General features: G+C 44.2%; 1 protein-coding gene across 1 annotated transcript; it reads right to left on the bottom strand.

Moving 5' to 3' along the window:
* Nucleotides 1-44273: 44273 nt before the first annotated feature.
* Nucleotides 44274-59983, bottom strand: LOC311133015 (terminal nucleotidyltransferase 5A-like). Its single transcript, XM_084166435.1, has 2 exons — nucleotides 59522-59983; nucleotides 44274-46087 (listed from the first exon to the last, which is right to left on the bottom strand). Exons 1-2 carry the CDS (start codon nucleotides 59675-59677, stop codon nucleotides 45056-45058), a joined length of 1188 nt encoding a protein of 395 aa, XP_084022561.1. The 5' UTR covers nucleotides 59678-59983; the 3' UTR covers nucleotides 44274-45055.
* Between the last annotated feature and the right edge of the window lie 12106 nt (nucleotides 59984-72089).

Raw genomic sequence — 72089 nt, 5'->3', positions numbered from 1 at the left:
AGAACTCTCTTGGTAGATAGTGTGGTCTACAGCTTATCATGAGGTACTCTACCTCAGGCGAGCAATACCTCAAAACGTCTTTAATATTAGACATCGCGCACCAGCTGTTATTGACAAATAAACCCCCCCCCCTCCGATGCACAGACAACCCAGCCAGCTCTATATTATCCGTGATGTCGTTCAGCCATGACTCTGTGAAACATAAGATATTACAGTTTTAATTATTTTTATTTTTATTTTTGGGGGGGATAGATCCCGTTGTTAGGATAGTCTCAACCATAAATTATCCAGTTTGTTTTCCAGTGATTGCACGTTAGCCAATAGAACCTGTCACGGTTCAGACAGACGACCAGAGGACCACAATTGCGTCACACCAGAAAGTTTATTAAAACTTAAGGGAAAAGGGAAGTAGGGAGTGAGTGAAGGCTCCAGGGGTAACAGGGATCCCGTCCAATGTGCTGGGTCTGTGCCCCCCCCCAGTGGCAGCGATGCGTCCTATGAAGCCGGTGGTGGGTGGTCCAGAAGTCCTGGGGGGGGGGAAGACACAGACACAACAGGGCGGATGAAACAAGGCAGCAGTACAGTTCAAGGGAAATCCAAATACGTAGTAGCAAGGCAGAAGGCTGGTCAGAGTTACCGGGATCGAAGAGTAGTCAGGAGTCGTTATGGCAAAAAGCAGGTCTGGATCTCCTGGGGCAGAAGAGTATCCAAACATCAGGCAGGTCCGGGAACACAAAACCAGGGTGAGCCAGAAGCGCGAGCAAACAGGTTCCGGGTGTGAGCTTTGCAGACGATCTGACAAAGGAGAGCTGAAAGACAGGGCTTTAAATACTGGGAGAGGTAGTGGGTAATGCAGCGCAGCTGGCAGAGTAATTAGAGCAGAGCAGAGCAGGGACAGGTGGAGCTAGTTAGGCTGAGTAGAGAGAGTGGTGAGCAGAGTGGAAGAAAATTAAGGTGGTAACCCGGTGGAGTGAGAGGCTCATGACAGAACCCCCCCCCCAAGGGACGGCCCCAGAAGTCCCAAGAGCAACACCACGCCGGGCGGGAGGAGGGGAGCCGGAGGAGGGCTAGAACTCCTCCGAACGGTCCGAGTGAACGTCCTCATCCTCGGAGGAAGCCGGAGGGCCGTGGTCGGGAGATGGGACAGGTCCCGAGACAGGATCAGGCACAGGACAGGAAGCCGAGCGGGCAGGACGGTTAGGGACCCCTCTGGGGCGGCCCCTACGGATTGCAGGTTGATCAGGATGCCGTTGGTGGAAGGCGGTGATGAGAGTCCTATCCACAATCCGACTAGCTGGCACCCAGGTCCTTTCCTCAGGTCCATAGCCCTCCCAGTCAATAAGGTACTGGAGACCCCTACCCCTCCGTCTGGACCGAAGCAGGCGGCGGACGGTGTAAACCAGACCACCATCGACGAGCCGTGGAGGAGGAGGACAAGGCGCAGCAGGGACCAGCGGACTCTCATGAATGGGCTTAATCTTAGACACATGGAAAGTGGGGTGCACCCTCAGGGAATTAGGCAGTTGGAGCCGGACAGCAGTTGGGCTAATCACTCTTATGATAGGGAATGGGCCAATGAACCGAGGTGCCAGCTTCTGCGACTCCACCCTGAGTGGCAGGTTCTTCGATGACAACCACACCCTTTGACCAACATGGTAGGTGGGAGCAGGAATTCTCCGACGGTTGGCCCCGGTAGTGTAGCTGGCAACGGATCTGAGGAGTGTGGCTCGGGCTTGTGACCAGGTGCGGCGACATCGACGGGCAAAAGCAAGTGCAGATGGGCAAGTAACCTCCTCTTCCTGGCTGGCAAATAGAGGAGGCTGGTATCCATAAACACATTGGAAAGGGGACATACCGATGGCAGAGCAGGTCAGAGAATTGTGTGCGTACTCCACCCATGTCAATTGCTGCGACCAGGAGTGGGGGTTGCGTGAAGTCATGCATCGCAGTGCCTTCTCGAGCTCCTGATTTGCCCGCTCTGACTGCCCATTGGATTGGGGATGGAATCCGGAAGTCAGACTGACTGTGGCTCCCAGCAGGTGACAGAACTCCTTCCAAAAAGCGGAGGAGAATTGTGGACCACGGTCAGAAACTACATCCTTTGGCAGTCCGTGGATCCGGAAGACGTGTTCCAGGACCACCTGGGCGGTCTCCTTGGCGGTTGGGAGCTTGGGGAGGGGAATGAAGTGTGCCATCTTGCTGAATCGGTCAACTATGGTGAGAATGACGGTCATGCCACTTGAAGGGGGCAGCCCCGTGACAAAGTCAAGGGCGATGTGAGACCAGGGACGTCTGGGCACAGGCAGGGGCTGCAGCAATCCGGCTGGGGGCTGGCAGGACGACTTGTGTTGGTTGCAGATGGGGCAGGCTTGGACGAATTCCCGTACATCCTTTCTCAGAGAGGGCCACCAGAACCTCTGGGCGAGCAGGTTGTAAGTGCGGGTGGAGCCAGGGTGACAAGCTAGGCGGGAGTCATGTCCCCACTGAACGACCTGGGACCTCAGGTTTTCGGGGACAAAAAGGCGGTCAGCTGGGCAAGTGCTGGGACCTGGCTGGTTACGGAGAGCTTCCAGCACCTGTTCCTCAACAGCCCAGGTCAGAGCTGCTACGATGCAGGGACTTGGCAGAATCGACACAGGGTCCTTGGAGGGGGTGTCATCCTTCTGGAATTGACGGGAGAGGGCGTCTGGCTTGGTGTTGCGTGATCCAGGCCGGTATGACAGAGTGAAATTAAACCTGGTGAAGAACAGGGCCCAGCGGGACTGCCTGGAGTTCAACCGTTTGGCCGTGCGGATGTACTCCAAGTTCTTATGATCGGTCCAAACGAGAAATGGAATGGTGGACCCCTCCAGCCAGTGACGCCACTCCTCCAAGGCAAGCTTCACAGCCAGCAGCTCACGGTTCCCTATGTCGTAATTGCACTCAGAGGGGGACAACCGACGTGAGAAAAAGGCACAGGGATGGAGCTTCCTATCCTCCGCAGCCCACTGAGAAATCACAGCACCAACTCCCACATCCGAGGCGTCCACCTCCACAATGAATTGCCGGTCCACATCAGGCATCTGGAGGATGGGAGCGGAGGTGAACCTCACCTTGAGGGTACTGAAGGCTTTGTCGGCTGCTGGGGTCCAGGTGAAGGGTTGCTTGGTGCTGGTTAGAGCAGTGAGAGAGGCAGCAACGGTACTGTAGTTCCGGATAAACTTTCTATAGAAGTTAGCAAACCCCAGAAACTGTTGCAGCTTCTTTCTGTTCTCCGGAACTGGCCATGAAGTGACTGCTGATACTTTGGCAGGATCCATTTGGATACTTCCCTCTGCCACTATGTACCCCAGGAAGGCCACTGTCTTGACGTGAAACTCACATTTCTCTGCCTTGGCGTAGAGGGAATTCTCCAGAAGACGGTGAAGGACTTGCTGGACATGGCGGGTGTGTTCAGACAGGTTTCTGGAGTAGATTAAGATGTCATCCAGGTAAACGAAGACAAACTTGTTTAACATGTCCCGCAGTACATCATTCACTAGAGCCTGGAACACAGCAGGAGCATTGGTGAGGCCAAAAGGCATAACCAGATACTCGTAGTGGCCTGTTGGTGTATTGAATGCGGTTTTCCATTCATCTCCCTCCCGGATCCGCACTAGGTGGTAAGCGTTTCTGAGATCCAACTTGGTAAAAACAGTGGCTCCCTGGAGCAACTCAAAAGCAGAGGTGAGCAGAGGCAGAGGGTAACGGTTTTTCACTGTGATGTCGTTGAGTCCCCTGTAGTCGATGCAGGGGCGAAGAGATCCGTCCTTCTTCCCCACAAAGAAGAAGCCAGCACCAGCAGGAGATGAAGATGAACGGATTAATCCTGCGGACAGAGAGCCATTGATGTAGTCCTCCATGGACTTTCTTTCAGGAGCAGACAACGAATAAAGACGGCCCTTAGGAGGGGCTGTTCCAGGGAGGAGGTCGATGGCACAGTCGTACGGTCGGTGAGGGGGCAGAGATGTGGCTCTTGCTTTGTTAAACACTTCTCTGAGACCATGGTAGCATTCTGGGACATTGGAGAGGTCAGGAGCGGAGTTAGTAGGTACTGGCCGAGGGGGTAGTGCGGCAGCAAGCAGGCAGGTTCGGTGGCAGTCCTCTCCCCACTCCCTGATCACCCCGGTCACCCAGTCGAGCTGAGGGTTGTGCCAGCGGAGCCATGGGTAACCCAGGATGAGGGGTTGGCCTGGAGAGGGGAGCAGGTGAAACTGGATAGTTTCTTGATGGTTTCCGGACAGACCCATCGAGACCGGGGCCGTGACATGAGTGACCGATCCGAGTAAGTGTCCGTCCAGTGCCCGGGCAGGAATAGGAGGTGTCAAACGGAGGGTCTCCAGTCCCAGTTGGCGTGCCAGCTTGATGTCCATTATGTTGGCTTCGGCGCCAGAATCCACCAGAGCAGCCAGGGTGTGAGTTGAGTCAGAGAGGCGGAGGTGAACTTGCAGCAGGGGTTTGCGGTCGGAGGACTGGATGGTCATTGAACTCAACCGGACTCCCCCTATGCCCGGTGAGCTTCGGCCCTTTAAAGGGCAGGTTACCACACGATGTCCATCACCTCCACAATAGAGGCAGAGGTTTGAGGTGAAGCGGCGCTGGCGCTCTGCAGGAGTGAGAGAGGCTCGCCCAATCTCCATAGGCTCAGACTGATCAAGCTGACCTGGGTGAGTGGCAGTAGATGACAGGAGCCCAGTCGGATCTCTCCGAATGCCGGTAGTAGGTGGACCTTGGCGCCCCCTCTCACGACGACGGGTCTGTATCCTTCTGTCGATCCTGACAGTCAGTGCGATGGCTTCATCAAGAGTGGAAGGCAGTTCATGGGAGACCAACTCGTCCTTGATATAGTCAGCCAAACTATGGAAGAACGCGTCCACCAACGATGGTGTGTTCCAAGAACTTCGTCTAGCCAGGGTTCGGAAGTCGATGGAATGGTCTGCGACTGTACGTCTGCCTTGTCGAATACTGAACAGTTCACGAGACGCCTCTGCGGTTGGTGAATCCAGGTCAAACACCTTCAGCATCTCCTCAGCAAACAGGTCGAAGGTTGCACATGCGGGGGTTTGACGTTCGAACTCTGCTGTTCCCCAGAGTCGAGCTCGGCCCGTCAGGTGAGTGATGGCATACCCAACTTTAGCCCCCTCCGTGGCGAAGGTCCTTGGCTGCAAGGAGAACTGAAGTCGGCAGCTAGTCAGGAATGGCCGGACCTGGGTTGAATCGCCGTTGAACCGCTCGGGGTTTCCAATCTTGGGTTCCGGAGCAGCGGCTGCAATGACCGGGGCAGGTAACTCGGGGGCAGGGCTGGTGGGCAGACTGGCTGGGGTAAGGTTGGTGAGGAGTTGAATGATCATGGCGAGTTGTTGTTGCTGCTGCTGGAACTGCTGCTCATGCTCGTCGGTTTCCATGTCGGAGGAAGTGTGCGCTGAGTCCATAATGGTCAGATCGTACTGTCACGGTTCAGACAGACGACCAGAGGACCACAATTGCGTCACACCAGAAAGTTTATTAAAACTTAAGGGAAAAGGGAAGTAGGGAGTGAGTGAAGGCTCCAGGGGTAACAGGGATCCCGTCCAATGTGCTGGGTCTGTGCCCCCCCCCAGTGGCAGCGATGCGTCCTATGAAGCCGGTGGTGGGTGGTCCAGAAGTCCTGGGGGGGGGGAAGACACAGACACAACAGGGCGGATGAAACAAGGCAGCAGTACAGTTCAAGGGAAATCCAAATACGTAGTAGCAAGGCAGAAGGCTGGTCAGAGTTACCGGGATCGAAGAGTAGTCAGGAGTCGTTATGGCAAAAAGCAGGTCTGGATCTCCTGGGGCAGAAGAGTATCCAAACATCAGGCAGGTCCGGGAACACAAAACCAGGGTGAGCCAGAAGCGCGAGCAAACAGGTTCCGGGTGTGAGCTTTGCAGACGATCTGACAAAGGAGAGCTGAAAGACAGGGCTTTAAATACTGGGAGAGGTAGTGGGTAATGCAGCGCAGCTGGCAGAGTAATTAGAGCAGAGCAGAGCAGGGACAGGTGGAGCTAGTTAGGCTGAGTAGAGAGAGTGGTGAGCAGAGTGGAAGAAAATTAAGGTGGTAACCCGGTGGAGTGAGAGGCTCATGACAGAACCAATGGTAGTGCCGATTTACTCACTTGCCTACGAATCCTCACAAAGCACCCCGACCTTCGTCCCCTGTATCTCCGTCTTTTCTTCACGTGAATGACAGGGATTTGGGCCTGGTCGCATCGGACTCATTAAATAAAAAATCTTCGTCCAGTTCAAGGTGAGTAATCGCTGTTCTGATGTCCAGAAGCTCTTTTCGGTCATAAGAGACGGTAGCAGCAACTTTATGTACAAAATAATTTACAAACAATGCGAAGAAACTATCAAAATAGCACAGTTGGTTAGGAGCCCATAAAATGGCAGCCATCCCCTCCGGCACCATCAACAGCTTTGTATCTGATTTCACCAGAATCTCATGTGAGCAGAAACAAACACGTGATGGATGTGAGCAGAAACAAACTGATTTCACCAGAATCCCATGTGAGCAGAAACAAACACGTGATGGACATGAGCAGAAACAACATGGTCTGGTTCCAGTAAGGCCTCCATCTGGCGTCAGACATCAAGACAATGTCCAGGATAACACTTTATTAGTATAATCCTCTACAGATGTTGTAAACAGTAGACTATTCGCTAAACATAATTCTAACACTAACCCTAAAAAGTTGCAAATCAACCGAGTTGCAGTTGATAGTTTGTTGACAGTTTGAACATCTTTAGACCATCTATAGTGGGCCAGCCAAACAGTGCGGCAGTGTCCCCTTACTGAAAGGCTTTAATTTCAGAACAGCTTGGCTATATTACTTGTTCTATTCAGCCTTTTGTTACTTTGACCAGTGGTTCTCAAACCTCTCGCACTTTCAGGGCTACAACAAAGTTGTGAAACGTCTGTAGGTCCCAGAGGAGAGGTTTGAGAGCCACTGACTTAGAAATTTTTTGAAATATAGAGCGTTTGTTTTATCAATGCTCCTCTGGTTTTAAATTTTTTTACAGTAAGTGGCTTTTTGGATGCTGGTCCACTCTAACCACAGTGTTACACAAAAGTACTTAATATATTTATAATTATTCAATAATACTCTCTCTAACTTCGTTTTAGCTCGCCCGGTTCCCCAGGTGGGTCTTTTTTAAACTTTAGCACCAATGGAATTGTTTAAAATGTGCTCCGGTCGAGGGTAAAAGGAACGCACCTTATGACAGTGCTGCCTTGCATCCTGTGCCCAGGTCCCTGCCTAAATCTTGTTTTGTAACTGTATCCTGGGGACGGCTGGTATTGTGTTTAGCGGTGTTCAATGAGCAGTGGCCTTTGTAAAGCAGCCTGTTCCAGTGGCACCCTGATTGAAACCCTGACTGCCTGTTATAAAGGAGCCTGTTCCTGAATGAACGGGGACAAAGGAGAAGCCTGGGAACTGACACACAGTAGATGGGGTGAGCAGCAGTGCAACACTATGTCCATGATACTCTCCCCAGTCCCCAGTCACAGGGAGTCCCAAATAGCACCCTATTCCCTACATCAGCAGATGTCACAAAGTGCTATACAGCAACCCAGCCTAAATCCCCAAACAGCAAGCAATGCAGATGAGGAAGCACAGTGGCTAGGAAAAACTCCCTAGAAAGGCCGGAACCTAGGAAGAAACCTAGAGAGGAACCAGGCTCCAAGGGGTGGCCAGTCCTCTTCTGGCTGTGGTGGGTGGAGATCATAAGAGTACTAGGCCATTAAGGCCAGATTGTTCTTCAAGATGTTCAAACGTTCATAGATGACCAGCAGGGTCAAATAATAATCACAGTGGTTGTAGAGGATGCAACAGGTCAGTACCTCAGGAGTAAATGTCAGTTGGCTTTTCATAGCCGAGCATCCAGAGGACGAGACAGCAGGTACGGTAGAGAGAGAGCGAGAGAGTCGAAAACAGCAGGTCCGGGACGAGGTAGCACGTCTGGTGAACAGGTCAGGGTTCCATAGCCGCAGGCAGAACAGTTGAAAGTGGAGCAGCAGCACGACCAGGTGGACTGGGGACAGCCAGATGTCATCAGGCCAGGTAGTCCTGAGGCATGGTCCTAGGACTCAAGTCCTCCGGGAGGGGAGGGAGAGAGGGAGAGAGAATTAGAGGGAGCATATTTAAATTCACACAGGAGGGGGGGACTGTGGCCCCGTCTGACGATACCCCCGGACAGGGCCAACCAGGCAGGATATAACCCCACCCACTTTGCCAAAGCACAGCCCCCACACCACTAGAGGGATATCAACCCACGAAGATCTCCTCCACCTCACGAGCCCAAGGGGGGTGCAAAACCGGACAGGAAGATCACGTCAGTGACTAAACCCACTCAAGTGACGCACCCCTCCTAGGAATGGCATGGAAGAGCACTAATAAGCCAGTGACTCAGCCCCTGTAATAGGGTCAGAGGCAGAGAATCCCTGTGGAGAGAGGGGAGTCGGCCAGGCAAAGACAGCAAGGGGGTTTGTCGCTCCAGTGCCTTGCCGTTCGCCTTCGCACCCCTGGGCCAGACTACACTCAATCATAGGCCCTACTGAAGAGATGAGTCTTCAGTAAAGACTTAAAGGTAGAGACCGAGTCTGCGTCTCTCACATGGATAGGTAGACCATTCCATAAAAATGGAGCTCTATAGGAGAAAGTCCTGCCTCCAGCTCTTTGCTTAGAAATTCAAGGGACAATAAGAAGCTAATACAAGTCTTCAGGTCTCATCACGTGAGCCTGCCTCAGAACCACGCCCATTACAGAGGCAGTATGCCAAAGTTAAGAGACAAAAAGTAAGATATGTTTATTCCAGCAATATATGTTTATTTCAGCTTGTTTTAACTGGTCCACTGTTCCAAGTTTAAAGACAACTTTATGTCAGGTCCCGGTTCAGAGCAGGTTCATCCCTAACAGGAGAGGTCCCATATGTGGACAATTTATGCCAGCTATCCTTTCTATCACATTTTCTTGTTTATATTTGAGGGAGTCAACCATCAACAATAGAATCGATCCAGAATCAACAATATACAGATGTAGGATTTTAATTTGATCTGTCTTTTGTTGTTGAGAATTTTCCTGCAAAATTTGTAGTGTATTTGAGTTTTAAAAAAGCTTCTAAAGTTTGTAATTTCCACTTTGAAATTCCAGACTTGATTTGCAAAAATAAAAAATATATCAACCCCTACAAAAATGTCCATTAATTATAATCAAAATAATTTCCTGGCTCAAATTAATATCATACACCTGTATAATAAAAACTGACAGAGCTGTTCCGTCCAGCCCCTCGAAGGTCAGAGGATTCATCTGACAATCTCATTCAGATAGAGGGAAGGAGAGACAGCAGATATGGGAACCCAGTCACAGGAATCTGGCCACTCTAAACATGCCAGTGGACATTTCTGATTTCCCTGCTCTACTTTGAGACTTTTTTATTTACAACTATTTTGGAGACATTTGTGTATGTGTTAAGTTTTATTGTTTATGTTTTTACTACTGTTATGTTTACGTGCAATATCGATATATACAGTGGGGAGAACAAGTATTTGATACACTGCCGATTTTGTAGGTTTTCCTACTTACAAAGCATGTAGAGGTCTGTAATTTTTATCATAGGTACACTTAAACTGTGAGAGAAATCCAGAAAATCACATTGTATGATTTTTAAGTAATTAATTTGCATTTTATTGCATGACATAAGTATTTGATCACCTACCAACCAGTAAGAATTCCGGCTCTCACAGACCTGTTAGTTTTTCTTTAAGAAGCCCTCCTGTTCTCCACTCATTACCTGTATTAACTGCACCTGTTTGAACTCCTTACCTGTATAAAAGACACCTGTCCACACACTCAATCAAATAGACTCCAACCTCTCCACAATGGCCAAGACCAGAGAGCTGTGTAAGGACATCAGAGATAAAATTGTAGACCTGCACAAGGCTGGGATGGGCTACAGGACAATAGGCAAGCAGCTTGGTGAGAAGGCAACAACTGTTGGTGCAATTATTAGAAAATGGAAGAAGTTCAAGATGATGGTCAATCACCCTCGGTCTGGGGCTCCATGCAAGATCTCACCTCGTGGGGCATCAATAATCATGAGGAAGGTGAGGGATCAGCCCAGAACTACACGGCAGGACCTGGTCAATGACCTGAAGAGAGCTGGGACCACAGTCTCAAAGAAAACCATTAGTAACACACTATGCCGTCATGGATTAAAATCCTGCAGCGCACGCAAGGTCCCCCTGCTCAAGCCAGCGCATGTCCAGGCCCGTCTGAAGTTTGCCAATGACCATCTGGATGATCCAGAGGAGAAATGGGAGAAGGTCATGTGGTCTGATGAGACAAAAATATAGCTTTTTGGTCTAAACTCCACTCGCCGTGTTTGGAGGAAGAAGAAGGATGAGTACAACCCCAAGAACACCATACCAACCGTGAAGCATGGAGGTGGAAACATCATTCTTTGGGGATGCATTTCTGCAAAGGGGACAGGACGACTGCACCGTATTGAGGGGAGGATGGATGGGGCCATATATCGCGAGATCTTGGCCAACAACCTCCTTCCCTCAGTAAGAGCATTGAAGATGGGTCGTGGCTGGGTCTTCCAGCATGACAACGACCCGAAACACACAGCCAGGGCAACTAAGGAGTGGCTCCGTAAGAAGCATCTCCAGGTCCTGGAGTGGCCTAGCCAGTCTCCAGACCTGAACCCAATAGAAAATCTTTGGAGGGAGCTGAAAGTCTGTATTGCCCAGCGACAGCCCCGAAACCTGAAGGATCTGGAGAAGGTCTGTATGGAGGAGTGGGCCAAAATCCCTGCTGCAGTGTGTGCAAACCTGGTCAAGACCTACAGGAAACGTATGATCTCTGTAATTGCAGACAAAGGTTTCTGTACCAAATATTAAGTTCTGCTTTTCTGATGTATCAAATACTTTTGTCATGCAATAAAATGCTAATTAATTACTTAAAAATCATACAATGTGATTTTCTGGATTTTTGTTTTAGATTCCATCTCTCACAGTTGAAGTGTACCTATGATAAAAATTACAGACCTCTACATGCTTTGTAAGTAGGAAAACCTGCAAAATCGGCAGTGTATCAAATACTTGTTCTCCCCACTGTATGTCTGCATCTACAAGCTACAGTTAGTTTATAGATCCACAATATAAATCATAAACATACATTGTGTATAACTATACTGTATGATTTAAATAGTGGAAATAAACAATATATAAATGAACTATATATTTTTTTTAAAACAGATTTTAAGTGAGAATAGGCATTGGTCTGAAGCCGAAAAAGAAAGTAAATTCACATGAGCACCACAATGCCTTTACCAAGGTTTTCCAGCACACAGCTTTGACCTACTACAGTAGCTATGTTGGTATTGTACTTCAAAATATGATTAGGCAGGTTGCTTAGGATTCAAACCTTCTCAAACAGCCTAATTCATACTCTTAGAGGAGGTGTTTCCACAATAATGTGATTTGTACTGCATACAAGGTCAAGTAAGACATTATCCCATTATGCTACCTTTTCATGCTTTTTTAAATTAAATGAATGCAAGCTGTTTTGTCTTGTAGTAATGTGGTGCATGCCTGTACTTCCTTAAACCTTTATTTTAGCAATACATGTCATTGAAAAATAAATATCATAATTAATATCCTTTTTTGGTCAGTAGGTGCCCAACATAACAACAGGTGGTGGTGTGTTGGACACAGTAGCTCAGATAGATAGAGCCTGTCTGCATTCCTGATTTCTGTAACTGTTAGTTTACATGTGCAATATTGACATAAGCTCAGAACCACATGCATTTCAAACATGGGCCTGTTTTATCAATTGCTGTGCTGATCAATGGACAGTTCATTACCTCTGTCAAAATAATATGTAGCTTAAGGTTATGTTTGTACTTGTATTTATTTTTGCAATGAAGATGGTGACGCAACAATAATACACCTTTACAATAGGCCTATGACTAGAAATACGTACAGCCAAATGATATATACTGGTATACATAATTTTAATAGCCAGACACTGTAAAGTCCATTATCCCTCTGAAGAGTATGAATTAGACTGTTTGAGAAGGTTTGAATCCTAAGCAACCAGCAATAGGGCCAGGTTTTGATCTCCCTGGACCTCAGGGCCCTTCTGGTGCTCTGGTATTCCTCCTCCGGCCATGGAGCAGAGCGGAGCGTAGAAACGAGGAATCCTTGGTATGGAGCAGAGAGGATTGTGTTTTGACTTTCGTTTGGCCTGACCTCTCTCTCTCTCTCTCTCTCTCTCTCTCTCTCTCTCTCTCTCTCTCTCTCTCTCTCTCTCTCTCTCTCTCTCTCTCTCTCTCTCTCTCTCTCTCTCTCTCTCTCTCTCTCTCTCTCTCTCTCTCTCTCTCTCTCTCTCTCTCTCTCTCTCTCTCTCTCTCTCTCTCTCTCTCTCTCTCTCTCTCTCTCTCTCTCTCTCTGTCCCGGTGGGATGAAGCACAGGTTTAATATCGCTGCTATTATATTCCAAAGGCTTATAAACTGGGTCTCACAACGACATTCACAAACAACTTTATTCCTTCTGCTGCCGCAGCCGAGGAGGATAAGTTTATAACACCCTGAGACGGGCATTTCCTGTGAGGGAGAGGAGGACAGGTCTCTGACTGTCTCGCAGCTCTCTCTCGTGCTCTCTCTCTCCATATTTCTGGCAAAACCTATTAGCCATTAGCCACCCATGGGTGGTCCTTAAACAGACACACAGTTCAATAACGCCTTCCCAAAACAGCTGCAAGTATAAGCATCTCTCCCTCTTACGTTCCTTTTCCCTCACCCTCTTTATTTTTCTCCCTCTTTCTCCTTCTTCCATCTCTCTCGCTCTCTCCCTCCCTCTCTCACACACTTTCCCTCTCTTGCTCCCTCTCTCGCTCCCTCTCCATCTCCCTCTCTTCCTCCCCCTCTCCCCCTCTCCCCCCATCCCAGTCTCTTTACTCTGCTGGGTACTGAATGTGAGTCCTTCTCCCACACCAGTACAGCAACATTCTGCAGAGCCACATGGACCCTGTGACCCCACCCAGCCACAGAACTGCTGCTATAAAAAGCTGTCCAGCTCTCATCCAAACCCAGGAAAATCACAAGCTCCAGCCGCCTCCCTAACTTAACCCTCTGTATACTTCTTCCAGAGGCTCACTCTGCTCCCCTGGGAAAAGACTGCAAACTAAGAGTCTAGATAGGAATGTTGCATCCATACCATACTGGTTTTAATGTGTTGATCTTAGAAAATCTCCAGGAATGAACTTAATCTGGGTCCGGGAAAACAGCCCTTGGAATGTATCAGTAGATTGAGCCTTCTACACAAAACTCAATAGCCACAGCATTTGAACACTGTACACATTTACCCCAGCCCCACAAACTAGTGCACAACTGTTTCTTCCACAGTATGAGTGACGCCATAAGGCAAAGGTAGCACTATGATTCACACAGCATATGTCATTGTGGGATATTACCTTATATGTACTGCCCTTTACAAAGATAAACAGATCTCTATGTAATCTAGACCCTCAGATCTCTATATTCACAGTGGAAGTACATATGTCCAGTCTGATTTACAGCCAGGGGTTGCACAGGGTTATACACCTTCAATGAGGACAACAGTCTAATTAAAAAGAGATTGATATGAATTGTTGCTTAGGTGTCGCTGGGAGGGAAATGACTTCAAATGAGTTCAGTGGCACACAGTCAGCCATGCTTTAAACCTAGGGAGAGATGGAAGGAGCAAGGAAGGCAGAAGGGATTGATGGGACGTGGAGGGTAGAGGGCACACGCGCATAGGCACAAACACACACAGTCCACAGACACACACACACACACACCGTCTGGTGATGAAATGGAGAGGTGGATCAAAGGGATGATTAATGGGTGTTGCACCTCCATCGCTGACAGTCTCTGACCTATTGAGAGTCTGAAAGGTCAGGTCTGGTAAGAGAGGTGGCATAATTCACTGGAAGCCACACATAGAATAATGACTTTTCCACCAATACAGTACGCTGGTTGTGGTCTCTTTTTAGCATTGTTCCATTATTTACCCAAAATAGAAAACAACTTATGTTCCTTTTAATAAAGGTCAAAGAACAAGCTCTCCAAAGGTCTTCCAGACTTTGCTTTCTGACTCTACGTGCGTGCGTGCATGCATGTGTGTGTGTGTGTGTGCGCTGTGCATGTTTAAGCGTGCCCTGTGTGTGTGTGTGTGTGTGTGTATGTATGAGTGTGTGTGCCCAGTGTGTGAGTCACAATTTGAGTTATTTTCCACTCGGTACAGTCTGTACAAGCACAATGGTGTTCCCTGTCTGTCTCTCTGGCTGACTAGCTGACTAGGAGGCTGGAGACAATACTATGTCCCAAATGGCAACCTATTCCCTTTGTAGTGCACTACTTTTGACTAGGGCCCATAGGGAAATTTGCCATTTGGGACATAACCATTGTCTGCATCAGAGGCTCAGCTGGAAAGAAGAATTAAAGTTGAATACATAACAAATCTCATAAAAGTTCTCATAAACTGTGCACGTCAAGGGATCAAGACGCTTTGGTAATAGGAACATCTTTAGCTTTTCTGTAGGTTTTTGATGATGATCGTAGAGATGACATGGTGAAAATTGTACAATTCAAACATTATGCTGACGACTTCAAAACATAATGTATTGTAGGAATACAAGAGATCAGATTGGATAGCAGTCATAAATAAATTAGTCATTTAGCAGATGCTCTTATCCAGAGCAACTTACAGGAGCAATTAGGGTTAAGTGCCTTGCTCAAGGGCACATCAACAGATCTTTCACCTAGTCGGCTCAGGGATTAGAACCAGCGACCTTTCGGTTACTAGCACAACACTCTTAACCACTAAGCTACCTGCCGCCATTGCATGTCAATGTTTCATCTTAACCCTGCACAGATCATGTCTCCTACCACTTCACATCTTAAAATAATTAGATTTGAATAAATATCTTTGTCTAAATACAAAATACTGGAAACGGCAATATGATTGCAAAAATATAATCTCCCTTTTCTACTGATATGCCAGTATTGTCTTGGTCAAACCCAAGGCTCAGCATTCTTCTTTCTCTTTCCTTTCCTGGCACATGAGCGTCTCATCTGGGTTAACTACTGGTTCTGATTGGTCCTATAATCACAGTGTTCTTGAGCGCTGCACTTTGATATTATGGTACAAAGGCACGCACACACATGTACGCACGCATGCACGCACACACACACACACACTATGGTACAAAGTCCATGATGCTGCGGTTTGACATATAATTCACTGTTTAAAACAGCAGGACGGCAGCTTTCTTATTTAAAAAAAATATGCCATTTATCATATTTTCTTTCATCTTTACTGATGTTGTTGTTTCAACTGCAATCGGAGTAGCCTCAACTAAGCAAAAACATTGAGAGTGTTTGTGTAACTTTAGAAGCCATGTATTTATTTATTTATTTTATAAGTTAGTTAAGAACAAATTCTTATTTACAATGACGGCCTACATCGGCCAAACCCGGATGACGCTGGGCCAATTGTGCGCCGCCCTATGGGACTCCCAATCACAGCCGGTTGTGATACAGCCTGGAATCGAACCAGGAGTTCTGTAGTGACACCTTAAGCACTGACATGCAGTGCCTTAGACCACTGCGCCACTCGGGAGCAGCGGTCTAAGGCATACAGTATGCATGAGGCCAACCATACATTTGAGTTTGAGGATTCCAGTTGGCTTGGGCGGTGTACCTTATATACCGTATAATTTGGAAAAAGACAGAGGATGTTTTTTATTTTAGCCCCAATTTCAATCTTGCCTCATCGCTGCAACTCCCCAACGGGCTCAGGAGGCGAAGGTCGAGTCATGCATCCTCCGAAACATGACCTGCCAAACTGCACTTCTTAACAGCCGCCCGCACTAACGTGTCGGAGGAAACACCATTCAACTGACGACCGAAGTCAGCCTGCAGGTGCCCGGCCCGCCACAAGGAGTTGCTAGAGCACGATGAGCCAAGTAAAGCCCCCCTGGCCAAACCCTCCCTTAACCCGGACAACGCTGGGCCAATTGTGCGCCGCCCTATGGGACTTCCAATCACGGCCGGTTGTGACACAGCCTGGGATTGAACCCAGGCCTGTAGTGACGCCTCAAGCATTGCGATGCGTTAGACCGCTGCGCCACTCGAGATGCCCCCAGAGGATGGTTTTAAAATACCGTCAAAACTATTTCTTTGAAGTTTTTCAATATACGTGAATATTTTTGGCGAAAACCAAACACTGCATTCCACAGTAAGAACATCATACCAAAGGTCAAGCATGGTGGTGGTGGTGTGATGGTTTGGGGATGCTTTGCTGCCTCAGGACCTGGACAACTTGCCTTAATAGAAGGAACCATGAATTCTGCTCTGTATCAGAGAATTCTACAGGAGAATGTCAGACCATCCGTCTGTGAGCTGTTGCTGAAGCGCAGCTGGGTCATGCAGCAAGACAATGATCCAAAACACACAATCAAGTCTACATGAAAATTGCTAAAAAGTAAGGGGGCAATTACTTTTTCACACAGGGGAATTGGGTGTTGCATAACTTTGTTTATGAAATAAATTAAATTAATAGGTAATTGTTGTGTTATTTGTTCACTTATGTTCCCTTTATCTAATATTATGTTTTGGTTGAAGATCTGATAACATTCAGTATCACAAATATGCAAAAGTAGAGAAAATTAGAAAGGGGGCAAATACTTTTTCATAGCACTGTACTATAGAACCTGTCTCCTTAGCACAGCACGTTACTATCCAAAGATATTCAAGCAATTGCTTCTGATATACAGAACAAATATAACCCCAAGATCCAAACACCTAAACCCATGACCTGGTGGTTTAGAGACCAAATAATGGTGTTCCTGATTTAGAGCATTAGATAAACAGAGCAAACGTTGGTTGCAACGTGGAATTCTCAGTATTCCCTGGAAATTCCTATAAATTCATTTAGGGTTGAAATGTTCTCTTTGGGATGGAAAACATAGAATTAGAAGACCTTAGGGTCTATTTTTTGGTTTAGTTTAGAGTTAGCTGGCCTCTTTCCAGAGAGAGGAGGGGTTCAAGCCCATGTAGACTGTAGATGCACTATGTAGACATACTGGAGTGAGTATACATTTCAGTAACACTTCATTTGGATAGTCCATCTGTAGATGCTCTACAAACTATCTACAGACTATCAGTAACATGTCAACTGCCTGTCTATTGACTTTCGTGAAGCTCAGTTGGTAGCGCATGGCGCTTGCAACGCCAGGGTTGTGGGTTCGTTTCCCACGGGGGGCCAGTATGAAAATGTATACACTCACTAACTGTAAGTCGCTCTGGATAAGAGCATCTGCTAAATGACAAAAATGAAGTACATCTACTGATGTTCAACAAACTATCTGTAGACTATCCGCAGCATTTCAACAGTATATCTTATAATTTTCAACAAGAAAAGGAAGTTTATAGTCCATGCAGTTGAAATGTTGCTGATAGTCTGTAGGTAGTTTGTAGATAATCTACAGATGGACTATCCAAATAAAGTGCTACTTACATTTCAATGAAGTTAAATATTTTTTGAGATTCGATTGTTGCTCCAAGAGCAGCTGATTATATTTAGAAAACCTTTCTCCTCTCCACCCACTTTACCAAGAAAGAATAGAATATCCGTGTGGGCAATCAAAATGGGATGAGTAGGGATTAATCCTTCTCGAACTGAATAGACAGGACTCTTTCTTCATACTGGGACGACAGCATAAATTCATTTGGAGAGGTCTTACATTATCCAGTTATATGAAAGAGATGAGATTAATAATATTCACCATCTCCTTGGCCTTGGCCTTGATTGTCTGGCAGACGTCTGATGATGCTTGTTGGAATCTTTCTTCCACATCCTCCCTAACTGCTCTCCACTGGGACAAGCTCACGCCACTGTCTGTTGTGTGTGTGTGAGTGAGTGTGTGTGTGTGTGTGTGTGTGTGTGTGTGTGTGTGTGTGTGTGTGTGTGTGTGTGTGTGTGTGTGTGTGTGTGTGTGTGTGTGTGTGTGTGTGTGTGTGTGTGTGTGTGTGTGTCTGACTGACTGAGTTGATTAGTGTTCATGCAGTCACGGACGGCTCCTGCCAAAGATTGGATAAATTCAAACTGCATGGATTTTGTCTCTGTGAAGCAGCCGGGTCATGGTTCTGTATATGACAAAACTCTTTAACTAGATGAGAGTTGATTCTATCTCGTGTTCGCCAAAGCCAATTGAAATTATAATGGTCTATTATATATTCTGATCACAGATGAGATAAAGCCAAGCCCATCTTTTTGGGTTCTTAAACCCTTAACTATATTCCCTTCATGAAGAGACAAAAATAATCGCTCCAATAGATACTGCACAAGGATTAAACTACTTTACTACATTAAATGCAATCTATGTAACAAAGAAGGAGCCTTCCCAATGTACTGCCAAGGAGGGATATTCTCTATTGTTGGTTAAAGTAGTTCCATTTGATAGAATCAGCATATTGTATCTTTCTGTATCCCTATAGAGTGGGGGAAAAAAGTATTTAGTCAGCCACCAATTGTGCAAGTTCTCCCACTTAAAAAGATGAGAGAGGCCTGTAATTTTCATCATAGGTACACGTCAACTATGACAGACAAAATGAGAAAAAAAAATCCAGAAAATCACATTGTAGGATTTTTTATGAATTTATTTGCAAATTATGGTGGAAAATAAGTATTTGGTCAATAACAAAAGTTTCTCAATACTTTGTTATATACCCTTTGTTGGCAATGACACAGGTCAAACGTTTTCTGTAAGTCTTCACAAGGTTTTCACACACTGTTGCTGGTATTTTGGTCCATTCCTCCATGCAGATCTCCTCTAGAGCAGTGATGTTTTGGGGCTGTCGCTGGGCAACACGGACTTTCAACTCCCTCCAAAGATTTTCTATGGGGTTGAGATCTGGAGACTGGCTAGGCCACTCCAGGACCTTGAAATGCTTCTTACGAAGCCACTCCTTCGTTGCCCGGGCGGTGTGTTTGGGATCATTGTCATGCTGAAAGACCCAGCCACGTTTCAAGGTCAATGCCCTTGCTGATGGAAGGAGGTTTTCACTCAAAATCTCACGATACATGGCCCCATTCATTCTTTCCTTTACACGGATCAGTCGTCCTGGTCCCTTTGCAGAAAAACAGCCCCAAAGCATGATGTTTCCACCCCCATGCTTCACAGTAGGTATGGTGTTCTTTGGATGCAACTCAGCATTCTTTGTCCTCCAAACACGACGAGTTGAGTTTTTACCAAAAAGTTATATTTTGGTTTCATCTGACCATATGACATTCTCCCAATCCTCTTCTGGATCATCCAAATGCACTCTAGCAAACTTCAGACGGGCCTGGACATGTACTGGCTTAAGCAGGGGGACACGTCTGGCACTGCAGGATTTGAGTCCCTGGCGGCGTAGTGTGTTACTGATGGTAGGCTTTGTTACTTTGGTCCCAGCTCTCTGCAGGTCATTCACTAGGTCCCCCCGTGTGGTTCTGGGATTTTTGCTCACCGTTCTTGTGATCATTTTGACCCCACGGGGATCTCCCCAGATCGAGGGAGATTATCAGTGGTCTTGTATGTCTTCCATTTCCTAATAATTGCTCCCACAGTTGATTTCTTCAAACCAAGCTGCTTACCTATTGCAGATTCAGTCTTCCCAGCCTGGTGCAGGTCTACAATTTTGTTTCTGGTGTCCTTTGACAGCTCTTTGGTCTTGGCCATAGTGGAGTTTGGAGTGTGACTGTTTGAGGTTGTGGACAGGTGTCTTTTATACTGATAACAATTTCAAACAGGTGCCATTAATACAGGTAACGAGTGGAGGACAGAGGAGCCTCTTAAAGAAGAAGTTACAGGTCTGTGAGAGACAGAAATCTTGCTTGTTTGTAGGTGACCAAATACTTATTTTCCACCATAATTTGCAAATAAATTCATTAAAAATCCTACAATGTGATTTTCTGGATTTTTTTTTCCTCAATTTGTCTGTCATAGTTGACATGTACCTATGATGAAAATTACAGGCCTCTCTCATCTTTTTAAGTGGGAGAACTTGCACAATTGGTGGCTGACTAAATACGTTTTTCCCCCACTGTATACAGAATGGAGTTATTTCACCCCCATAATTGTGAATGAACCACTGGGGATGTGGGACTGGGTCAGGAAATACTGATCTCTCTCTTTCTTTCTTTTCTTTCTTTCTTTCTTTCTTTCTTTCTTTCTTTCTTTCTTTCTTTCTTTCTTCTTTCTTTCTTTCTTTCTTTCTTTCTTTCTCTCTCTCTCCTCTCTCTCTCTCTCTCTCTCTCTCTCTCTCTCTCTCTCTCTCTCTCTCTCTCTCTCTCTCTCTCTCTCTCTCTCTCTCTCTCTCTCTCTCTCTCTCTCTCTCTCTCTCTCTCTCTCTCTCTCTCTTCTCTCTCTCTCTCTCTCTCTCTCTCTCTCTCTCTCTCTCTCTCTCTCTCTCTCTCTCTCTCTCTCTCTCTCTCTCTCTCTCTCTCTCTCTCTCTCTCTCTCTCTCTCTCTCTCTCTCTCTCTCTACTGAAATATGCAGCAGGACAGGAAGCCCACTGATCCTTCTTAGGCTGCTGCAGACTTTAATAGCCAGAGAGAGAACGGCGGAAGAGAGAGAGGGAAAGTGAGAGTAGGAGGAAAGAGAGGAGAAGAGAGAATGGGGTTGATCGGAATACTTTTTTTCCCAGAGAGGGACTGGAGCTCAGCATTCCTGGCAATGCCACTGGCCAGTTAGGACTGTGAGTCCTAACTCACTTCTCTGAACCTGCCGGCTGAATGGGTTTAGTGTCTAGGCCTCCAGGTCCCAGTTAGCCCAGCGAGGGCCAGCAGCCAACGGGCCAGTGCACTCAGCGCCCTGGCCAGACCAGCCTCAGACCCCTGCTGCTAACCCAAAACACTGGGGGCCCATCCCAAATGGAACCCTATTCCCTAAATAGTGCACTACTTTTGACAGACATGGTCAAAAGTAATGGACCCTGGTCAAAAGTAGTGCACTACATAGTGAATAGGGTGCCATTTGGGACATAACCTGGGCGGTCTGAGACAGTTGGGCCACCGCATGGACCGACCAAGGCTGCAAACACACTCTAGAAAATAAACAGGGCGGAGAAAGACGGAGAAGATGAACATGTTTGGAGGAGAGAGGAAGGAGAAGGAGGAGAAGCCAGGGAGGACAGGAGATGAAAGCTAACTCCACTCCAGATATTTTTCCTCCATACATTTTTCCTCCATTCTGAAGGCACCTGTAGGGTGATACCATGTTAATGATTATCAGGAGGAGGAGAATGGTTCAGGAACTTGACTTTGAGAGAGAAGGAGAGAGGGAGAAAGAGAGAGGGGTGTACAGTGAGGGAAAAAAAGTATTTGATCCCCTGCTGATTTTGTACATTTGCCCACTGACAAAGAAATTATCAGTCTATAATTTTACTGGTAGGTTTATTTGAACAGTGAGAGACAGAATAACAACAAAAAGATCCAGAAAAACGCATGTCAAAATTTTTATTAATTGATTTGCATTTTAATGAGGGAAATAAGTATTTGACCCCTCTGCAAAACATGACTTAGTACTTGGTGGCAAAACCCTTGTTGGCAATTACAGAGGTCAGACGTTTCATGTAGTTGGCCGCCAGGTTTGCACACATCTCAGGAGGGATTTTGTCCCATTCCTCTTTGCAGATCTTCTCCAAGTCATTAAGGTTTCGAGGCTGACGTTTGGCAACTCGAACCTTCAGCTCCCTCCACAGATTTTCTATGGGATTAAGGTCTGGAGACTGGCTAGGCCACTCTAGGACCTTAATGTGCTTCTTCTTGAGCCACTCCTTTGTTGCCTTGACCATGTGTTTTGGGTCATTGTCATGCTGGAATACCCATCCATTACCCATTTTCAATGCCCTGGCTGAGGGAAGGAGTTTCTCACCCAAGATTTGACGGTACATGGCCCCGTCCATCGTCCCTTTGATGCGGTGAAGTTGTCCTGTCCCCTTAGCAGAAAAACACCCCCAAAGCATAATGTTTCCACCTCCATGTTTGATGGTGGGGAGGGTGTTCTTGGGGTCATAGGCAGCATTCCTCCTCCTCCAAACACGGCGAGTTGAGTTGATGCCAAAGAGCTTGATTTTGGTCTCATCTGACCACAACATTTTTACCTAGTTCTCCTCTGAATCATTCAGATGTTCATTGGCAAACTTCAGACGGCCCTGTATATGTGCTTTCTTGAGCAGGGGGACCTTGCGGGCGCTGCAGGATTTCAGTCCTTCACGACGTAGTGTGTTACCAATTGTTTTCTTGGTGTCTATGGTCCCAGCTGCCTTGAGATCATTGACAAAATCCTCCCGTGTAGTTCTGGGCTGATTCCTCACCGTGCAACTCCACGAGGTGAGATCTTGCATGGAGCCCCAGGCCTAGGGAGATTGACAGTTCTTTTGTGTTTCTTCCATTTGTGAATAATCGCACCAACTGTTGTCACCTTCTCACCAAGTTGCTTGGCGATGGTCTTGTAGCCCATTCCAGCCTTGTGTAGGTCTACAATCTTGTCCCTGACATCCTTGGAGAGCTCTTTGGTCTTGGCCATGGTGGAGAGTTTGGAATCTGATTGATTGATTGCTTCTGTGGACAGGTGTCTTTTATACAGGTAACAAGCTGAGATTAGGAGCACTCCCTTTAAGAGTGTGCTCCTAATCTCAGCTCGTTACCTGTATAAAAGACACCTGGGAGCCAGAAATCTTTCTGATTGAAAGGGGGTCAAATACTTATTTCCCTCATTAAAATGCAAATCAATTTATAATATTTTTGACATGCGTTTTTCTGGATTTTTTTGTTGTTATTCTGTCTCTCACTGTTCAAATAAACCTACCATTAAAATTATAGACTGATCATTTCTTTGTCCGTGGGCAAATGTACAAAATCAGCAGGGGATCAAATACTTTTTTCCCTCACTGTATGTTACAGCAGCAGACTCCCTCACCTCCTCTACATACCTCCCCTTCTCCTCACCCTCCCTCACCCCTCCACTGGAATGTCTGCTCTGACATGGCATTACAGGCTGTCTGCAGCTCCTTTGTACAATAACTCCTCACTTGTCTCTCGGTCTACGACCCAATAAAAGGAAAATGGCTCCTTTCATGCAACAGATTATTCCAGACAGCTGCTGCTGCTGCGTGTTGCTTCACACCCAGGGAAGAAGCACTGCTCTGGAATTAAAACAGGGATAACAAAAGAATGCTTGACAAATGCTCATGCAATCACACAGCTGTAAAGACAGTAGGTGTGTGTGTGTGTGTGTGTGTGTGTGTCAGAGATTAATTTTGGGAATTTAGAAGCGAGGCACCTTTTTTTCTCCAACCTACTTTATATAGGGTTGAGGAAAGCAATGAACAGGAGTAGGCCTGTTTCTTTTTCCCCAGCCACTAGCACCTGAGCCCCCAGACTGCACACTCAGAATATACTTCTCTCCTCTCCATCTCGGAGCAGATTGAATGTCATTTTCCCCTGAAACCAAGCCAGGCTGAAACCTCTGCCTTGTGGCCACAAGATCTCCTTCTCCACCCCCGCAATCATACAACCCAGGGAGATCCTATCATCCTAGAAGAGAAATTAGCCACATTGTGCTGGTGTAGGGGAGAGTGGGGTAAGATGCGCCAAAGGGGTAAGTTGAGCCAAAGGGGTCATTTGAGCCAACCTCGTTTCTAGGAAACCATACACAAAATGAATCATTTGACCAAATATTTAGGAAGGGTCATCATTTCATGGAGTCTGTGTAGGAAGAAACCACATGGAAAAAGTGGTAAGCAAGTTAGGTCCCCAGAGACTTCTATAGCATGTAACGTTTAAAGGTTCTGGCTAGTATTACTTAGCCAGCTAGAAGGATGTAGTAAGAAGCTAATGTTAAACGGAGCTTACCTCAGCAGGAGCAAAGAAAAGCTACTAAGTTCTCATAATAACTTTGCTTTACAGAGAGTAGGCTACGGAGACAGACAGGGATGTGGCGCTCAGTGGTGAGGCTGAGGCAGGCTGCAATGCATGCAGGAGGAAGCAGAGGAAACAGAGAGAGAGGAAGCAAGCAGAGAGAGAGGTTAGTACAGTGGTTCCCAAACTTGGGGTCTGGCCCCATGTGAGGTCCCCTGAGAAAATCTGTACTAATCTCATCAAACAAGTTAGGAACATTTTTTAAAATGATTTTTGAACATCTCCCCATGGCATATCTTCCCTATAGACCTACATTAAAATGCTATCAAAATGTAAAAAATAGAGTAAAAAAAAATGCATGCATTTTCATTTCGTCGCTGATGCTATGTGTCAGTATGAATCATTTCTCATATTTCCCCCCTTTCAGGGGTATAACGTTACAATTGTATAGCTAATAGACTATGTGTTTGTAGATCGACTGAGGTGAATGAACCTACAGCAGCCAAGAAGATAATGGTTGGGGTCATTTTTGCTTGTTTTTGCTGTTCTCCAAATAGCATTTGAAAGTGTTTTAATTGTATAGAAATGCAGTAAATGAGCTTCAACCTTCCGGACCTCACTAAAACTCAAACCTTGGTTACGGCCCGGGTTGTGTGGGCTAATATAGTCTAAATGTTTGCCTTGGGGCAAGTTGAGTCAGTGGCCATGGGATAAGTTGAGCCAAAGGCAAGTTGAGCAAATGTGTTTTCTTCCCAGGTGTAATGCAAGGCATTATCGCTGGGATATAAGGTAACAACAGGGTCTGGCTGTTAAAAGTGTTTAAAAAAGTACAAAGTGTTTGTTAGGTGTTAAGACTGTTTTAAAATATGTAAAAAAATTATTAAAAGACAAAAAAGCAATTGTGCTTGTGTTGAATTGTGTTTGGGAAATAAAGACAGACACTAACCACGTTTAAATCCACAGTTTTAATGCAAGTAAAATAATACAGTCTAAAAAAAGTTGTGAAGGAAACAGGACATTTTCAGTACAATTTTATTAAATGCCAACAGATAATTAGTTTTTTCGACATTGTCACGATCGTTAGAGTGAGTGGACCAAGGCGCAGCGTGATGAGCGAACATACTTTATTATCAATAGTGATAACAAGAACCAAAACAACAAACGATAACGACACTTGAAGTCCTTGGCTACAAAATAAACCAACACGGAACACGGAACACATTGAATTTACACACCCTGGCTCAACATATAGAGTCCCCAGAGCCAGGGTGTGACAGACATGGTGGGATCTTTTTGTGTTGGTAAAAATGTATTATGCGAGAAATGGCGGTGGAAACGCCTTTATACGCAAATATTGATATAATAACCATCATATTGAAGTAAACTTATAGTCATGCGATGATATGGTGTGTGATCCTCTGACTTCTCCCACTCCTACTCGGGAAACCATGCAGTTTACTAGGCTACAGATGAAATAGCTTACAGTGAGGGAAAAAAGTATTTGATCCCCTGCTGATTTTGTACGTTTGCCCACTGACAAAGAAATGATCAGTCTATAATTTTAATGGTAGGTTTATTTGAACAGTGAGAGACAGAATAAAAATAAAAAAAATCCAGAAAAACGCATGTCAAAAATGTTATAAATTGATTTTCATTTTAATGAGGGAAATAAGTATTTGACCCCCTCTCAATCAGAAAGATTTCTGGCTCCCAGGTGTCTTTTATACAGGTAACGAGCTGAGATTAGGAGCACACTCTTAAAGGGAGTGCTCCTAATCTCAGCTTTTTACCTGTATAAAAGACACCTGTCCACAGAAGCAATCAATCAATCAGATTCCAAACTCTCCACCATGGCCAAGACCAAAGAGCTCTCCAAGGATGTCAGGGACAAGATTGTAGACCTACACAAGGCTGGAATGGGCTACAAGACCATCGCCAAGCAGCTTGGTGAGAAGGTGACAACAGTTGGTGCGATTATTCGCAAATGGAAGAAACACAAAATAGCTCCATGCAAGATCTCACCTCGTGGAGATGCAATGATCATGAGAATGGTGAGGAATCAGCCCAGAACTACACGGGAGGATCTTGTCAATGATCTCAAGGCAGCTGGGACCATAGACACCAAGAAAACAATTGGTAACACACTACGCCGTGAAGGACTGAAATCCTGCAGCGCCCGCAAGGTCCCCCTGCTCAAGAAAGCACATATACAGGCCCGTCTGAAGTTTGCCAATGAACATCTGAATGATTCAGAGGAGAACTGGGTGAAAGTGTTGTGGTCAGATGAGACCAAAATCGAGCTCTTTGGCATCAACTCAACTCGCCATGTTTGGAGGAGGAGGAATGCTGCCTATGACCCCAAGAACACCATCCCACCGTCAAACATGGAGGTGGAAACATTATGTTTTGGGGGTGTTTTTCTGCTAAGGGGACAGGACAACTTCACCGCATCAAAGGGACGATGGACGGGGCCATGTACCGTCAAATCTTGGGTGAGAACCTCCTTCCCTCAGCCAGGGCATTGAAAATGGGTCGTGGATGGGTATTCCAGCATGACAATGACCCAAAACACACGGCCAAGGCAACAAAGGAGTGGCTCAAGAAGAAGCACATTAAGGTCCTGGAGTGTCCTAGCCAGTCTCCAGACCTTAATCCCATAGAAAATCTGTGGAGGGAGCTGAAGGTTCGAGTTGCCAAACGTCAGGCACAAAACCTTAATGACTTGGAGAAGATCTGCAAAGAGGAGTAGGACAAAATCCCTCCTGAGATGTGTGCAAACCTGGTGGCCAACTACAAGAAAAGTCAGACCTATGTGATTGCCAACAAGGGTTTTGCCACCAAGTACTAAGTCATGTTTTGCAGAGGGGTCAAATCCTTATTTCCCTCATTAAAATGCAAATCAATTTATAACATTTTTGACATGCGTTTTTCTGGATTTTGTTGTTGTTATTCTGTCTCTCACTCTTCAAATAAACCTACCATTAAAATTATAGACTGATCATGTCTTTGTCAGTGGGCAAGCGTACAAAATCAACAGGGGATCAAATACTTTTTTCCCTCACTGTATGGTGAACTTCACAGGGTGGTGAAAGTGCATGGTGATCTTGATGCTTCTTTCCAATAAATATCGAGGGTCTTATTCTGTTGACATGATGATCAATGCTTGACTGCCGTTTGACAAATACAAATATTCTCGCTCTTGCGCATATTTTATTTTTGCAGATTTTTTAATATTCACATGAAAGTCCAATTGGATGGAAACCTAGCTTTGGTTTTAAAAAGTTAGTGGTAATATTTCATTCAGTACAGAAATGTGGGGTAAGTTGTGCCAAAATACCACTTTTTTTGAACAAGCTATGTTTTCAAAACTGTAATGTTTACAAGAATTCTGATTATTTCCAGGGATACACAACATCCTGGAATATATGTAGATATCCTTGTTAGAAAGAATACTATATTTCCCTTGACAGAGTGATGCTGAATGTAAAGAATGGCTCAACTTACCCCACTCTCCCCTACTGGTAGGCTGCTGTAGGGGAATTAATGCAACAATAATACACTTGTGTGATGACATTGGAAACATATTTGTTTTTCCCAAGATGATTTAGTCAAGTAATCCTGGGTTAAATCCAGGCCATTTAGATAAAGTTTGGTAATGTTTCCAAACTGGTACTGTAAGTTGGATTTGATAGTTTATTATCGTTGAAATGGTATCATGTCATAATAGCTGAATAGCTATTCCCTATAACCGTGTATGTATGCCGAATGTCGTTCTTATATGGGAGGTCCTGGACCCAATAGACAAAAATGTTCATGTTCAACCACCTGTAGCTATGTAGAGGAGAGGGTGAAAACCTTTTAAACCAAAATGAGGAACATTATGGCTAACATTAGTTCTCCCAAAATGTTCCATATATTTTTTCTCAACTTACTGACCTATGGTCGTCTTGGAACAGAGAGGTATGCTCCTCAATGTCCAACCCTAGTTAGCCCCGGCCAGCCTGTCCAGCTCTGACATTGTGGCTTCCAGATGTGGGATAGTTTGATCGTGCCTCAACTCAACCGTCCAACAGATGTGCAGATGACTCTGGAGGATTCATACAATAGTAAGGATAGATCTTGTTTCTGCTGTATATGATAGAGCAGGGGAGGGGAGGGAGAGGATATACCTCCTGGACTAGGGGCCTGCAGGCAGGACAGGGGAGGGAGATGTATAGACCTCCTGGACTAGGGGCCTGCAGGCAGGACAGGGGAGGGAGATGTATAGACCTACTGGACTAGGGGCCTGCAGGCAGGACAGGGGAGGGAGATGTATAGACCTCCTGGACTAGGGGCCTGCAGGCAGGACAGGGGAGGGAGATGTATAGACCTACTGGACTAGGGGCCTGCAGGCAGGACAGGGGAGGGAGATGTATAGACCTCCTGGACTAGAGGCCTGAAGGCAGGACAGGGGAGCGAGATGTATAGACCTCCTGGACTAGGGGCCTGCAGGCAGGACAGGGGAGGGAGATGTATAGACCTCCTGGACTAGGGGCCTGAAGGCAGGGGAGGGAGATGTATAGACCTCCTGGACTAGGGGCCTGAAGGCAGGACAGGGGAGGGAGATGTATAGACCTACTGGACTAGGGGCCTGCAGGCAGGACAGGGGAGGGAGATGTATAGACCTCCTGGACTAGGGGCCTGCAGGCAGGACAGGGGAGGGTGATGTATAGACCTCCTGGACTAGGGGCCTGCAGGCAGGACAGGGGAGGGAGATGTATAGACCTCCTGGACTAGGGGCCTGAAGGCAGGACAGGGGAGGGAGATGTATAGACCTCCTGGACTAGGGGCCTGCAGGCAGGACAGGGGAGGGAGATGTATAGACCTCCTGGACTAGGGGCCTGAAGGCAGGGGAGGGAGATGTATAGACATCCTTTACTAGGGGCCTGCAGGCAGGACAGGGGAGGGAGATGTATAGACCTACTGGACTAGGGGCCTGCAGGCAGGACAGGGGAGGGAGATGTATAGATCTCCTGGACTAGGGGCCTGCAGGCAGGACAGGGGAGGGAGATGTATAGACCTCCTGGACTAGGGGCCTGCAGGCAGGACAGGGGAGGGAGATGTATAGACCTCCTGGACTAGGGGCCTGCAGGCAGGACAGGGGAGGGAGATGTATAGACCTACTGGACTAGGGGCCTGCAGGCAGGACAGGGGAGGGAGATGTATAGACCTACTGGACTAGGGGCCTGAAGGCAGGACAGGGGAGGGAGATGTATAGACCTACTTGACTAGGGGCCTGAAGGCAGGACAGGGGAGGGAGATGTATAGACCTCCTGGACTTGGGGCCTGCAGGCAGGACAGGGGAGGGAGATGTATAGACCTACTGGACTATGGGCCTGCAGGCAGGACAGGGGAGGGAGATGTATAGACCTCCTGGACTAGGGGCCTGCAGGCAGGGCAGGGGAGGGAGATGTATAGACCTCCTGGACTAGGGGCCTGCAGGCAGGACAGGGGAGGGAGATGTATAGACCTCCTGGACTAGGGGCCTGAAGGCAGGACAGGGGAGGGAGATGTATAGACCTCCTGGACTAGGGGCCTGCAGGCAGGGCAGGGGAGGGAGATGTATAGACCTCCTGGACTAGGGGCTTGCAGGCAGGACAGGATAGGGAGATGTATTAGGACAAAACACACATCATGACAGGAGAGACACCACAACACTACATAAAGAGAGACCTAACACAACAACACAGCATGGAAGCAACACAACATGACAACAATATGGTTGTAACACAACATGGCAGCAGCACAAACATGGTAGCAGCACAAACATGGTACAAACATTATTGGGCACAGACAACAGCACAAAGGACAAAAAGGTAGAGACAACAATACATCACACGAAGCAGCCACAAGTGTCAGTAAGAGTGTCCATGATTGAGTCTTTGAATGTAGATGGAGATAAAACTGTCCAGTTTGAGTGTTTTTTGCAGCTCGTTCCAGTCGCTAGCTGCAGCGAACTGAAAAGAGGAGCGACCCAGGGATGTGTGCGTTTTGGGGACCTTTAACAGAATGTGATTGGCAGAATGGGTGTTGTATGTGGAGGATGAGGGCTGCAATAGGTATCTCAGATAGGGGGGAGTGAGGCCTAAGAGGGTTTTATAAATAAGCATCAACCAGTGGGTCTTGCGTCGGGTATACAGAGATGACCAGTTTACAGAGGAGTATAGAGTGCAGTGATGTGTCCTATAAGGAGCATTGGTGGCAAATCTGATGGCCGAATGGTAAACAACATCTAGCCGCTCGAGAGCACCCTTACCTGCCGATCTATAAATTACATCTCCATAATCTAGCATGTGTAGGATGGTCATCTGAATCAGGGTTCGTTTGGCAGCTGGGGTAAAAGAGGAACGATTACGATAGAGGAAACCTTAGCCTGCAGCTTGGATGTGCTGAGAGAAGGACAGTGTACTTGTATGAGGTGACTACCTCAAGCTCTAAACCCTTAGAAGTAGTAATCACACCAGTGGGGAGAGGGGAATTGTTGTTACCGAACCACATGACCTTTGTTTTGGAGGTGTTCAGAACAAGGTTAAGGGCAGAGAAAGCATGTTGGACAGCTTTTAACACAAAATCCGGGGAGGGGCCAGCTGAGCTGACTGTATCATCTGCATATAAATGGATGAGAGAGCTTCCTACTGCCTGAGCTATGTTGTTAATGTAAATTGAGAAGAGCATGGGGCCCAGGATCGAGCCTTGGGGTACTCCTTTGGTGACAGGCAGTGGCTGTGACAGCAGAGGTTCTGACTTTATACACTGCACTCTTTGAGAGAGGTAGTTAGCAAACCAGGCCAAAGATCCCTCAGAGACGCCAATGCTCCTTAGCCGACCCACAAGAATGGAATGGTCTACCGTATCAAAAGCTTTGGCCAAGTCAATAAAAATAGCAGCACAACATTGCTTAGAATCAAGGGCAATGGTGACATCATTTAGGACCATTAAGGTTGCAGTGACACATTCATAACCTGAGCGGAAACCAGATTGAATACCAGAGAGAGTACTATAGACATCAAGAAAGCCAGTCAGTTGATTATTGACAAGTTTTTCCAACACTTTTGACGAACAGGGCAAAATAGAAATTGGTCTATAACAGTTAGGAACAGCTGATCTCCCCCCTTTAAATAAAGGACAAACCGTGGCTGCCTTCCAAGCATTGGGGACCTCCCCAGAGAGGAGAGACAGGTTAAAAAGGTCAGAGATAGGCTTGGCGACGATAGGGGCTGCAACCTTAAAGAAGAAAGGATCTAACCCAGATGTTTTTTGGGATCAAGTTTAAGGAGCTCCTTTAGCACCTCAGACTCAGTGACCGCCTGCAGGGAGAAACTTTGTTGCGGGGCAATGGAAAAAGAGGGAGGAGCATCGGGACTAGTCGCATTAGAAGGGCTGGGAGATGAGGAAATGTTGGACGGGCAAGGAGGCATGGCTGAGTCAAATAGGAATCCTGACTTAATGAAGCGGTGATTTAAGAGCTCAGCTATGCGCTCCTTGTCAGTATCAACCACATCATCAACATTAAGGGACATGGGCAGTTGTGAGGAGGAGGGTTTATTATCCAGGTCTTTCACCGTTTTCCAGAACTTCTTGGGGTTGGACCCACAGAGAGAGAACTGCTCCTTAAAGTAACTAACTTTAGCCTTCCGGATAGCCTGAGTGTACTTATTTCTAATTTGCCTGAACGATAGCCAGTCAGCCTGAGTATGTGTGTGCCGAGCCTTTCGCCAAATAGTGTTCTTGAGGTGGAGTAACTCTGCCAGATCAAGGTCGAACCAGGGGCTGGACCTGTTTTTAATTCTCATTTTCTTCATGGGGTGTGTTTGCCAACAATACCACAGAAAATATAAAAAAAAGAAGGTCCAAGACCTATCCTATATTTTAAGCTATTAGATCATTCTGTTACATAAAGCAGCCTGAGGCTGAGGCCTATACTGATAAACAAGGTTCTGTATTATTTTTCAAGCAGAGGGTAACCAGGGGAAGGATGTACTGTAGATGAAAGTTTTACGGGTGCAGATTCTTCAAGTGGTATATACAGTCGTAGTCAAAAGTTTTGAGAATGACACAAGTATTGGTCTTCACAAAGTTTGCTGCTTCAGTGTTATGAGATATTTTTGTCAGATGTTACTATGGTATACTGAAGTATAATTACAAGCATTCCATAAGTGTCAAAGGCTTTTATTGACAATTACATTAAGTTTATGCAAAGAGTCAATATTTGCAGTGTTGACCCTTCTTTTTCAAGACCTCTGCAATCCGCCCTGGCATGCTGTCAATTAACTTCTGGGCCATATCCTGACTGATGGCAGCCCATTCTTGCATAATCAATGCTTGGAGTTTGTCAGAATTTGTGGGTTTCTGTTTGTCCACCCGCCTCTTGAGGATCGACCACAAGTTCTCAATGGGATTAAGGTCTGGGGAGTTTCTTGGCCATGGACCCATGTTTTGTTCCCCGACCCACTTAGTTATCACTTTTGTCTTTTGGCAAGGTGCTCCATCATGCTGGAAAATGCATTGGTCATCACCAAACTGTTCTTGGATGGTTGGGAGAAGTTGCTCTCTGAGGATGTGTTGGTACCATTCTTTATTCATTGCTGTGTTCTTAGGCAAAATTGTGAGTGAGCCCACTCCCTTGGCTGAGAAGCAACCCCACACATGAATGGTCTCAGGATGCATGACACAGTACTGATGGTAGCGCTCACCTTGTCTTCTCCGGACAAGGTATTTTCCGGATGCCCCAAACAATCGGAAAGGGGATTCATCAGAGAAAATGACTTTACCCCAGTCCTCAGCAGTCCAATCCCTGTACCTTTTGCACAATATCAGTCTGTCCCTGATGTTTTTCCTGGAGAGAAGTGGCTTCTTTGCTGCCCTTCTTGACACCAGGCCATCCTCCAAAAGTCTTCGCCTCACTGTGCGTGCAGATGCACTCACACCTGCCTGCTGCCATTCCTGAGCAAGCTCTGCACTGGTGGTGCCCCGATCCCGCAGCTGAATCAACTTTAGGAGACGGTCCTGGCGCTTGCTGGACCTTCTTGGGCGCCCTGACGCCTTCTTCACAACAATTTAACCTCTCTCCTTGAAGTTCAACACTCTCACCTGTGTTAACGAGAGAATCACTGACGTGACATGGGGCGGCAGGTAGCTTAGTGGTTAAGAGCGTTGTGCCAGTAACCGAAAGGTCACTGGTTCTAATCCCGAGCCGACTAGGTGAAAAATCTGTTGATTGAGCAAGGCCTTGAGCAAGGCACTTAACTCTAATTGCTCCTGTAAGTCGCTCTGGATAAGAGCGTCTGGTAAATGTAATGATGGCAGCTGGTCCTTTTGTGGCAGGGCTGAAATGCAGTGGAAATGTTTTTTTGGGATTAAGTTCATTTTCATTAATCTGATCACTCTTCATGACATTCTGGAGTATATGCAAATTTCCATCATCAAAACTGAGGCAGCAGACTTTGTGAAAATGTGTATTTGTGTCATTCTCAAAACTTTTGACCACGACTGTACATTCACACCTTACAGTGTATGACAGGGGATAAAGCATAAATGGAAGCCAAGCCAAGCTAAGCGCTCCCCTGAGCCATAAAACGTTCAGAATGCCAGCCAGCCAGCAGTCTGGCTCCATAAGACTAAACCAATCCATATGCCCAGCAGGCCTGGAGTAAGAAACTCCACATGCCCAGGCAGAGCCACAGTATCAGGGCAGAAGAGTTCCCAGATTTCAGTCTGCTTCCCTTTCCCAGGTGTGTGCTTGTGTGTGTGTGTGAGTGCGTGTGTGTGTGCTCTGCCAGGGGTGGTGGAGTCTCTTGCCGCGTTGAAAGGGAGAAGCATGTTAATAGTCGTTGGCTCCATTCACTACAGTGGACATTAATATTGATGAGGACGGGGGCCTATGGGGGACAAACAGTGCCACGTTTCAGAAGGCCAGTATTTACTGTGGCTGACAGGAAGCAGGCTGGATAGGGGCGGAGACCCCTCTCCTTATGGACTGCTCGCCTACCCCCCTCACCCGCCCCCTCGCCTACCCCCTTCTCTAAACTACACTGAACAAAAATATAAACACAACATGCAACAATTTCAATGATTTGACTGAGTTACAGTACATAAGGATATCAGTCAATTGAAATAAATAAATTAGGCCCTAATCACATGACTGGGAATACAGATATGCATCTTTTGCTCACAGAAAAACAGTCAGTATCAGGTTTAACCACCATTTGCCTCATGCACCGCGACACATCTCCTTCGCGTAGAGTTGATCAGGCTGTTGATTGTGGCCTGTGGAATGTTGCCCACTCTTCTGTGCGAAGTTGCTGGATATTGACGGGAACTGGAAAATGCTCTCATACACGTCGATCAAGAGCATCCCAAACATGCTCAATGGGTGACATGTCTGGTGAGTATGCAGGCCATGGAAGAACTGGGACATTTTCAGCTTCCAGGAATTGTGTACAGATCGTTGTGACATGGGGCCGTTCATTATCATGCTGAAACATGAGGTGATGGCGGCGGATGAATAGCATGACAATGGGCCTCAGGTTCTCGTCAGAGACGTCTCCTGCGTGCCAGTGGCCATTGAAGGTGAGTATTTGCCCACTGAAGTCAGTTACGACGCCAAACTGCAGTCAGGTCAAGACCCTGGTGAGGATGGCGAGCATGCAGATGTGCTTCCCTGAGATGGTTTCTGACAGTTTGTGCAGAAATTCTTCAGTTGTGCAAACCCACAGTTTCATCAGCTGTACGGGTGGCTGGTCAGATGATCCCGCAGGTGAAGAAGCCGGATGTGGAGGTCCTGGGCTTGCGTGGTTACACGTGGTCTGCGGTTGTGAGGCCGGTTGGACGTACTGCCAAATTCTCTAAAATGACATTGGAGGCTTATGGTAGAGAAATCAACCTTAAATTATCTGGCAACCGCTCTGGTGGACATTATTGCAGTCAGCATGCCAATTGCACACTCCCTCAAAGAGGGAGTTTTTGAGACATCTGTGGCATTGTGTTGTGTGATATGCCACACCTGTCAGGTGGATGGATTATCTTGTCAAATAAGAAATGTTCACTAAGATGGATGTAAACACATTTCTGCACGCAATTTGAGATAAATAAGCTTTTTGTGCTTATGGAACATTTCTGGGATCTTTTATTTCAGCTCATGAAACATGGGACCAACACTTTACATGTTGCGTTTATAAATTTGTTCAGTATAGATGAAAGCAAGCTGGTGTTTGGGCCCAAGCAGATGTTCTTCGATGGTTATTGTAATAAATTAGCTTTAGCCTTTGATGCTGCGATGACATCACACTGCAACAGTGCTATGTGTTTGTCACGTGCCAGTGTGTATGTGTGTGTATGTGTGTATGTGTGTGTGTGCATTTGCATATCCGTGTGTGCATGTGTTTAACCTCCACCTCTCACAATCCGATATAAAAATACCCTTTGTGCGTCTATTTCAAGACATTTACAGCGACTTTTCCAAAATTGTCTGTGGATATGCCCCAAATGGCACCCTATTCTCAACACAGTGCACTTCTTTTGACCAGGACCCATAGGACTCTGGTCAAAAGAAGTGCACTATGTTGGGAATAGGGTGACATTTTGGACGTAGTCTGACACACTCCCAGTGTGCTTGGTTCTTTGTTTGTCCTCCACCCTGTTGTACGGTCTGGTTGTCTGGTTGTTTCTGTTATGAACTGTGTTCATTATTTTTCAGTCTGGGAATGTTTCAACAGGATAAGACTCAAGGAGCATTCCCTTCCCAGCCATATTTGTCATGATAATACAGTGAAGGGCTCTGTGGAGTGTCTATGATGCCAGTCATAATATGTAGGTTAGCTAACGTCTCCCCTGAAGAGCAAAATATGGAGAGACCGGTGATGGTACAGTATGTTCAGCCAAGGACATAGTGAGGAAGGTCTGAGGTTGAGAAAGCTCTTTCTGGGGAAAGTTCTCATGACTACACACACATTGGATTCAATAGGCTATTTGAATGAAAGAGAGTCTAACTAGAGTCTACTATTGGGATTTACCATAACAAACTTGACTCCTTCATACAGTGTGGTCACAGCGAACCTTATGTAGGCTAACTAAGGATTTCATCCAAACTATGGAGGCAACCTAACCTGGTCCCAGATCTGTTTGTACTGTTTTGCCAACTCCTATGCCCACATGTTAGCTATACAGCACAAACAGATCTGGGACCAGATTAAATGCAACCCTTAGCATTGCATCTCAAGACAACAAGTAAACACCATCACCAGACAGCAACCACTGTGAATGCCCCAGGCTCTACAAATATAAGTTATTTTCTGCAGCTCCTGTAAACTGCCTGGCAACAGCCAGTCTGCGTCCCAAATGGCAACCTATTCCCTATGGGCCCTGGTCAAAAGTAGTGCACTATGTAGGGTGTTAAAAAGAAAAATGCTATTGCAACCTCTTTGCAATAAGGAATTGAGACCAAAAGCTCAAGAGAAGTTTCAAGTGTTTATTACCAAGGATGCCGTCAGCTGAGTGCATACATTTAGAAAGTTCACAACACATCTTATACTCTTCCCTCCTTTTGGTCACCACCCTCTTGTAGGTGTCACCTCCCCAGCTATACATTTTATGACCCCAATGAGTTTCCCTTATCTGTGGAATGTCCATGGTCCTCTCTTTGGTTAGCTAGATGTCAGAATCACACCCCGTCCATCTTCATTGTCCTGGGCCTGACCCTCCTCCCTGATCCGAGGCAATTTCCTCTTATCTGATTAGGTCAACCTTTCCAAATTAGCATACACAGTTTCATGGCTTGAACTCCATTAATATTCACAGTAATCAATCACTAAACAGGATACAAACAAACTACAGTTTAACTTGAAACATGTTACATCCATCAAGGGAATAGGGTACATTTGGGAGGTAGCCCATGCAGTGTAATAAACAGAGTTTATAGGAGAAAGTCCAGCACCACGTCCTCTATTCGCCGCCATAAAGACTGAAATAACTATCAATCTGCTTGCACCCGTTAATTCACTCCATCTTAAATAAGGGTATTTATTTGGTTTGATCATTTCTTGATTGGGGGATTTTTGTAATATTTAGTTATTTTATGACACTGTTTATATTTGATGTACATGATGGTGTCTCCCAAGCTTGATATAAAAGCACAGCTGTCTTTGGCTTGCCTTCTAATTTGCCAATATCCCTCCTCACATTTTAATCACTTATTCTTTAACCTATTTCCTCCTATTTTCCTCCTTCACCCCATCTTTCTCCTGTACTTTTCTTCTTTCTAGGTCACCATGTTGCTTGTGTGGATGGTGGAATCCCCATACCTTCACTACTCCAGGCTTTGGCTCCTTCAAGGACGATCATCAGGACAGATGGACAATATATGTTATGAAAAAAAAAAATTCCCCCGTAGATACACATATACATTACTAGTCTGGAATCCAAACTGAATATTGCTCTGAAACAATGCTGAAACAAAACAATATTTCGTTTGGATTCCAGGCTAATAACTACTAACTCATTTCACCCTTGGCCCTCAGTTTATCACATAAGATTCTTTGGGATCCTCTTCTGACCAAATTCAGCTACTTTATGTAGGAATGTGTTGTTTATTTAGGTATATGCTGGTTTCCGCAGTGACCACCAGTGCAGGACAGTTGGGGGTTGGTGTGGTGATGTGAAGCTTGTTACTGTGGAGACCAGTGGCAGTCAGTGCCATTTATGATGAGGGGGGACACTTTTTATTTTTCATGAGCATGGCCTTATTTCTATTACAGCATATTGGATGACTGTCATTCATTTTCCATTCACCCAGTTCAATGTAACATCGATAGGTTTAGGCTACTAAATGATATTCACATTTTCCCTATACTCATCATGAGGTTGCTACAACCTAGCCTATGAATGAAAGTTTACAACGTAGGTGCACACAGGTCAAGAGAAAATTTGAGGTGACAGACAGTGACACATGGACAGACAGTGACACATTCAATACCGCCTTGCACACTCTTGCCTGCATCTAGCTGATATAGGGTGTAATCATTAGTCCAACAGTTGCAAAAGAGAGTTTCTATTGGACTGGTATTTCTATCCCCGTTTCGTTTGCTTCCGTTTAAGAAATGTTTTTCAACAGAATTGGCGTAATGAATACACCCCTGATCACGCGTAAACACAGTTCACTTTCATAGCAGCCACGTTGTATTCCTTCTCACCTCTATGCACTCTCCTCCTTTCACCTTTTCCCTTTGTTTGTGGACTTCAATGCACAACACATAAACTATATGTGACCAGGCGAAAAAACCTTTCCAAGCCAAACCATATCATCGCTACACACAGCCTACATCATTGTCCCCATATTAGCTAAAGTAATGTCCTAGTCAAAATAGCTAATAGAACTAATGCGTTAGTAAACCCGCTACAATCATGCAGTAACATTACAGTGTATAGTCAGTAAGCAGTTTAGCAGTTACACCAGCGGGCCCCGGTGGCAATAAATTAATAAAACCAAAAGCTTACCTTGACTTGGAAGAATTCCAGTGTTGTGTTGGATAGTCATAGCCAGCTAGCTAACATAGCATCCCTCTGTTTGAGCTGGGTGTTTGAGTAAGCTAAACTAGCCAGCTGCATTTGCAGTGAAACTGAAAGTGAAAAATTGTTTTTGAAGAAATTAATTTGCTAAAAACTGATCAACTATTGTCTTTCTATCTCTTTGAGTCAACTACTCACCACATGTTATGCACTGCAGTGCTATATAGCTGTAGATTATGCTTTTAGTACTAGATTCATTCTCTGATCCTTTGAATGGGTGGACAATGTGTCAGTTCATGCTGCAAGAACTCCGATAGGTTGGAGGACGTCCTCCGGAAGTTGTCATAATTACTGTGCAAATCTATGGAAGGGGGTGAGAACCAAGAGCCTCCTAGGTTTTGTAATGAAGACAATGTACCAAGAAGCTAGCTTTCCTCCGGCTACACCATGGTGCTACCCTACAGAGTGCTGTTGAGGCTACTGTAGACCATTGCAAAACAGTGTGTTATAATCAAGTATTTGGTGACGTGAATATATTTAGTATAGTATTATCTAAAAATATATATTTTTAGGAAATTCACTGAGGAGGATGGTCCTCCCCTTCCTCCTCTGAGGAGCCCACACTGGTGGAGACAGAGTCTATCCTCCAGGGCCTCTCAGACGGACGGACCTCTTCCCTTGCCACAAGTGGGCTCTGTCACCCCTGCTCACACATGTACACACGTGCACACACACACACACACACACATACAAACCGAAGAGGCGCTAAACAGCCAGCTAATATTCCTAAGATCCTATCAGCTTGACTCAGACAAACAGACAGACAGACAGACACGCACACACACATGCACACACAGTGAGGACAGTGGGGTTGGCATCCACAGCAGATGACTCCGCGAGAGAGAGAGAGAGAGAGAGAGAGAGAGAGAGAGAGAGAGAGAGAGAGAGAGAGAGAGAGAGAGAGAGAGAGAGAGAGAGAGACAGAGAGACAGAGAGAGAGAGAGACTAGCCTACCCTCATGGCTGTGTGTAATAGAGGGCAGCCCACCCACGTAGCCCACAGAAGACAGGAGGAGTTGAGCAGAAGCTGTTGCTGCAGGGGTAGAGAAGTTCAAGACTACTGGGGACTGGCTACGTCCCAAATGGCACCCAAAAACTGCACCATTTGGGACGCGGCCTCTGACTATAGATGCTGTGTAGCCATTGAAAGCCTATTTAGGGGTTATAGTACTGTAGGTTACTCTCTATAATGCAGTAGTCTAATGTTTGTGTATTGACTTATTCATAGTGACATGCCTTCTGTCAATATTAGTTGTTAGGCTACTGTCTTATTTATCCTAGACAGACATACACATGAATATTGTTTGATTATATATTCATGCCTTAACAGGTGAAAGAAAGTAAAAAAAAACACTGATTGATTCAAATCCTGTAAGATATTCACTTGTTAAATTAGTTTCACTCATAAAATGGCTGAAGTTCTATGGCAGAACTAGGCACTTCCACACTGGGTGAATAGAAAGCGAGAGGTAGCCTAATAAAGGACATAATCGTTTTTTCTCTATTCTCCATTTGGGAAGTTAAAAAAAATCAAGGGAATCCGGCTGTCAGACTCTGTCGTGTTTCAGCTAATTGCTATTTCACATTTCCACTCTGGCTACATATTGCTAGCTAACACACACACACACACACACACACGCATGCACGGTGAGTCATAAGGTCCAGTGTACCAATACCAGAAAGAAATCATCAGTTAGTTAAAGGAGCAGTGAGAAGAAGACAACCCATGTCTCAGTGTCTCAGTGCTGGAGTTTGTGTGATTTTTCCAGGGGAAACTCCAAGGGTGTTCCTGCTTTTTTCCTTCTTCTCTTTCTCCTGGCTTCTCTGCAGCTGATTGGGATAAACGAACCAACAGCTCCTGGCTTCTCTGTAGCTGTATGGCATAAACAAACCAACATTTCCTGGCTTCTCTGTAGCTGTATGGCATAAACAAACCAACAGCTCCTGGCTTCTCTGTAGCTGTATGGCATAAACGAACCAAATGCTCCTGGCTTCTCTGTAGCTGTATGGGATAAACTAATCAAATGCTCCTGGCTTCTCTGTAGCTGTATGGGATAAACGAATCAAATGCTCCTGGCTTCTCTGTAGCTGTATGGCATAAACGAACCAAATGCTCCTGGCTTCTCTGTAGCTGTATGGGATAAACGAAACAACAGCTCCTGGCTTCTCTGTAGCTGTATGGGAAAAACGAACCAACAGCTCTGACAGCTATTCCAGACAGGGAGATTTCCCTCGTCACATTTTTATCTCGCCTTTTTAAATACAATGACAGACTCTTTTCCTCTCAAATGAGCTGTTATCTTAACTGTTATAGTAACAGGCCACAATCACTTTGTTCTGTTTATAGCAGATGCAACATTCATGGGGTGCATTCGTTCTACTCTCCACTGCCAGATGTTGTAAATCACTAGGTCTCAGACTTGCAGAACACACCAAGGTCAAAGTTCAGGGAAAGACTAGGGTCTTTATTAAGCTGAAGCTTTACAGTCTCCGCAATAGAAATGTAAAGGTGTAATTTCCCAAGGCCTCCTGAGTGACACATCGCAGTGTTGCGGCGTCACTACAGCCTGGGGTTCGATCCCAGGCTGTGTCACAACCGGCTGTGTCCGAGAGTCCCATAGGGCGGCGCACAATTGGCCCAGCATCATCCAGGTTAGGGGAGGGTTTGGCCGGGGTGGCTTTACTTGGCTCATCGCGCTCTAGCGACTCCTTGTGTCGGGCTGGGCACTTGCAAGCTGACTTCGGTCGTCAGTTGAATGGTGTTTCATCCGACACATTGGTGCGGCTGGCTTCCGGGTTGAGCGAGCGGGTGTTAAGAAGCGCGGCTTGGAGGATCATGTTTCGGAGGACGCATTACTTGACCTTCCCCTCTCCCGAGCCCATTGGGGAGTTGCAGCGATGAGACAAGATCGTAATTGGATCGCAATTGGATATCCCCCCCCCCACAAAAAGGTAATTTCCTATTGAGCCGACATATGCAGCTTTTACCATAAATGCAGTCTCCGCTAAAGCGGAACATTGCATTTAAATTTCAATCACGTTGTAAAGCTGAACTTCCGTGATGCGGACTGAATAGAGCCCTAGCCTGGTCCCAGATCTGTTTATGCTGTATAGCCAACTCCTATATGGACAATGGCAAGACAGAAAAAACAGATCTAGGACCCGGCTATAGAAACACCCTGTGTGGGAAACATGGTAAGAGTGATGAGTGTGGGGTAATGCTTAACATTCATGATGAATGTAAAGATAATCCTGTAAACTAAAGTAGCCTAGTCCACAAAAGGCATGCAATGCAAACATTTTTAATAATAATAATAATAATATGTGCTCCTCTGTAGCTCAGCTGGTAGAGCACGGCGCTTGTAACGCCAGGGTAGTGGGTTCGATCCCCGGGACCACCCATACGTAAAAATGTATGCACGCATGACTGTAAGTCGCTTTGGATAAAAGCGTCTGCTAAATGGCATATTATATTATTAAAACAATACTACCTCTGGTCAAATGTCTCCATTTTACCACCTGGCCCACAGCTGCCTGCTCAACCAAAACACACTGAGTGCATCTCATCCAAGACAGGCAACAGCCATCTCCTCTTCTCTATCCATTGGACGTCATGGATGACATGCAGGCGGAACTAAATGGCTAATGTATGGATGGCTATGAGGGCAGAGGGGATTCAGTTTCCCATGGTAGCGCTGAGGTGGTGGGAACAGAACAGAACAACGAAGTGTTTGTATGTGTCTTATGGCATTGGTGTCAGACTGATGGGATCATAGAAATGGAAGGACTAGAATAGATGATATTTCTATGGATAGGACACCCACAGTGCATGATACAGTCGGAGAGAGAGGAGACTTAAGCAGATTTAAAGCCACAATTAATTTGTGTTTCAACAAACAGCAGCCCCGACATTCTATAAAGCTGAGGGATGGGGTATGTCAACGGGTATACCATTAATTGAAAGGACAATTAAACAGCTGTAGTGGGTTCGATCCCCGGGACCACCCATACACAAAAATGTATGCACGCATGACTGTAAGTCGCTTTGGATAAAAGCGTCTGCTAAATGGCATATTATATTATTAAAACAATACTACCTCTGGTCAAATGTCTCCATTTTACCACCTGGCCCACAGCTGCCTGCTCAACCAAAACACACTGAGTGCATCTCATCCAAGACAGGCAACAGCCATCTCCTCTTCTCTATCCATTGGACGTCATGGATGACATGCAGGCGGAACTAAATGGCTAATGTATGGATGGCTATGAGGGCAGAGGGGATTCAGTTTCCCATGGTAGCGCTGAGGTGGTGGGAACAGAACAGAACAACGAAGTGTTTGTATGTGTCTTATGGCATTGGTGTCAGACTGATGGGATCATAGAAATGGAAGGACTAGAATAGATGATATTTCTATGGATAGGACACCCACAGTGCATGATACAGTCGGAGAGAGAGGAGACTTAAGCAGATTTAAAGCCACAATTAATTTGTGTTTCAACAAACAGCAGCCCCGACATTCTATAAAGCTGAGGGATGGGGTATGTCAACGGGTATACCATTAATTGAAAGGACAATTAAACAGCTGTAGTGGGTTCGATCCCCGGGACCACCCATACACAAAAATTTATGCACGCATGACTGTAAGTCGCTTTGGATAAAAGCGTCTGCTAAATGGCATATTATTTATATTATTATATATAAATATTGCAGATTGCACCTTTAATGCCTGTGCTATGGCATACAGATACAGACCTACTCGCCCTGCATGTCTGTGTTTATGTCTTGTCATTCCAATGGGACGTGCTGGAACCTATTAGATACACTACATGACCAAAAGTATTGTATCTAATAGTATATTGCTTCGGGGACTTTCTTTCATTCAGCCACAAGAGCATTAGTGAGGTTGGGCACTGATGTTAGGTGATTAGGCCTGGGTCGCAGTCGGCGTTCCAATTCATCCCAAAGGTGTTCGATGGGGTTGAGGTCAGGGCTCTGTGCAGGCCAGTAAAGTTATTCCACACCGATCTCGACAAACCATTTCTGTATGGACCTTACACCACTCCAGCCAACGCTTGGCATTGCGCATGGTGATCTTAGGCTTGTGTGCGGCTGCTCGGCCATTGAAACCCATTTCATGAAGCTCCCAACAAACAATTTTGTGCTGACGTTGCTTCCAGAGGCAGTTTGGAACTTGGTAGTGAGTTTTGCTACTGAGGACGGTCGAGTTTTACGTGCTATGCTCTTCAGCACTCGGCGGTCCCATTCTGTGAGCTTGTGTGGCCTACCACTTCGCGGCTGAGCCATTGTTGCTTCTTGACGTTTCCACTTCACAATAACAGCACTTACAGTTGACCGGGGCAACTCTAGCAGGGCAGAAATGTTCCGATCTGACTTGTTGGAAATTTGGCATCCTAGGACGGTGCCACGTTGAAAGTCACTGAGCTCTTCAGTAAGGCCATTTTACTGCCAATGTTTGTCTATGGAGATTGCCTGGCTGTGTGCTCGATTTTATACACCTGTCAGCAACGGGTGTGGCTGAAATAGCCAAATCCACTAATTTGAAGGGGTGTCCACATACTTTTGTACATATACAACATATGCCTAATTCCATTAGGAATGTGTAGACTGAGAAAGAAAGAAATTATACCAATGTTTCCATTTTATTTTAATTTTTTTATTATTTGAAAAGGAAATACCCTGACCCTGGATATAGAAATAGATTCAAAATCAGTTCTTTGATTTATGGAGCAAACTACTTTAAGATGTCGGTTGGTTTTTCAGGCACTTAGAATCACAAAAGTCTGTTTTGTTTTCTTCACGCTACACAAGAACTGAATTCTTTGGTCCTTACGTCTTCAAAGGAAAAGGTCAGTTGAAACCACAGTCAGAACAGAATACAGCTTTCTGAATTCTTATTTACATTTCCTCTTATGGATCCAAATACTCTTAAAGTCCCTTATCAAGACTGGGAAGCTGAAAAGTTATTCCGTCACATTTCAACCATTCTACACACACCAAAATAGACCACCTTTTTTCATCAACAAAAGAAGCTAACGCTTCAGAACAGAAATGTAACAAACATAATAACAATGGCTCAAATCAAATTTACAGCAGTATTCATTGATATAATTTAGTGGGAAGGGTTGCAACTGAAGATTTGGCAAAAAGATACAATAAAAATGTTCATTTTTTTTTGTCCTCAGTGGACTTTGTCCTCAAGTCTCCAACAAGAAGCCATTTTGCTACAGGTGGACTGAACAAAGCACTCTATCGAACCGCTCAGCTCACGTTACTATAAGACAGATGGTGCGTCGACAATAGGACCCTATTCCCTATATAGTTTCCTGCTCATATAAAATAGTGCACTATGTAGGGAATAGGCTACCATTTGTGAATCACACAGAGAAACTAGAAGCTTAAAATAACAACAACATAGTCCCCTTACGCTCCACTGATCCACATCACTTAGCTGCAAGGCAGCCATGTCCTGTGGTAAGAGTTACTATAAGAGCTACTCATGGGCGACTGGACCCGCGCTATGTAGTAGTTACTGAAGTTGACGTCCCTGACGTAAGGCGCCGGCTGGTAGTAACAGGTGATGTTAGCCAGGGCCGGGATGGCGTTCTGCTCTGCCATGGCCCGTAGTGCCAGTGCCGAGATCAGTGCCAGTGTCTGGCGGCGCTCGTGGCCCATCAGGCACACGGTGCTCTCGTCCACCACATGCCGCAGCGTCACCAGGCACTCGTAGCGCTTGTGCTCCATGCCGTTGAAGTGGTTCTGGAGATACGCCTCCAGCTTACGCTGCTGCTCGCCGATGTCCGGGAAGTCGATGAAGAAGCGAGAGCACATGTAGCGTTGCAGCAGCTTCATCTGAGCCTCTGAGTCCGGTTTAAACCCCCGCACTAGCAGGTGGCAGTACTTCAGCAGTCCTCCTCCCCGGATCTCCTCGGGGCTGTGCGTGGCGATGGTCCTGGTGCGGAGGTGTCCCAGGGCCTCCTGGAAGTCCCCGTACATGCTTTCTCCGACCACGGTGGGGTGGAAGCTCTCAGACATGGACATGGCCATCTCTGAGCAGCGGTCGAACAGCAGCAGCGAGTCCAGGCCGATCTGGAACGAGTCCACGCTGAACTCAAACTGCCTCCGGAGGGAGTCCACAAACTTCAGCTCTACGTTCTTCCCCGTGTTGTTGGAGAGGGAGATCAGGCTCCAGCGGTCTGTGTCGTTGCACACCTTCACTAGCTTTTGGACGTAGGCCTCTTTGAGGGTGATGGGCGAGACACGGCTGAGCCCCGAAGGTAGGAAGTCCACCAGGCTGTCCAGGACCACGTCTTTGACCACACGAAAGGTCTTGTCATCAGTCAGGTCCAGGCCGAAGATGAGGTCCAAGTCCTTGTAGCCCAGGCCAGTGTCCTGGTGGAGCACATAGCTGGCTGCTGAACCGTTCAGCTTCACATCTCGGACCACCACACCACGCTCCTGCAGACGAGCCCGAACCACCTACACAGGAGAGAGAGAGAGACATGGGTGAGTGATCTGAGAGATATTATTAGGAGGACACTTTATTGTCAATTTTCTTTTCCAATCAAATACGTTTTGTCGTTTTTTTGTTGCTTTCAAGTGATCTGATAAAGCAGGGGTGTCAAAATCATTCCTGGAGGACCGAATGTCTGCTGGTTTTTGTTATTTCCTTTCAATTTGCGTCCAATTAAGACCTAGACAAGAGGTGAGGGAAGTTCCTACCTAATCAGTGACCTTAATTGATCAATCAAGTACAAGGGAGGAGTGAAAACCTGCAGACACTCTGCCCTTCATGGAATGAGTTTGACATCTGTGTGATAGAGAGATATTTATGAGTGATCTGTGGCCCGAGATATGTTAGTGATCTAAGAGAGAGATATCCATACAATCTAGGGTGATACATTCAAAGAACTATGCACTGAAAATGCATTTTAATGCACTGAAAGTGCATGCCACTGCAAGTCGAAACGTAGCTTTCATGGTTACTGCCTCTTCTTTTGAAATTGTAATATTTACATTTCAATCAAGGAATGGTTCACCTAGCTTTCAGCCAATGTTCGTAACAGTAAAGATAAAATACTAGCATCCAATAATTTGTTGTGCGGATGAGACTAGCGTGCGCCTCGGGGGGGGGGGGGTTATAAAGAGAGGAGGAACCAAGCAGTAAATGGGTCGTTCCACGAAAATAGTTTATTTTGCATCCCTTTGATATTTTAAATAGAAATTGTAAACCAATATTGAATTTGAAAAGCCTGTTATATTAAATGAAGTTCCCTTTAATAGAGATCACATTGAGAAGTCAATAAATCCATTTTATTTAAATAAATTCAACATTTTGACATGTCCTTCCATCAGCCCTGTGTCACTTCTAGGAAGATTTCAACCCACTAAATCCAAAAATGTCTCCAAGTTTCACCAACATTGTTATTTTGTTGCTTTGACACAGTCATTTCTGAAGATTATTATTTACTTCATGTGATTAGGGAATCATTTACATCAGTCCCTCATTTTAATGTCAACTCTGTTAAGTGAACTTAACTATCGTTTTAATATGGTGAAACTACTCCTTTTTAAATATTTGTTTTCAAAAGAAACATTGAACATCTAATAGTCAAATCATAGTGTAAAAGCAGGTGAGCTGGTTCTACTCTTTCGGGCCATCTTCTGGTGTTTTGTGGTGGAAAACTGAGCGGGTCGAGCATGACACCAGGCGGTGTCAGAGGAAGGCCCTCAAAATTGTCAAAGACTCCAGCCACCCTAGTCATAGACTGTTCTCTCTGCTACCGCACGGCAAGCGGTACCGGAGTGCCAAGTCTAGGTCCAAAAGACTTCTCAACAGCTTCTACCCCCAAGCCATAAGACTCCTGAACAGCTAATCATGGCTACCCGGACTATTTGCACTGCCCCCCCACCCCATCCTTTTTACGCTGCTGCTACTCTGTTAAGTATTTATGCATAGTCACTTTAACTCTACCCACATGTACATATTACCTCAACTACCTCAACTAGCCGGTGCCCCCGCACATTGACTCTGCAACGGTACCCCCCTGTATATATAGCCTCCCTACTGTCACTTTATTTTACTTCTGCTCTTTTTTTTCTCAACACTTTTTTGGTTGTTGTTTTATTCTTACTTTTTTTGTTTAAAATAAATGCACTGTTGGTTAAGGGCTGTAAGTAAGCATTTCACTGTAATGTCTGCACCTGTTGTATTCGGCGCATGTGACCAATAACATTTGATTTGATTTGATTTGATAACACGTCAACCCTATTACCTATAGATAGAAAGGCTAGAAATGTTTTAGCAATTTCATTTTGTTTGCATTCAATTGCCACTCCCTGTTACACACAACAAGCTTCTATTCCCTCTGTCACGAGGGGATTTATGCCTGATTTAAGATGAAATTGTCCACCCTGTTACGGTCAACCCTGTAGTCATTTTTTTATTTAACTTCTTGAGATGGGAAAACATGTTCTTATTAAGTTGAACATGTGCTCATTATGACAGAATGCTAAAATTAAGTGAAATCAAGTTACACTTCTCAAAAGGCACTGAATTGGTGGAACGACCCAAATAAAGACAAGCAACAACATCGAATAACAAATGTAATAATTCATTATCAAAACATGCACAGCCTTTTAATTTGTTCATGTACTCCCTATTTCCATTAAAAAAAGACAAATATCTCTCTTTCTCTCATGCAGAGAGATGTGACACTGAATAAATTAAAAGCCTCTGATTGGACAATAATATCCCCTATGTTTGCCAGCTACTTTAAAGTCCCTTGACCTCCATATAGTCTCTAGCTTGTAAAAAGCCAACAATACAGAGTTAGCTCAGCTGTATGAAGATAGGGTGGACCTCCAGTCCCCTTAGTAATGCATGGAGAATCAGAGATTTCTTTGCGGGACATAGCAAGCCAGCACTTGTCTTTTTGTCTCTTTAACTTCAGGAGGAACTCCAGCTGACCTGAAGGTTATCTAGAAGAAACATTACAAATATGTGAGACGTAGACAAATGGGGTTGGGTTGTGAACTTATAAAAACTCTGGTATGATTGCGCCATAATGAAAACATATGTTTCCTATGTCGTCATATAAACAGCATACTTGGCAAAGGTATGGTTCATGAGCTTATTGGGTCACAGAACAGAGCCATCAGGGGTGGATCCTGGAGTTAAGGGAAACTGCTGAACTAAAGAAAAGGCAGCTGAGATATTTCAAGCTTCCTGACTGTTACAGCACTCCAGAGGAAAACAAGAAACTGGGACAATCCTTAACAGGCATGACCATGGTTACCAAGTACACACACTTGGTATCTTTATCCAGACACTGATCCAAGTATTCAACCAGGTATCTAGTCTGTATACGCACACAATCACACAATCCCTTTCCAGGTCGGATCAAGTTCACAAGTTAAGCCCAAGATAGACATTACAACATAAGCTATCCACTTTCGCTACTATCAAAATACCTCTTTCATGCAGTTGTTGTCCACAACATTGCTACAGTGCCAACATCTCATTACAAAATGGATATCTGTATCAGTCACCACCCACAGTGAAATATGGTTTTAACCAGCTCAGGATAGTAATGCTGGCTTTACTATGCTTTTTGACCCACTGGACACACACTGGTTGAATAAATGTTGTTTCCACTTAATTTCAATGAAATCACGTTGAACCAACGTTGAATTGGCATCTGTGCCCAGTGGGGAGCCTGTACGTTTGTTTTGCAACACACACACGCAAGCATGCACACATGCATGAACACACACACACACACACACACACAAAGCCGTGCCTGAGGAATTAGGTTATGTTGGCTTCACCACTATGCTAGGAAAGGAGAGTATCCTGACAAGTCTCTGCTGCCTGACTTACGTAGCTACATCCCCATTCATGAATTTAGGTAATGGCATCCTCCCTACCAACCTAAAAACAAAGACAGACCAAAAAACAGACAAATTGAGACATGCAAAATATGTGTGTTGGGTTCCCTCTCTTCCCAAACTATTGCACAATCTTTCCAGGCCTTAATTGTAACCTCCTTTACCCAGACCCAGAAACCCACTGTGTCACTGTGTGATTGAAGAATATTAATATCCTCCACAGCTACTGTGGCAGGATCCCAAGGGAAGGGGTAGTGGTAATCAAAATGAAAAAGGACACCACCATGAAAAGTCTATTGAGGAAAAGGTTCAAAACATAAACTAAAGGTCAAGAAATAAAGAATGTTGAGTTTCAAAGCCAATCCTTTTTAGGGGTGGAAATAACAGAGAATTGATTTTCCAATAAAAGCAGTTTATGGTGCCCTGCTGTGCACATCTGTGTTGTGTTCCAGTGAGAAACACAATCTGTTTCTATTGGTAACCGAACCTCTGGACAGATGGCCACTAATAAAAACATCCAGAATATTAAAAACATCCAGTATATTCTGTGAAAACCAGAATATATATGAACCATTTCCCAGAGTCCTCGTGGAATAATCAATGTTGCATATAAACAGGAATATACTGTATGGTTCAGTGAATACATATTAATATGTATGTCTATTGGAATTAGGTAGAACAAAGCTAAAATCAGTATTCATTATACACTGAACAAAAATATAAACACAACATGTAAAGTGTTGGTCCCATGTTTCATGAGCTGAAATGAAAGATCCCAGAAATGTTCCAAATGCACAAAAAGCTTATTTCTCTAAAATGTTGTGCACAACTTTGTTTACATCCGTGTTAGTGAGCATTTCTCCTTTGCCAAGATAACCCATCCACCTGACAGGTGTGGCATATCAAGAAGCTGATTAAACAGCATGATCATTATACAGGTGCACCTTGTGCTGGGCACAATAAAAGGCCACTCTAAAATTTACATTTTAGTCATTTAGCAGACGCTCTTATCCAGAGCGACTTACAGTTAGTGAGTGCATACATGTTTTGTTTTTTTCATACTGGCCCCCCGTGGGAAACGAACCCACAACCCTGGCGTTGCAAGCGCCATGCTCTACCAACTGAGCTACATGGGACTAAGATGTGCAGTTTTGTCACACAACACAATGCCACAGATGTTTCAAGTTTTTAGGGAGTGTGCATTTGGCATGCTGACTGCAGGAATGTCCACCAGAGCTTTTGCCAGAGAATTGAATGTTCATTTCTCTACCATAAGCCGCCTCCAACATCGTTTTAGAGAATTTGGTAGTGCGTCCAACCGGCCTCAACACCTCAGACCACGTGTATGGGCGTCGTGTGGGCGAGTGGTTTGCTGATGTCAACATTGTGAACAGAGCACCCAATGGTGGCGGTGGGTTTATGGTATGGGCAGGCATAAGCTACGGACAACGAACACAATTGCATTTTATCAATGGCAATTTGAATGCACAGAGATACCGTGATGAGATCCTGAGGCCCATTGTTGTGCCATTCATCCGCCGCCATCACCTAATGTTTCAGCATGATAATGCACGGCCCCATGTCGCAAGGATCTGTACACAATTCCTGGAAGCTGAAAATGTCCCAGTTCTTCCATGGCCTGCATACTCACCAGACATGTCACCCATTGTGGATGTTTGGGATGCTCTGGATTGACGTGTACGACAGCGTGTTCCAGTTCCCGCTAATATCCAGCAACTTCGTACAGCCATTGAAGAGGAGGGCCACGGGCCACAATCAACAGCCTGATCAACTCTATGCGAAGGAGGTGTGTCGCGCTGCATGAGGAAAATGGGGGTCACACCAGATAGTGACTGGTTTTCTGAGCTACGCCCCTACTTTTTTAATCTTTTTTTAAGGTATCTGTGACCAAAAGATGCATATCCCAGTCATGTGAAATCCATAGATTAGGGCCTAATGAATGTTTTTCAATTGACTGATTTCCTTAACTGTAACTCAGTAAAATATTTTAAATTGTTGCATGTTGCATTTATATTTTTGTTCAGTATAATAAACAGCAAGAACTGCCTTACTAAACATAGGGTTGGGTATCAGGTATCAACCCATGATGACACCATTCAGATAGTCATACATACTGCTAGCCTGAACCAAACAATGAGGAGGAAGTATATGGGCTGTTTATATGTTACTGAGTACAAGGACAAGTAGGTCTAACTGAATGGAATAGGTCAACCTGAATGACCCCCTTATAATGTCTTATAACACAAAAGGGTCTCCCAAAATAACCCCCTTTCTTCTACCTCCTCTCCAAAAGCAGGCCATTCCATTCCATTCCCACATTACGCAACAAGCACCTGGTGAAGTTGAGCTAAGGCGGAACACTTCCTCTCGACGTCGAGCAGGAGTAGTAGGAGACTTGTAAAAACTGACCAGACGGTGGTGTTGATAATGTCTTGGCGACGCGTTTCAAACACTCTTTGCATTCCTACTCCAGTCTGGAGGGTTTCCTCTTGGATTTCATTTACCTCAGTCTTGATGTATCGTAAATACCACCCTGTTCCCTATGTAGTGCACTCATTTTGACCAGAGCCCTATGGTAAAAAGTAGTGGACTATATAGGTTATAGGGTGCCATTTGGAACTGATGTGTTTTATTATTTCAGTGAGAAAACAGTCTCAGAAACAGCCGTTAGCCAGCTAAACCCCATGGTCCCCTAGACACCAGTTAGAGCACTGCCTGGCCTAGACAGAGAGTCACAGAAAGACCCAGCCATGCCAAGTAAATGGCATCAGTAAATGAATGAGATGTTTTGTAGTCTATGACCCTGGCATCCGGTCCAGTCAGCCCAGAAGGCAAGCAAAGACACCCCAGTCATACTACACTCAGTGTACTGTCAGTAGGCTAACAGGAACAGATGATGGGTTTTTCCTCAGAAGTGAATGAGTTGCCTTGCTTTGGGTGGTCATGGCACCTGAACCAGCCATTAAACTGGACTAGAAGTGATACAGCATTCATTCATGAAACTAGACTGGTATACAGTATTTATTACCATAAAACTAGACTGATGATACAGTATTATTAATGAAACTAGACAGATTATAGAGTATTTATTATCATAAAACAAGATTGGCATAGATTATTTATTACCATAAAACTGGACTGATGATACAGTATTTATTATCATAAAACTAGACTGATGATACAGTATTCCTGCCATCCAGGACCTCTATACAAGGCAGTGTCAGAGGAAGGCCCTCAAAATTGTCAAAGACTCCAGCCACCCTAGTCATAGACTGTTCTCTCTGCTACCGCACGGCAAGCGGTACCGGAGTGCCAAGTCTAGGTCCAAAAGACTTCTCAACAGCTTCTACCCCCAAGCCATAAGACTCATGAACAGCTAATCATGGCTACCCGGACTATTTGCACTGCCCCCCACCCCCACCCCCCACCCCATCTTTTTACGCTGCTGCTACTCTGTTAATTATTTATGCATAGTCACTTTAACTCTACCCACATGTACATATTACTTCAACTACCTCAACTAGCCGGTGCCCCCGCACATTGACTCTGCACCGGTACCCCCCTGTATATATAGCCTCCCTACTGTTACTTTATTTTACTTCTGCTCTTTTTTTCTCAACACTTTTTTGTTGTTTTATTCTACTTTTTTATAAAAAATAAATGCACTGTTGGTTAAGGGCTGTAAGTAAGCATTTCACTGTAATATCTGCACCTGTTGTATTCGGCGCATGTGGCCAATACAATTTTATTTTATTATATTTGATCATCATGGGGTCTCATTAACCTGAGCAGCTTATTGTCAACATATTCATGGTTTCCCTGCTAAACAGCCTCTCCTGGTCAGTCAGTGGTGGGCTTGATGCTTGGTACAACTGACAGGTCAGAGTGACGTGGGAAAGGCACCTGCGTCAGTAGGCTAATAATACCCCAGAACCAGGGGCAGGAGGACCTCTCTGTATTGTCTCTCCTCCCCTCTCCTACCTCTCTCCTCACCATCCTCCTCCCTCAATGAGAACCACTTGACATTCTGTCGTGACAGTGAGTGCTGGTTAACATCCGTGTCCATGTTGTTGTATGGAAGATCACAGCTAAAGGGGAACACTGCAGGAGAAAGTGCAAAGTTAAAGAAAAAACACATGCTTGGCCGATGTGTCTAAAGAGCAAACAGGTGCGTGTGTGTGTTTTTGTGTGTTTTGAATGAGGAAGTGACAATAGGTCATAGTTACAGATACTTCAGGTCATGTTAGTTACGCTTCCATTATCGTCAATTGGAAAACAGGATTTACACAGGCATCTGGAGAAAAAGAGTAGTACCATCACGCAGACATTTCTGGGAGTGGCACTTCTATTCATATAGGTCATTATCAGCTGCCTGGTGGCAAGGTGCCAACACTAGAGGCTGGAGGATGGGTCTACAGTATGTATGCTGTCCAAGCCTGCTTCTCTCAAAGAGGTAGAACAAGAAAAACATATTCTGAAAGGAAGGACATGTCTTTAGACCTCAGAAACCTATCACAAGGACACGTCTTTAGACCTCAGAAACCTATCACAAGGACACGTCTTTAGACCTCAGAAACCTATCACAAGGACACGTCTTTAGACCTCAGAAACCTATCACGCGGCTAGACACATGTTCCATTGATGAAGATGGATTTTTTCTCAACACTTTTTTGTTGTTGTGTTATTTTACTTTTTTATAAAAAATAAATGCACTTTTGGTTAAGGGCTGTAAGTAAGCATTTCACTGTAATGTCTGCACCTGTTGTATTCGGCGCATGTGGCCAATACAATTTGATTTGATTATTATAATACAACTAGACTGGTGATACAGTATTTTATCATAAAACTAGACTGATGATACAGTATTTACTATCATAAAACTAGACTAATACAGTATTTATTATCATAAAACTAGACTGGTGATACTGTATTTAGTGTCTTAAAACTAGAATGATGATACAGTATTTTATCATAAAACTAGACTGATGATACAGTATTTACTATCATAAAACTAGACTAATACAGTATTTATTATCATAAAACTAGACTGGTGATACTGTATTTAGTGTCTTAAAACTAGAATGATGATACAGTATTTTATCATAAAACTAGACTGATGATACAGTATTTACTATCATAAAACTAGACTAATACAGTATTTATTATCATAAAACTAGACTGGTGATACTGTATTTAGTGTCTTAAAACTAGAATGATGATACAGTATTTATTATCATACAACTAGAATGATGATACAGTATTTATTATCATACAACTAGAATGATGATACAGTATTTATTATCATACAACTAGAATGATGATACAGTATTTTATCATAAAACTAGACTGATGATACAGTATTTATTATCATAAACCTAAACTGGTGATACTTTATTTAGTATCATAAAACTAGAATGATGATACAATATTTTTTCATAAAACTAGACTGATGATATAGTATTTATTATCATAAAACTAGATTGGCGATACAGTATTTAATAATAATAATAATAATATGCCATTTAGCAGACACTTTTATCCAAAGCGAATTAGTCATGCGTGCATACATTTTTGTGTATGGGTGGTCCCGGGGATCATAAAACTAGACTGATACAGTATTTATTTTCATAAAACTAGATTGGTGATACAGTATTTATTATCATAATACTAGACTGATGATACAGTATTTAATTTCATACAACCAGAATGATGACAGAGTATTTATTATCATACAACTAGATTGATGATACAGTATTTTATTATAAAACTAGACTGATGATATAGTATTTATTATCATAAAACTAGATTGATGATACAGTATTTACTATCATAAACCTAGACTGGTGATACTGTATTTAGTATCATAAAACTAGAATGATGATACAGTATTTTATCATAAAACTAGACTGATGATACAGTATTTACTATCATAAAACTAGACTGGTGATACACCATTTATTGTCATACAACTAGAATGACGATACAGTATTTTATCATAAAACTAGACTGATGATACAGTATTTACTATCATAAACCTAGACTGGTGATACTGTATTTATTATCATAATACTAGACTGATGATACAGTATTTATTTTCATACAACTAGAATGATGACACAGTATTTATTATCATACAACTTGAATGATGATACAATATTTTATCATAAAACTAGACTGATGATATAGTTTTCATTATCATAGAACTAGACTGATGATACAGTATTTACTATCATAAAACTAGACTAGTGATACAGTATTTATTATCCTACAACTAGAATGATGATACAGTATTTTATTATAAAACTAGACTGATGATACAGTATTAATTATCATAAAACTAGACTGATGATACAGTATTTACTATCATAAAACTAGACTAGTGATACAGTATTTATTATCCTACAACTAGAATGATGATTCAGTATTTTACCATAAAACTAGACTGATGATAGAGTATTTATTATCATAAAGTATACTGGTGATACAGTATTTATGATCGTAAAACTAGACTGATGATACAGTATTTTATCATAAAACTAGACTGGTGATACAGTATTTATTATCATACAACTAGATTGATGATACAGTATTTATTATCATACAACTAGAATGATGATACAGTATTTATTATCATACAACTAGATTGATGATACAGTATTTATTATCATACAACTAGATTGATGATACAGTATTTTTTATCATACAACTAGATTGATGATACAGTATTTTATCATAAAACTAGACTGATGATACAGTATTTATTATCATCCAACTAGAATGATGATACAGTATTTATTATCATACAACTAGATTGATGATACAGTATTTTATCATAAAACTAGACTGATGATACAGTATTTATTATAATAAAACTAGACTGGTGAGACACTATTTATTATCATAAAACTAGACTGGTGTATGGCATTTATTATCATAAAACTAGACTGGTGATACTGTATTTAGTGTCTTAAAACTAGAATGATGATACAGTATTTTATCATAAAACTAGACTGATGATGCAGTATTTATGATCATAAAACTATACTGGTGATACAGTATTTATTATCATACAACTAGAATGATGATACAGTATTTATTATCATACAACTAGAATGATGATACAGTATTTATTATCATACAACTAGAATGATACAGTATTTAATCATAATACTAGACTGATGATACTGTATTTACTATCATAAAACTAGACTAGTGATACAGTATTTATTATCATACAACTAGAATGATGATACAGTATTTTATCATAAAACTAGACTGGTGATACATTATTTATTATCATAAAACTAGACTGATGATACAGTATTTATTATCATAAAACTAGACTGGTATACAGTATTTATTATCATAAAACTAGACTGATGATAATTTCACATCCAGATTCCAGTACTTTACATTCTAAAGGAAGGGTAATCTTTAGTCTCAAATCTTTCCTTATCGCCGCTCAAATTATTCTTATCTCCGGAAAGAGAGAGAGCGAGAGAGAGAGAGAAAGAGAGAGAGAGATTTGAAGCAGAACAATTAGTCATGCATACCATTTCATTCTATGGGCCAATGTTGAGTTCATCTTGCATCTCCTCACAATTGCCTCCTTGAAAGCCAGCAACAGGAAAGCACACGCCAATATGTAGAGGACTAACAGAGCTATACACTGTAATATAAACCCAAACTATGTTCCTGGAGACGTGTGGTGTCATTGTGTCATTCAGTCTCACCAACAATAGACCGAAAGAGGAGTTGGTTTACAATCTGGCAGGGCCCACAACAGAACCAGGTGACTGGGCTAGTATTGTGGTGTATGTGTATTGTAGTGTATGTGTATTGTGGTGTGTGTGTGTATTGTGGTGTGTGTGTGTGAGTGTGTGAGTGCTTTGGGTCTACTCTTACCACACTGATACCATGTCAACCTTGTCAAGAGTCCTGACCCACTAAGGCTATGTTATGTTGTTACTAACTAACTAATCCAGTTTCCTTATCCTGCCTCTGAAATGGAAGCCATCGCCCCCACCCAGGAAAGTAGAGCTCACTTCCAGTTAGCTCACAATGGTGAAATGAGAGCAGGGACAAAACATTAAAAAAGGAAAACATCTGCCTCAGGCTTTGCCCTACTGTGTTCTACTATATTCTAGAATCTACATCCTGAATCTGATATGAGCAAACCTGGAAAAAGTGTGTTCCCTTTCCTTGGCTGGCCAAGCCAAGTAAAACAGGTTACCCCCCATAGCTCTACCTCTACCACCCTACTGTTAACATTATGTAATAACTGATCTGATCTGACACACTAATAAACATTCAACATCTGGATATGTAATCTCGGCTGTATAACACAACTGGGTAGGCCTACTGAGTAGAGTGTGTGTGTATGTGTGTCACAGGATGTTGCTGAGGGGAGGACGGCTCATAATAATGTCCGGAACGGAGCAAATGGAATGGCATCAAACACATGTAAACCGTGTGTTTGATGTATTTGATACCATTACACTTACTCTGCTCCAGCCATTACCACAAGCCCATCCTCCCCAATTAAGGTGCCACCAACCTCTTGTGGTGTGTCTGTGTGTGTGTGTGTGTGTGTGTGTGTGTGTGTGTGTGTGTGTGTGTGTGTGTGTGTGTAGACCTATTGTATAGTTCCTCAGGACTGTCAACCCAATGTGGGATTATCTACCCACAATCCACTGCACTAAATCAGCAACAGTGAGACTTCTCTTTTACACCTCCCATGGCGCACACACACACAAACAACAATATGGAGCTACACCATAAATAGATTATCTAGATGACAGTTTTTCAATAAACACCCCCCTATTGAGAGCCCTATGGAACACCTTTAAGAACACATATTTCTGTCCGCAAGGGGAAAAAAAAGGTTTTGGTCCTGGGTTGGATCAGTTGGTTTTCCAGGCAGGAGAGAGCGAGAGAGGAAGGGAAAACATCACTGAAGTTATGTACTAATGCTTACTGCCGATGGTATGGGACTGGATGGCCAGCCAGAGCCTACTGTAGACTTTTCCAGCCTGGGTGTTTTCTATGAAGAACAACATGGATACAGCATACATCCTTCACATAGGTCTGATCTACCAATACAGATCGCAGGCATATGTTTCATTAATGAAAGAGACACGAGACGAGAGGAAACTTTTCCATTCTCAATTTCTCTATACTCTGCCCAATTGTAATTCAATATACAGTACCTTACTGTCTCTCCATCTATGTGTAAAAGTTGTATGGTTTTGCAGACCAATGAAATGACTCTGGTCCTGGAAGGATTGGAATGAGAAAGTGGAATATGGCAATTAAAGCATTAGATCATCTGCTCCTTGAGATCTCCTCCTGTCTGTTAAAGTTAATGTAAATAACATTACTGTCACTCATGAGGATTCACAAGTCATGATTCACTGCAGTGGGTGGATATTAAAATATAGGCTACAAAGGCACTCCAGTATATTTCCAATACTTAGAGTAGACTATTGCAAAAAATGCAGTGTATGAACATGCCAACAGGACTGGCACAGAATCATATTCACAGATGGTATCTGACCTGATATTGAAGAATATTGGAGCTTTTTATCCTCAGCCACAGTACTGAAAAATTTCACTGGTCTAGATCATATTATGCTATTACACAAATACGACATGGTTAGCCTTGGAATACTCCCAAAATACACCGCCTTCCTGACACTACTTCCTTCTCAAATTCAACTTCAATTTACAGCGTGTGTGCGTGTGTAGCCTATGTGGGTAAAAGTGTGCAAGCGTGCGTGCGTGCGTGTTTTTTTTTTTTTTTTTTAATGCAGATTCCTGAGTTGGCTATTCATTCACTAAAGTACTTCATGATGAGACTGAATTACATAAAGATTGAACTATTTTTAAAAAAGAGTAAAATTACAGTTAGGCTATATGTGGTGAGTTTGGAAGTAGGCTAGAGAAAAGTATCGTCTCCCATTATAGGGCTGATTGTGCTCCAGACCAAAACCGTTATCTCACCTGGACTATCTGGCGAGGCTGTACGGAGAGCGTCGGGAAGTTTCCGCGTCCGTGAATAGGGACGCTCTCTCCGAGGATGGAGTCCAACCTATGCACCTGCTCCCAAGACAACACACAGAACCGCCGACTCTGCTCCGACTCATCCCCGGAGGACATGATGGGACGGGGAAAGGTAGTCAAATCTTTGGTAGTGTTGGTGGATGTAGGCTATTACGGACTGTACCAAAGCAATTCCCAAAATAGGTGTTTCTTTTAAAGTTGGAATGACACTTAAAATCTTCAAGAAGTCATACAAAATCGCTCATGTTGTGCTTCTCAGATGTCACTTAGAACAGAAGTTTCAAAACAATCTAGGCTAAAGATCCGAGAGAGTTCTGCACATACAAAACATAGACCGGTAAACGGTGTGGCATCTCCAAAGTTCTGCTGCTGCTGTGACTGTGATACACTTCTAGCTGTAATACAGCTGGAAGCATACTGACGGGTTTTAAGAAGATGGGATTAACATAAGCGTCCTGATTGGTTGTGCAGGAGGTTTATGAATACCTCAACATACAGAAGACTACAAGCGGTCATGTGCACACACCCACTTCCCCTGCGTCAGCAAAGGCTCGTCTGCTGCTTTCATTGGATACTTCAGTCACATTTTAGTAGGCCCATGCATAGAGCCCCACATTGGAGCTGTCATAATACTCATAAAACTTGGTCGAACAGGGAAATGGTTCCAATTGATTTTCCACCAATCATTTTTCCCATAGGGGATTTTAGAAACACTTAAAATAAGGTCTGTGTTTCGTGTAGGCTTATACCCTGGTGAAACGTTTTGATGACCATGTAAATCTCTCTCCGACAAGGTGACTTTTATCAACATATTTGTCTCTATTTACTCTTAGATTCAAAAAGGCTAATTAGCATCAAAGTAGACATCATGCAAAAGTACAAATCCCTGGAGGCTCCTGCACATCATCTCTAGCTGACACCTTTGCTAACAGGTATTGTGTCAATTTAAAACATGCACAAGACAGTTCAAAGAATTGTCCATTAAAATAAATGTAGCCAATTTATTCATTACTACATTTAGCGAACATTGGATAGTTAATCCAGAGATTCTTACCTTTGCCTCGATTCGGCAGTCTCGTCCAGATCAACATGGCATTTGTAGTTCTTTATGATAGCCACATTAGCAGCTAATTAGCATTTCATTTCTTGGGGGTAAATACAGGCGAATATATTGATAAATGTCACCTTGTCCTAGAGAGATTTACACGGTTATCAAAACGTCACGCCAGGGTAAACCTACACGAAACACAGACCTTATTTGAAGTGTTAGGTTTTATGGGAATTATGACTCATGCTGTGGTACTCTATTAGAGAGGGCTTCTTCTTCTTCTTCGATGAGGTTTAACGGTGGTTGGCATCCAATATGTTGCATTACCGCCACCTACTAGACTGGAGTACAACTCCCTTATATTTTGCTTAATAAAAAAAATAATAATACAATTAACACTACCCTACTCCACTATTTAAATCTATGTATTCCTACCTCATGCCCTCAACCTGAAAGGATGGGACATCACCACTTAGCACACCCTGTAACTCTTCTGATGTCAAGTCTCGCACACCCAAATACCTCTCTGCAGCTGTCACCACATCCTCAAATTTCTTCGGCTTACGTTCCATCCCTGCAGTACAATTAATAACCATTAATATAAATGCTAAAAATCCAATCTTACTGAAACATATATCACTTGTTGGCCTATCTCTCTGTACTGGTATAGATCTACTACTCTCACCACTCCTCCCCCTTGACCCATCTTCCTCTACTTTCTTCACTGCCTCAGCATATGACAACTTCTGCACTACTCTTACCCTGGAAACCTCAACCTGCCTCTCTCGCACGGGACATTTCTGATCCCCAGCCCCATGGGCACCCCTACAATTAGCACATACCACTACTTTCCCCAATGCTACACATTCCTTTGTCTCATGCCCTTCTCCACACTTCTCACACCTTGGAACCTCCCTCCTACACGCTGCTGCCACATGCCCATAATTTTGACACCTGTAACACCGTAATGTATTCGGCACATAAGCTCGTACAGGATAACTTATATATCCTAACTTCACTTTGTCGGGCAAAGACTCAACTTAAAAACTCAAAAGAACAGACAATGACTCTTCTGTTTCCCCACTCTCGCCACCCTGTTTGTGTCGCACCAAACGACAAGCATCACAAACACCGGGAATCTTCCCCTTCAGTTGGTCAACTTTTACATTTACTGCTACCCGAGTAATCACTCCTTTCAATGGCGCCCTTTTCTTGAGAGCAAAATATTCACATTTCTTGCCCCCATTTGTTTAACTCTGAGCGCCTTCTCCCTCTGACCAGCAGAAACACAAACAAATATCACTACACCTCTTCTGGTTACCCGCAGCGATTCCACTATACTCAACTATTTTTTCACCCACCCTGAAACCACAAATGGATCAGCCAAGGGTCCACTTTTTCCAAAAACCTCACTTCTACTGTCACAGATTCATCTTTATCCTGACCCTCGGTGCAAACCTCGGGCTCTGAGTACTTCACCACACCTACCACCTCCGATACTTCACAATCATTCACTTCCATTTCTCCTCCTGTCTTCAGCTCACTCTGCTTACATTTTCTACCATTCTTCTTTAACAAACCTTCTCCCTTTTTCCCGCCATTTTTAACCGACTCAAGCTCACAATCTTCCTCCCTCTCTCTCTTAGACCTCCTCTGCCTCTCTTTTTCCCTCCATTCCTCCTCCGTATTCCAGGTATACGTCTCCTTATGATAATACTGCATTTCTCCTGACATACATCTTGTTCTTGCTTTCTCAAGGGACCCCATTTACGAGGCTCTCCAACCGAATCTTTGTCTAAAGTTACTTCCACCATACTCCTGGTTCACACCAGGGGACTCTGGCATCGCTGCCTATCTCTCAATTTTCTTGTCTTGTTCCTGGCTAACCCGTACGAAAAGTTCAGCGCTCTCTCACTTCGCCAACACGAACGTACAGTACACACTCCGTCTTTTCGAAACCCCCACCGGCTGCTTTAGAGAGGGCTATTGAGTACCACAGTATGAGTCATAATACCCATAAAACCTACCGGTAAAACCCAGAAGTGGTTCCAATAGTTTTTTCACCATTCATTTTTGTGTCAGGGATATAAGGTCTGTGTTTCGTGTAGCCTTACCCTGACGTGATGTTTTGATAACAGTGCAAATCTCTCTCGGACAAGGTAACTTATATCAATATATTCGCTTGTAATTACCCCCAAAAATGAAATGCTAATTATCCGCTAATGTGGCTATCATACAGAACTACACATCCTGTTGCAAGCTTCGACGTCATCCCTCAAGGCACATTTCTCTATGCAGTAACGTAGCAAGTAGATATTATAGCCTTTTTAGTTTGATATCGTGAATTTCTCGTGTGTATTCTTGTTTAAAAAAAATTAATTACTAGAATTACCCTCTGGTCTTTGTAGCAAACTAGCTAACCTTAGGTCTCTCTGTCGATCTGAAGCCAGCTGCCAGGATGGTTCTGTGTTATGTACCGGAATGTAACCACTACTCCGATAAGCACACATGCATTTTATCATTTTGTGACCTCTGTAATCGAGAGCCGTCGCTGGAGCCATGTGATAAGGTAAGCCCTGTTTGCTAGCTGCTAACAAGCTGTTTTGGTTTGGTCAAGAGCTGTGGTTAGCTAGGTGCTTATGAAAATTAGCTAGATAACCACCGACTGTAGTTACATGTACAACGCACGTTACCTTCCTTACAAGTAAAATGAAAACCAGCATAGGCTAGCATAATGACTGTTGAGACCTTTTTATTGACAAGTATTTAGTGAGCTAGAGAGCTAGTTAACATTAGCTCACGGTTAGGTAGTCATACTTTTTCACGTGGTGACATACTAGCTAACGTTAGGCCGGCACCATTGCAAGGATAGTTGGTCGGCTAGTATGGCACCATTTAGTAAAATCTGACTACACGAACTGTGAGCTAATGTTAACTAGCTAGCTAGCTAAATATCGCCTGGTGGGCTAGCTAGTTAGGCAGCTTGGTTGGCTAGTTAGCTACATTAGCTAAAGTTAGCTAGCTCACAAAGGACTTGTGGGCTCAATGTTTTCCCCATAAAAAACACAAACTCATCAAATATTATACAATATTGTGTAAACATTAAATTTGTAGATGCATCGAAATTGACTTTATGTCCTCTTTTCCCTATGTTTTAGAAGTAGTGCATGATCAATGCCACCCTCAGCAAGGAGATCTGCTGGATGTGATACTCTCTCTCTCACTCTGGGGGTAAGACATAATTTAAACATCACAGCAATAAATTCCCACTGTGCCCATGATAAAATGCAATGTGAATTGTGTTGTACTACTGAATGAAACTGTGAGGAGATGCACTCACAGCAGCCTTTGTGATTGAACTTCCGTTAACTACATTACTTTAGTTGGCTGCTTTGACCAAAACTTGATTTTAGTATAACCTATTCTAGGAATCTATTGTTTGTGTATTATCTTTATTCATTATTCGCTTGTTTTTCAACAAGTGAGGCGGTATGTTTGTCTTCACAGGGGCGGTATGTTTGTCATGTTTGTGTATGGTTCTCATGACTTAAGATTGGGTGTTGAGGGACCACTTGTCACATTTGTGCTATGATAAACAATGTGTTTTCTGTCCAGATAAAGATGGTGATACCATACCAAACATAACATATCATACAAAATGGAGTTCATGGATTTACGTACATAATAATACGGAATGCTCTGAGACCAGGTTGCAACCAAGGACAATTAAAGGCAATGTTCCTGCAGTCCTGGAGACTGCATTCATGGTAAACACTGCATATGTCTGCTCGATCGGAAATTAGGCTACCTTAAAAGTTATAGTGCAGAATCTCTTCAGTGATACAGATTGAAAAGAGCCCTTACTCTGGTTATAGTAAATTCTAAGCCTGCATTTTTTTCTCCATTAAATAGCGGAAAGTATTTGTTTCTGTTACAATGTAATTTCAACCAGTCTATATCTCCATCATGTCTTTATTGGCAACCTGTAATTCACACTTTTCAAAACTGCCCTGACCAGCCATCAACCTCACACTCTACAGTATAATGCAGTGGTTCTCAAACTTTTGGGATCCGGAGACCTTTTGTGATAGTAAATTAATCAGGGACCCCCTCATCAGAACTTGAGTTTGATAAAGGCCTATTACTATGACTTTGGCAGTGCATGGCCTGATGAACTATGTCTCGGGGCCCTAAGAAGGAACATTGTAGCCCTTTCCTGCAGTCAAATGACCTAGTGGCCTCATGGGTGGAATATTATTAATATTTTTCATAATTTCATAATGAATAAACATTATTTAAAAAAATCCGCAGAAAATCCGGTGTTTCTGTATAAAATAGTTTTGTTATATTTCAATCTTCTGTGATGTACAGTACCAGTCAAATGTCTGGACACACCTACTCATTCAAGGGTTTTTCTTTACAATTTTTTACATTGTAGAATAATAGTGAAGACATCAAAACTATGAAATAACACATATGGAATCATGTAGTAACCAAAAAAGTGTTAAACAAATAAAAATACATTGTATATTTTAGATTCTTCAAATGGCCACCCTTTGCCTTGATGACAGCTTTGCACACTCTTGGCATTCTCTCAACCAGCTTCATGAGGTAGTTACCTGGAATGCATTTCAATTAACAGATGTGCCTTGTGAAAAGTTAATTTGTGGAGTTTCTTTCCTTCTTAATGAGTTTGAGCCAATCAGTTGTGTTGTGACAAGGTAGTGGTGGTATACAGAAGATAGCCCTATTTGGTAAAAGACCAAGTCTATATTATGGCAAGAACAGCTGAAATAAGCAAAGAGAAACGACAGTCCATCATTACTTGAAGACATGAAGGTCAGTCAATCTGGAAGATTTCAAGAACTTTGAACGTTTTTTCAAGTGCAGTCGCAAAAACCATCAAGCGCTATGATGAAACTGGCTCTCATGAGGACCGCCACAGGAATGGAAGATCCAGAGTTACCTCTGCTGCAGAGGATACGTTCATTAGAGTTACCAGTCTCAGAAATTGCAGCCCAAATAAATGCTTCACAGAGTTCAAGTAACAGACACATCTCAACATCAACTGTTCAGAGGAGACTGTGTGAATCAGGCCTTCATGGTCGAATTGCTGCAAAGAAACCACTACTAAAGGACACCAATAAGAAGAAGAGACTTGCTAAGGCCAAGAAACACGAGCAATGGACATTAGATCGGCGGAAATTTGTCCTTTGGTCTGGAGTCCAAATTTGAGATTTTTGGTTCCAAAAATGTGAGACGCGGTGTGGGTGAACGGATGATCTCCGAGTGTGTATTTCCCACCGTAAAGCATGGAGGAGGAGGTGTTATGGAGTGGGCGTGCTTTGCTGGTGACACTGTCTGTGATTTATTTAGAATTCAAGGCACACTTAACCAGCACGGCTACCACAGCATTCTGCAGCGATACGCCATCCCATCTGGTTTGGGCTTAGTGGGACAATCATTTGTTTTTCAACAGGACAATGACCCAACACACCTCCAGGCTGTGTAAGGGCTATTTTACCAAGAAAGAGAGTAATGGAGTGCTGCATCAGATTACCTGACCTCCACAATCCCCCGACCTCAACCCAATTGAGATTGTTTGGGATGAGTCGGACCGCAGAGTGAAGGAAAAGCAGCCAACAAGTGCTCAGAATATGTGTGAACTCCTTAAAGACTGTTGGAAAAGCATTCCAGGTGAGATCTGGCCGCAGACCCTCTGCAGTCCGCGGACCCCACTTTGATGCCCCTGCTATAATGACATGTTTCAGAGTGTGAGCGTGTTTTTGCTTGTTTGTGGAAGGCTCCCTTTACCAGTCTCCCTCTTGAAGCTTATGAAGATGAGGGGCCCTGATGAGACTAGCCAAGTTGAGCCAACAAGAGGAGAGGGTGGCATCACCTACGTGAGAATGCTATTCATTGACTACAGCTCAGCATTCAACACCATAGTACCCTCAAAGCTCATCACTAAGCTAAGGATCCTGGGACTAAACACCTCCCTCTGCAACTGGATCCTGGACTTCCTGACGGGCCGCCCCCAGGTGGTAAGGGTAGGTAACAACACATCTGCCACACTGATCCTCAACACGGGGGCCACTCAGGGGTGCGTGCTCAGTCCCCTCCTGTACTCCCTGTTCACCCATGACTGCATGGCCAGGCACGACTCCAACACCATCATTAAGTTTGCCGACGACACAACAGTGGTAGGCCTGATCACCGACAACGATGAGACAGCCTATAGGGAGGAGGTCAGAGACCTGGCCGTGTGGTGCCTAGATAACAACCTCTCCCTCAACGTGTCCAAGACAAAGGAGATGATTGTGGACTACAGGGAAAAAAAGAGGACTGAGCACGCCCCCATTCTCATCGACGGGGCTGTAGTGGAACAGGTTGAGAGCTTCAAGTTCCTTGGTGTCCACATCACCAACGAACTATCATGGTCCAAACACACCAAGACAGTCGTGAAGAGGGCACGACAAAGCCTATTCCCCCTCAGGGGACTGAAAAGATTTGGCATGGGTCCTCAGATCCTCAAAAAATTATACAGCTGCACCATCGAGAGCATCCTGACTGGTTGCATCACTGCCTGGTATGGCAACTGCTTGGCCTCCGACCGCAAGGCACTACAGAGGGTAGTGCGTACGGCCCAGTACATCACTGGGGCCAAGCTTCCTGCCATCCAGGACCTCTATGCCAGGCGGTGTCAGAGGAAGGCCCTCAAAATTGTCAAAGACTCCAGCCACCCTAGTCATAGACTGTTCTCTCTGCTACCACACGGCAAGCGGTACCGGAGTGCCAAGTCTAGGTCCAAAAGACTTCTCAACAGCTTCTACCCCCAAGCCATAAGACTCCTGAACAGCTAATTATGGCTACCCAGACTATTTGCACTGCCCCCCCACCCCATCTTTTTACGCTGCTGCTACTCTGTTAATTATTTATGCATAGTCACTTTAACTCTACCCACATGTACAAATTACTTCAACTACCTCAACTAGCCGGTGCCCCCGCACATTGACTCTGCACCGGTACCCCCCTGTATATATAGCCTCCCTACTGATATTTTATTTTACTTCTGCTCTTTTTTTCACAACCCTTTTTTGTTGTTTTATTCTACTTTTTTATAAAAAATAAATGCACTGTTGGTTAAGGGCTGTAAGTAAGCATTTCACTGTAATATCTGCACCTGTTGTATTCGGCGCATGTGGCCAATAAAATTTTATTTTATTTTATTTGATCATCATGGGGTCTCATTAACCTGAGCAGCTTTTTGTCAAAATATTCATGGTTTCCCTGCTAAACAGCCTCTCCTGGTCAGTCAGTGGTGGGCTTGATGCTTGGTACAACTGACAGGTCAGAGTGACGTGGGAAAGGCACCTGCGTCAGTAGGCTAATAATACCCCAGAACCAGGGGCAGGAGGACCTCTCTGTATTGTCTCTCCTCCCCTCTCCTACCTCTCTCCTCACCATCCTCCTCCCTCAATGAGAACCACTTGACATTCTGTCGTGACAGTGAGTGCTGGTTAACATCCGTGTCCATGTTGTTGTATGGAAGATCACAGCTAAAGGGGAACACTGCAGGAGAAAGTGCAAAGTTAAAGAAAAAACACATGCTTGGCCGATGTGTCTAAAGAGCAAACAGGTGCGTGTGTGTGTTTGTGTGTTTTGAATGAGGAAGTGACAATAGGTCATAGTTACAGATACTTCAGGTCATGTTAGTTACGCTTCCATTATCGTCAATTGGAAAACAGGATTTACACAGGCATCTGGAGAAAAAGAATAGTACCATCACGCAGACATTTCTGGGAGTGGCACTTCTATTCATATAGGTCATTATCAGCTGCCTGGTGGCAAGGTGCCAACACTAGAGGCTGGAGGATGGGTCTACAGTATGTATGCTGTCCAAGCCTGCTTCTCTCAAAGAGGTAGAACAAGAAAAACATATTCTGAAAGGAAGGACACGTCTTTAGACCTCAGAAACCTATCACAAGGACACGTCTTTAGACCTCAGAAACCTATCACGCGGCTAGACACATGTTCCATTGATGAAGATGGATGCAACTTTATTGAAACGTACAGTTTTGACGATACCGCAGTTGAGAGTGTCATAGCGGGCATGGATTATGTAACAGTTCTACCAAAACCATGGAAACGCCATTTACTCGTCCCCCCTTGGGAGATAGATCCAGAATCTCCTCATTGTCACTGATCATAATCAGCCCACATTTAGACTATTGTCTGTATGTGTATTTCTCACTATGTTGTTCCACTTGGAACCGGCAGGTTGCTCGACCTTATTCATCGTTTCATTGCATGTAAAGGTGGCGGAATTATGAGGGAATTAAGTCAAGGTCAGAATACGGTGTATCTGTAGACACATCTCCACCCCACCTTAAGTTTTTTTTATCTCCACCCCCAACGAATAGCGGGTGAATAGCATGCTATTCTCATGCTTAAGTTCAAAGTCAGAATACCATGTAGAGAGAAATACCGTGTAGAGAGAAAGGTGCATTCCATTCACGAGCGCTTAACTCGGGTCGGAATTCCCCCCATACTATAGACCAGGGCTCTCCAACCCTGTTCCTGGAGAGCTACCATCCTGTAGGTTTTCGCTCGAACCCTAATCTAGCGCACATGATTCTAAGAATTAGCTGGTTGATACGATTAATCAGGTTAGTTGCTACTGGAGTTCTCACGGAAACCTACAGGAGGGTATTGTAGCTTTCCAGGAACAGGGTTGGAGAATCCTGCTGTACAGTCTTGTCTTCTGTCAGGAGTTTGTTGGGTATGCCATGTGAACATGAAAATCTGTGACATAAGACCAGGTATACTGTAAGAAAATAAAGGTTAGAGAGACTGCATTTCTTGCACTCTGTCCAGAGATGGGGCCTCTAAAGTGTTCTGTCACAACTGTACTTTAGGCCCCCCTCTCACCTACGGCCAGCTGGTCCGGTCTAGTCAACCCAATCCTGCTATTCATATTTACGTCTGCTTTTATGTAACTTAACACACTGTGTACTAACGTCGGCATGGAAACTACTGGATAAGACAGCAGGAGTAGAAATATGGCCAGCCATACATACGTAAATATACAGCACGGCCATAAATATGTGTATGTCTGTTTACATTAGAGACTATTATAATACTGTTATTCTGTTTGGGTGAACAGTGGAAATATGGCCATATGTATGTATGGCGATCTGTTTACAATCATTGACTGCTTTGACAAGATACTGCAATACTGCAAATGTGAACAGTCAGTGAAATATGTCTGTTTACATTTAGAATCGCTATATGGTTATAATACGTAGATACTATAATGTGAAGGTGGGTGAACAGTCAACCGCCCACTGAAAAACTCATGACAGCAATAAAATATACTCATAAAACAGGAATCCTAAAATGTCATATCGCTAAATAATTAAATATGGCTACACTCATGACTTGAGCTGATGCGGTCCAGAGACACTGAGTGTGAGATCCCACATGGAGAGTAAGACAGTGGGCCTGTTTTTACTCTTCTGAAGAATACTGTCAGACTTCTTGGAAGAGTACAGAGCTCAGGTGCAGGAGGATGTTTAAATCTTGTACATTCAGTCACCATCATTGTTGGGCTGTAGAACAGAATATTGAGCATCAAGAGACAACACCATCTGTCTGCTCAACCTCCTCACAGCATTACAGCTAAACGTTGTGTAACGTTGCATCCTTCTGAACAGACCCCAGACAGCTGCCAGAGATCAGGCGTATGGGGATGTTTACATACTGTACTGCACTGTATATTCAGTATCCAGGGAGACCACCTGTCTCTCCAACCCTCCATCCTCACAGAGAGACAGCAGAGCTCAGGTGCAACAGGATGTTTACATTCAGTCATCATCATCATTATCATCATCATCATCATCATCATCATCACCGGCTGCAGAAACGAATAGAATAGAACATTCAGTATGAAAGGGACAGAAACAGCATCTGTCTCTTCTCTCCTCCTCACAGCAATACTCAGGTCAAACACAAGCCACAGACCAGTTGCCAAGGTGCTGAACTGACCAAGCTGTTGTGACATAGTTCAAATCAAATCAAATTTTATTTGCCACATGCGCTGAATACAACAGGTGTAGAGATACTGTTGTGTACAAGCTTATTGTAGATTAATCCAGTTTGTCTGCCCCTGAGACCAATGAGGCAGTCTAACACCTGTTGGGTTAAAGCCATTCAGCCCTGAGCCAAGGCTGATTTCTGATTTCTACTCTATATACACCTGGCTTTCAGATAGCACACACACACACACACACACACACACACACACACACACACACACACACACACACACACACACACACACACACACACCTGATGGTACTGATGATGTATCTGTCTAACCAATCAAATCAAATCAAATCCAATTTTATTTGCCACATGCGCCGAATACAACAGGTACATTACCGTGAAATGCTTACTTACAGCCCTTAACCAACAATGCATTTATTTTTAAATAAAAAAGTAAAATAAAATAACAACAACAAAAAAGTGTTGACAAAAAAAGAGCATAGGTAAAATAAAATAACAGTAGGGAGGCTATATACAGGGGGGGTACCAGTGCAGAGTCTTTCTCCTGCGAATGACGGGGATTTGGGCTTTGTCGGGTGTCTGTTGAAGAAAAAATCTACGTCCAATACGAGGTGAGTAATCGCTGTCCTGATATCCAGAAGCTCTTTTAGGTTATAAGAGACGATGGCAGAAACATTATGTACAGAATAAATTACAAATAATGCGAAAAAACACACATAATATTACAATTGATTAGAGGGCTGTAAAACATCAGCCATCTTCTCCGGCGCCACTCTCTACACAGCATGCCAATCATGACATTTGAAAAAAATAATTTAAAAAATAATATACTTTTTCAATCTTGTCTCATTGCTGCAACTCCCCAAGGGGCTTGGGAGAGCTGACAGTCGAGTCATGCGTCCTCCGAAACATGACCCGCCAAACCGCGCTTCTTAACACCCACCCGCTTAACCCAGAAGCATCAACGTGTAGGAGTAAACACCGTTCAACTGACGACGGTAGTCAGCCTGCAGGTGCCCGGCCCTCCACAAGGAGTCGCTAGAGCATGATGAGCCAAGTAAAGCCCCCCTGGCCAAACCCTCCCCTAACTCCAGGTTGTGACACAGCCTGGGATTGAACTCAGGTCTGTGGTGACATCACAAGCATTGCGATGCAGTGCCTTAGACTGCTGCGCCACTCGGGAGGCCCCTGATCATGACAATTAAAGCTGAATGAGTGTTTATCTGTTGTTGTCGAGCCTGCCATTCTGCTGTCTCAGATGGACTTCCTCCAACACAGAGATCTGATCTGTTATGATAATTATCAGTATGATATCATCCACTGGGCTGATAAGGAATGGAGTGAAGCTGGTTATGACATAGAAACTCCACTCAGTCACGTGATAGGGAATCC

This window comes from Coregonus lavaretus, assembly GCF_964263955.1.
Source record: "Coregonus lavaretus genome assembly, chromosome: 7".
In the NCBI taxonomy this organism is placed as follows: domain Eukaryota; kingdom Metazoa; phylum Chordata; class Actinopteri; order Salmoniformes; family Salmonidae; genus Coregonus; species Coregonus lavaretus.
The sequence above is the reverse complement of the archived record's forward strand: the minus strand, read 5'-3'. Positions and strand labels throughout refer to the sequence as shown.

Excerpts from the sequence above, each read along its gene's own strand:
- LOC311133015 (XM_084166435.1), bottom strand. The coding sequence starts at position 59,677 with ATGTCCTCCGGGGATGAGTCGGAGCAGAGTCGGCGGTTCTGTGTGTTG. Across the intron at positions 46,088-59,521 it reads AGCCTCGCCAGATAGTCCAG|GTGGTTCGGGCTCGTCTGCA; the intron begins GTGAGATAACGG and ends TCTCCTGTGTAG.